Source organism: Spermophilus citellus (genome assembly GCF_964194105.1).
Source record: "Spermophilus citellus genome assembly, chromosome: 18".
NCBI classification, from domain to species: domain Eukaryota; kingdom Metazoa; phylum Chordata; class Mammalia; order Rodentia; family Sciuridae; genus Spermophilus; species Spermophilus citellus.
This window is the reverse complement of record NC_138200.1, coordinates 62,632,287-62,704,375: the sequence shown is the minus strand read 5'-3', so window position 1 is coordinate 62,704,375 and position 72,089 is coordinate 62,632,287.

The following is a 72,089-nucleotide window of genomic DNA, read 5'->3' as shown; positions in this document are numbered from 1 at the left end:
TCCTCTAAATCAGATCCAAAGACCACTTGTTGAAGAGTGATGCTTCCCAGTCATGCTGCACGCCTCCTTGTTGACAGTTGTGCTCATTCCTCATGGATAAGGAGACAAAATTAGAGAGAAAGTGACTTGCTCGTGGTCACACAGCCAGAATTCAAATCCCACTTTGCTTACTCCTAAATGCTGACCCACTTCACCAGTTACCAAGTATGGTATTATGGTTTGGATCTCTGGTGACCCTCCAAAAGTCACGTGTGAGACAATGCTAGAATGTTCTGAGGTGAAACGATCAGATTATGAGAGTTGTAAACAAAGCAGTGGATTAGTCCACTTATATGGAGTAACTGAGGGGATAACTGTAGGCAGGGAGCGTGTGGCTGCCCGGAGTTAGGTCCCCAGGTTATATATTTTGTCCCTAATGAGTGGATCTCTCTCTCTCTCTCTCTCTCTCTCTCTCTCTCTCTCTCTCTCTCTCTCTCTCTCCCCTTGCTGGTGGCCATGTCCTCAGCCTTTTCTCTGCCATACTCTTCTGCCATGTTCTGCCTCATCTAGGGCCCAGAGCTATGGAGTCAGCCAACCATGGACTGATCCTCAGAAACTGTGAGCAAAATAAACTTTCCCTGCTTTGCATTGTTTATTTCAGATCTTTTGGTCACAGCATCAAAAAACTCTAACTAAAACTTATAGCTAGATATTTTGACTTTTTGTTGACCTTTCTACTCTTCCTTTATTGGCTACCAGCTGACTCTCCCAAGCAATCATCAAAATAATGCTTGTAGATTTTGGAACATTTAATATTTCTGAAGTAGGAAAGGACCTGGGTGAAAAAGACCCATGATTGTACCTTTGAAATTGCATTATCCCTTCATGACATGACTATTGACTGAGCACCCACGTCATCTCCCCAAAGGGGCCACAGCAGGGGATGCCAACCTAAATGGGGCTAGGTGACCCCATCTCGGGGAGCTTGGATTCTACTGGGGAGGAGATGAGGACCAAGTAAACAGATGAGTGCGCAGAGCAGGCAATTGTGATCATGTGCCAAGGGCCTAACTTGAGCAGGGAACTGAGAAAGAATATCAGCATGACTGATAACTGTTAAATGGGGTGGACAGAGAGAAGAGACATTTAAGCCAACACCTGGAGGAGGGCTGACTAGTTATGGCCAAAATGGGGAAATCACTCCAGCCATCAGGAAGAACACTGGAGAGGCCCCGAGGTTAGGACTTCTGTCTTAAGGAGTTTCATTCCATAACCAAGACCTGACCAGGGAGTCCGGGAAGACAGTGTCTGCAGTGTGTCCTGCCTAACACAGGCTCCCAGGCATACAGTCTTCTAGTGACCAGCAGGAGCTCTACAAGGGAAACCCGTTGCCAACTACAAGATTTATGCTCCTAGAGGGGTGGTGATGCTGGCAGAGCCGAGGATGCTGCATGTGTCTGGAACCATGAAAAGCCGAGGTCAGCCCCGGAGCCCTGAGGCCTCTCCCCATCTGCCCGGGACAGTGGCAGCCCGTGTGAGTCCATCTTTCTGCTGCCCTGCCAGCAGTAAATCACAGCTGCTTATTACAAAATTCTGGGATTTGCTTCTTGGAAAAAAATAATTAACACTGGCAGGAGTTTGATTGCATTAATTCACAGAAAGAAACACTCAGATGATAAATCCATGGTGGGAGAACTGCCCATATGTTACAGATTGGCTTAACATGGTTGAGGCATTAGATAAAAGAATTCTGGGAAACAAAATTCAGCTTTATTAGCATTGAACTCTGTGACTCCCACTGGGACTGACACACTTAATTAAAGATGCTCTGGTCCAATTAGGTTGCACGTCAAATATACAAATACGAGGTTTTAAAAACTCACTGATTGGACTTTGGATCCCCTCTGTTGTGCGTGTTTCCATCCTCTCCATGTGAGAACCTCCTCCAGAGAGATGTGGACTTTGTGCACCAGCCCTGCACAGTCTGAAAGGAGCAGGCCTGAAGCCCCTTTGTGATAAACCTCTTTGCATCCCCAGGAAGCTTGTTAAAGGTGTTTTTTCTTTCTTTCTCTTTGTAAAAATGAATGCATTTTTGAGAATTTTTCTAGAAATTCATCTTGACCAGAGTCCTCATACAGCACCTTTGGCCTGCTTATTTCCATATATTATTTCCATATGGTTTATCATTATTAATCAACTTATCAACATCAGCAGCAGCATCAACATCATCATCACATTTCACTGGGAGCCTGTGGACTGCATCGGTTACCACTTTGCACTAGCTGGTTTCTTATATGCCTCCAAGTCCACCCTTATGACCTAAGTAACTTTGAGACAGTCCTCTTATATCATTTGTGGTAGTTGTCTATGGTTACACAACAAGCTACACTCAAATTTAATGGCTTAAAGAAAACTTTACCAACCTCACAATTACTGTGGGTCAGGATCTGGGCCTGGCTGGGCTGGGCCGTCTCCTCCAGCCGCCAGCCAGGCCTGTGGTCTCCTCTGTGGGCTCCACTGGGAGAAGACCCACTTGCAGGTTCTCTGGGGAGAGTCATGGAAGGACTCATTTCCTCCCGGGCTGTCCATGGGCACCTCAGCCTCACTGGTTGCTGGCCAGAGGTCTTCCTTAGTTCATTGCCATGTGAGACTCCTCAGGGCTGCTTGGAGGGAGCCCAGGGGCATCCGGGATGGAAGACTTGGTGTTTCTGTAAATTAATCCTGGAAGGGATGACATTGCAATCATTCCATCCCATGGGCAAGGAGAAAGGACCACGTGAGTGTGATGTGACTACCGGGAAGCAGGACATGGGTGTCCAGCTTCCAGGCTGTCTACAAATCATGTGTCTCTGATTCTTAACTGTCAAAGAAACCAGCACCGGTCCCTTCCTGGAGGGGCCATTCTGAGCATTGAGCATAAGGGTCCTGACTAGGACACAGTGCATGGTGAGCCTTCAGTTAAGGATGCTGTCACCATTGTCTCCTGTCATCTCCTCACTGACACCTTGGGTTAATAGAAGTATTCTCATTTCAGAGGGGAAGAAGTGGAAGCTTAGCACAGTAACATGCCGGGGTCACGTAGCTCTAGTGGCACAGCTGGAATTTGAAGCCTGGTTCCTGAGCCCTATCCATGTCTCAAAGTGGGGTCCCTGGACCAGAAGGATCAGCAACAACTGGGAACAGCTCCAAGCTGCATCCCCGATCAATGGAATCAGAAGGTGGGGAGAGGCCCTGAAATGTGTGTTTTGACAAACCCTTCAGTGCACCTGGGTCAAGCTCAGGACTGAGAATCATTAAGCTCTGATGTCTCCTTGCCCTAGTGCCTTCCATCCTGGATGATTAACTCCCCTGGTTGGAGAGTCTGAGTGGAGGATTCTGACTTTCCAGTGGGAAATGTTTGGGGATCAAAGTGAGTGACAACTTATGAAAGCCCTTGGAAATCTTTGTACCTTGATCTAAAAAATATCAGGAGAGAAAAGTAAATGAAGAGACTACAAATGGCAATTCATATAGTTTCTGTTAACAGCACCAAAGCAAACCCACTGTTCAACCCTGGGGTGTACTTCTTTGTAGACTCTCAAGTTTTAAAGACACCATCTTTTCTTTCAAAGAGTTTATAACTCTGGTTGGAGATGAAGCCAAAGTGGAGAGAACAAACTGACCCAAGGAGGCATTTGTGGGTTTTCCTTTAAGAGACCTCACATGGTTAACCAAAGCTGACTTCTCCTTCCTCAATTGAGAAAGATTGTTAGGGAGGACCATACCCAGGAAGAATAGCCCGGCTGTGTGTGTGTGTGTGTGTGTGTGTGTGTATGTGTGTGTGCATGTGGGGTGTGTGTGTGTGAGACAGAGATTCTGCGGGTCATGAGATCTCACTTTGGTTCTTAGAGTCTTTGGAGTCTGTTTTCTACTTCTCCAGTCAGGATGTATGGACATAAGAGCTGAAGGGCTGAGAGCAGGAGGGAAGGAGGTGTTTTAAGATTCCCATCAGGAAGAGGAGGACGCAGAGAGGAGGCATGGGTGGGGTAAATCAGGGCACATGCTGTGGAAGTTCTTATTCTGTCCATAGGGGCATAGACCAAGGGGGCTTAGTGTCATGTGCTACTTGCGGTGGTTATTGGTGTGGTTCATTCATTCGGTGGACAATTTTAGGGGTCAGGTGCTATGCCAGACATTAGAAATACAGGTGCAAGTGATAAATTATGACTTCCGTTAGTGATGTGAAAAATAAACCAGTTTATGTTCCATTAAATTTTGGAAAACACATGCTGGTAGCTAGAAGACCAGTGACTTCAGAGACTCCCATTTCTAAGGGGAGCATACACCCTGGTTTGTTGGGGACATGGTGTCCACTGAGCACCCCTTTAACTCTCAAAACCATCCCATCCTACTCATCGGCAAAGCTGGTTCACGGTAGTGGGCAAGCAGGCATTTTTATGTGCTTGCTCTTTCTTGGCAGCAATAGAATTTTGGAGAGCTTTATTAAGACACCCTGGAAGGGCAGAGGAAATGCCAGGTCTGATCGATTACCAGCGATTTGGTGTTAAATGAGCTGCAACAGCTTCTCGGCACCCCGGGCCTTCGTCTTCTCCTGCCTCATACTGACCCACTTCCTGAGAGTGCGCACGTGTGTGTGTGTGTGTGTGTGTGTGTGTGTGTGTGTGTGTACGTACACACATGCAAGGGTGCAGGACTCTGAAACACTTGGCAGACTTGTTTTGTCCTGACTGAGTTGAAACGGGAAACGTGGCCGTATTCCTGATCTCCAGCTCACCTGTCTGAGTGCACTGGTTCCAGCAGAGGCTGCAACACCATGAGCACTGTGTGGCTTTTAAGAGGGACATTCCTGGTTTCCCAGCCTGGCCCAAAGGATTTTCAGATTCATGAACTGTCAAAGGTGCTCTGGCATCACCAGAAGGAAAAAAGTAGACCTCAGATAAAAATCAGCCTCTTTTCTTTCCTCTACTTTTTGAGCTCACATGTTTACTTTCATCTTAGAATCTGATGGCTTTGTGACCCTGGGAAATCATCTCACCTCTCTTCCTATCTGCCTGCCTGCCTGCCTGCCATCCACTCATTCTCCACCCATTGATCCATCCATCCATCCATCCATCCATCCATCCATCCATCCATCCACATTACTCAGCCAGTTACTCAACATGTACTTCCAGAGCATCTGTGATGGCCTAAGATAGAGTCCCCCAATCAATGACCTACAGCCTAGTAGAAGATACAGTAAATATTTTAGTAAGTTTTTTGACTGCTACGACTAAAAGACCTGACCAGAACAAATTTAAGGGAAGAAAAGTTTATTTGAGGGCTCACGGTTCCAGAAGCCTTAGTCCACAGTCCATAGCAGGCCGGCTCCATTCTTTGGGGCTGGAGGCGAGGCTGAACATCATGGTGGAAGAGTGTGGTGGAGGGAAGTGGCTCACATGATGATCAGGAAGCAGAGAGAGACTCCACTCTCCAGATACAAAATATAAACCCCACAGCCATAACCCCAGTGAACCACTTCCTCCAGCCACACTCCACCTGCCCCCAGTTACCACTCGGTTAGTCCCAAGAGGTATTAATTCACTGATTAGGTTGAGGTTCTGACCCAATCATTTCTCCTGCAAACCTTCTTGCATTGTCTCACCGAAACCTCCTATCCAAACCATAACAGCAAATAAACAGAAAACCAGGTCGGCTAGTGTAGGGAGAAGGTGCTACTGGAATCCACAGGGCGGTTTTCCATCCAGTCTTGGGAACAGAGGTGTTGGGAAGTCCTCCTGGAGAAAGAAAGGGCCACTAGGCGAGCAGGCAGAGTAGCAGGGGGCCAGCTGGGGCTGGCCATCTCCATACACGGGATAACAGGGCTTTGTTATTTATTTGAGAAAGTAGACTTATTCAACTATAAAAAACTGTCTGGGGAATATCTTTTCTTACTAACAGTACATGAGGGGTGTGTTTCCAGATCCACACTTAGCTCTAAGCCATTCTTTTCAATGGCTGCATAATATTCATAAAGATATAAAAATATTTTACACTCCCCATTCCTTTCTTTAGTAAAGATTCATGTTGTTTTCACTTTTTTTTAATCATCACAAGCAAGACTACACTATTTTTTTTTTTTGGTATAAACATGTACTGGTAGTTTTATTGTTCTATAATTGCCAAAAAGTGGGGTTGCTTGATCAAAAGGGATGTATATATCTTAATTTTAATCGGTTCTTCCAAAGTATCTCTCTGAGTATCTCTCTATCTGTGGGTCACATTGTCCTGCTTTTTTGCATGTCTACCAGTTTTATTAGATTCTGGACCTTGTGATGTTATGCGGTTGGGTGTTTGGATTTTGTTGCTTCCCTTTGAACAAAGCTGAAGCTTGTTTGGGCAGGAGTTAGTTGCAGATAGACTTGAACGTTTTTTGAGATTCTTTAACCTTTGAGGGGTGATCCCGGCACATTTACTCCAGGGCTGCTTTGTTTCTGTGTCTGAGACACACCCTGTTGAGGTCCCTGCTGAATGTCCAGCCTCTGCATGATCAGAATTTGGTCCTCTTCTACCCCCACACCAACCCTGGGGACGTCCCCTCACAGCTTCCTGGTCTCGCACCTGGCTTGGTTGAGTCCTGGGAGCAGCCAGGACCATGCCCTGTGGGGTTCCTGGAGCTCTCTCTGTGCCTGGCTTCCTTCTGTCTTGTTCTCGCCCTGGGAACCCAGGCTGTCTTCCCCTTCCTGAGCTCTGGTCCCTGTCCCCTCACTAGGGATGCCAGTGGGCTTTGTTTCAGCTCCCCATCCTAAGGCACAGTCCCCAAAGGGCCTTGGGGCAGAGACCTGGGGTCACCTAGTGTCTACCTCGTTACTTCCCGACTCTTTCAGGGTTTACGGTCCTTGGTGCTTGTTGTTAAATGGTGACTCAGTCATTTCACCTAACGTGTGCCATTTTCTAGTTGCTTAAAGCTTAATAGAAAATCCAGTACTAATCACCTCCATATGAACAGAAGTGGAAGTGGCCCTCACTCATTCAATTTTTAAACATTATGTGACATTAGCCATGTTGTGTATTAGTTTATGTTGCAGGAAAGTGACCCTGTCCAGGTAAATCCGGGGCACGTCCCTGTTCCTTCCCTAGGAAAGCAGCCAGGGCTGACATTTGGGGCTGCCCAAGCCCTTCCTTCTCCCTCGGGCGTATCCTCCACTCAATCATCTGTCAATTTTACTTGGGTCCATGGTGCCTCAGTTCTCAAATCCTTGCTTTCTAATCACGAAGCAGAAAATGCTGAGACCTAGTAGTGCGTCCCCGATCTGGAGCGGGGAGTGGAGCGGCCTCAGCTGTGCACATCCCGCCTCAGGATAGATAGCAACGTACTTAAAAAGTTAAATTTACTTTCTAGGGGAAAAATGCTGAAAAAAAAATTCATAGCACTTGACTAATTCATGGGCTCCATTAAAAATGCTGTATCTGGCTCATTTTAAAGGTTCTATTAATCTCTGCTGTTTCCAGTTGACCTGTTGCTGCAGACGGCAGACCCACCTGGGGTCCCGGGAAATCCCAGCCTTGGACGTACTTATTACTGCACCAGGGACAGAATGACAGCCACCGCTGGGCCCAGAACTGTGCCTGGGCATCTGGCCGCTGCTCTTTCCTCTGCCCAAGACTCGGCAGGGTGTCGTGGGAGGAGCGATGGATCACCAGTCACCACACTCCCGTGGCCCAGGTGTCAACGCACGTCCCTGGCCAGCTTGGGCTGTGTCCTTTCTGGTTCATCGTCCCTTTCTCAGCACCTCCTGTAGTAACGCTGCACCTCATTGACTCACGGAAACCCTGGCAGCCCACTAGTCCTCCAAACCTGCTCAACTAGGCCCATCTGAAGAGTTTTCTGATCTCCCTCCTCCCACATCGAACTGACCACTGTTGTGTTCTCTCAGGGCCTCGAGAGCTGACAACTCTAAATGAATGACCCTCTCTGTACTTGTGTATTTAATGTCTATCTCCTCTATTGGTCTGTAAGCTCCTGGGACACGAGGGATTCTGTTCATCTCCGTAGCACCCACACAGGACTTGGGACCTACTGGGCAGTCGGGAACCCGAACCCTCTGTTGTTTGAATAAAGAGATGAAAGGATACCCCCAGCTGCTCTTCACTCTAAGCCCTAACTTGAACTTAGCATTCCTGGGGTCCACTCCCAACTTGTAAGTTTGGGGATTTTTAAAAATAGATTTGCTTATCAGCGGGTCTCAGTGGGGGAGAGTATCTGTCTCCTGGTTGCGTTTTTTGTGGGTCTTGCTGCTGTTCGCGGAGTTTAGAAATGAGAACGCATCTGCTACAAGATAGTCACTGCAGGCATTCAATCTGTGCCTCATAGAACCTGATTCATTTTTCACCCTTTAAATGACGAGCGTTGGTTTCTTAAGAAGTTAGCTCTGACGTGGTGCCCTCCAGCACCCTGAGTTTAGAAAACCCAGGTTTGTGCCCTGGCTCAGGCCCCTGCCAGCTTCACTTCACTCTCCAGCTTGGGAAGCGACTTCACCTCTTGGAGCCGAGGTTCCCTTTTGTGTAAAGTGGGGTCAGTGTTACCTTCTACCTCGTGAGTGGCTGTGGGGACGAGCAAGTGGAGTCTGCAGAGACCCGTAAGCTCTCTGGTGTGCAGCGGCGCTCCCTGCCTGGCAGCTACTACTCCATGGGACAATGGCAAATGCACCTGCTCCCACAAGAGAGTGATGGTGAGTCCACCTCAGAGATGTGGAAGGCCACGTGGATTTCTTGCTGTGTTCCCATTCCTGTCGTTATAGTCGTGACTGCCTGTGGATTTGTGCTGAGGGGGATGCCAAGGCTGCCTGCCAGCTCAGAGAAAGGGCGCCATGACGGCTTCTTCACAGCAGCCATCCCCGTGTGTACACTGGCCGTCTCTGGGTCTGCTGAGGGACACGACTTGGCTGTCCAATGTGGAGGGAAGGATGAAGGCCTGACGTTCCCTTCCTATTCTTTTTCCATTTGATTCCATTCTGCCCTAGGAGATGGGGGTCCCCTCCTGTTCTGACTGCATCTCGCTGGCTGGCCGGCCAGGGTTGCACAGCACTCCAGGATGGAGAGGGGCCACATTCCAATCAGGGTGTTTAATGATCCCTGTGTTGTTGTCCTCCGCTGGCCTCTAATGTGGACTCTGAATCTGTTTGCTCCAAGTTTCAAGGCTCATTAGACAGGCCAAGTTCAGCTTTCCCTAAGGAGCCACCAGTTGCCTTTTGGACGATGGTTGGGGCACCTTTTCCTTGGGTGCCTTTGATACTCCTCACCCTGGCTTTGGGCATCACTCTTCACTAATTTTTAACTAATTGGATGATTTTCTTTCTCTTAGAGTTGGCTGACCTTTCTGCCAGCCATACCGATGACCTGCAATTATTAACCAACCTGCTCACAAAATAGAGATGGGGGAAGGGGATGGCCAAGTAGAGACAGCCTGTGGGAAGGACCCCAATGGGGGATCATTTCCAGAGGCTTATCCCAATGGGAGAAGTGGATAATGGTGCAGAGATGCTTGGGAAGTTAAAAGTTACCATGGGGATGTAAAAATCCCTTTGCCTCCGGGTGCTTCACATGACAAACTCCTCTGAGGTCTTGACTTAAGCATCGCCTCCACAGAGATGCCTTTCCCGACTACCTATTAAAAGTTTGCCTCTCCTCCCTCCCTCCCCGTCATTGATCAGTGTTTTACTCTTGCAGCACCTATCAACAGCTGAAGTAGTTAGATGTGTTTAGTACTTTCCTGCCTATTTATTTTGTTTCTGCCACTTTAAGTCCCACGAAGGAGGCTCTGCCTTTCTGATTCACCATTCTTGCAGGACCATTCTAGTCCCCAGTGAATAGAATATAACTGGCCCAGGTGCTCAATACACCTGCTGAATGAATATTTGGGGCAAAATGTGATCTAGCCACAGCATTAGAGTGAGACTAAGCTGCCATGATGGGTTTGTGTCCTGGCTCCATCTCTTCCTAGCTATGTGATGTCAGCAGAGTTCCCAGCCAGTCCTGTGTGGAAAGAGGACAGAAGAGGAATTGAGGAATGCAAATTGTTGTATGTGGTGACGGAGACAAGGTGAGTCTTTTACAAAGTTCGACTTTTGCTTTTGCAGTGGTTAGGTACTTGTTAGTTCCTTTACTCAATCAACAACGATTGCTGAGGGTTTGGAATGTGCTAGACACTGGTGGGCAGGTTCTGTTTAGGAGAGAAGCAGCCCCTAGAAGTGGTGGCTTTCCTTCTCCCCTCCTCTTTCCTCATCTGGACCAATGCACCCGGCTCAAGTGCATCCTAAAGGCTTTGGTTTTTTCATGTAGAGTGACCTCTCAGTTCCTTCTCAAACTAAGAGCTACTGGATGAGAAACACAGCCAGCTCCCAATGCAAGATCAATCCTAATCGACACTGAGAAACTGTGACCTTGTTAACTGTAAGACCACCAGGCAAATGTTCAGGTATAGATGTGAGCAAGAGAGGAACAGGATGCTTCTGCCTGCAAGTTGCTGAGCTAAGATATCGATCAAGATTGAAGACTCGTTTGGTGAATGGCTGCTGTACACCTGGTGGTGTGCACTTAGACTTTCACTTTTTAATTTCAGTGATATTCTTCTGAGTTCAGTAGGCACCAGTATTCCCTGTAACTCCAAATCCTGCTTATCCTTGAAGCTCAGGTCCCATCCTCGTGTCCCCCCAGATGCAGGTAAGTTGTCCCCTGGCACTCCCTCAGCACCACAGTGTCACCTTTCCTGTGATCAAAGGGCAGCCTGGAATTGCCTCTGCAGATACGTGACACGGATGCTTTTCCGTACAGCTGACAAATTCTCCTGCAGACCTGAGTGCCTTACCACCTGGTACAAACTCCCTTCCAGATCCTTCTGACCCACCCTCCTCCTCCTATGAGACTGTTATTATTTTATTATTTACCCCATTTTAAAGTGATAAATTTGAGATATAGAGGATTAAGAAACATGTTCAATTTTTTTTTTTTTTTTTTTTTTTAGTGTCAGAGGCAAGATTTGCACCTGGGTGTCTATGGCTATCACACACTTTCTTTCTCTGACCCTGATTCTATAATAAGGAAAAGAAGACATTTAATTAGTTGTTTAAAACAACATGCCAACATGACCTTTGAATGACTCCTCATCTCTCCATGGTGGGATGTTTACAAAGAAGGTTTTCGACTTTCCAGGAAGAATTCAGGGACCCTGGAGGAGACCCTGGCTCCGTTCATCCCCCAACACAGCGTGCCCACATCTGCTTCCAGTGGGTAGAAGCAAGAACGAGGGAGGGGAATGCGCAGAAGCAGTGGCAGGCAGGACCCTGAAACTGGCCTTAGCTGTTGGCAGTTCTAGAGCACGGCGTCCCCTGTTCACCTGCTAGAGGAACAGAAGGGGGACCTGACTCACCTCCAGAGCCACCTGACATGCAGCGGGCATCTCTTATTTGCCTGTTAGCCCCTTGTCCTTTCTTTCCCCACCCTCTGAGGAAACAGTATTTTTTTCCTGGTAATTTCTTTCTCTGCTTTAACTTTATGGTTTTCATAGAAATTTCTGTTTCCTTCTGTGACCCTTGTACTGCTCCCTCTGCCCCCGCCACAGGCCAAGGGATTGGCCCAGGAGGAGCGCTAGACCCACCATAGTCTCTTTGTGGCCTCTCCCTTGGATTTTTAAACTTGAGGTCTAAAGCTGTCTTTCTCCCAGTACGGAGAACAATCAGCTTTCCGCAAGATGGAATCCGTGCACCTGCCTGGGTCTGATCCCTGGTTTTCTCTTCACCAGCAGTGTCCTGGACATGTCATTACACCTCTCTGTGCCCCGGTTTCTTTATCCATAAAATAGCATTGCTCTAGCCTTCAATCAGTTAATAATGTAAAGTGCTCTGGTCACTGGTGTGCACACCCTGGGTGCTCTATAAATGTTCATTGTGCTACAGCAGCTGCAGCAACAGAAGCAGTCATGGAACTGGGTAGTATTATTTTTTTTGTGGAAAGACAAGGGTTCCAGGGAGCGAGAGAATCCTGGTGGTGTTCATGTTTCTTGTTCAAGTTCATCTCTAAGTTCTGCTGCAAATCCCTCCTTCTTGGAGCTTGATCTTTTAAACTTGCTTAGATCCTGTGAGTTAATCTGTGCCCTTTTCTTCTGATCTGGTTGAGCTCTTTCAGAAACTTGCCACCAAGACTCCAATAATTAAATGTATTGAGTACTCTGCACGTTTAATATAAATGCATTAATCATGAACAAAATATCACAAACACTCCTGTTAATTAGAAATAACAAAGTTTAACACTTGGACAGTTTTGCTTTGGATTTACTAATAATTATTATGACATAAAATGTGACACATACCCTTGGAGCCCCCTTGGTATTCTTCAGCTCCTCCTCCCTTCCTGCTTTCCCAGAGAAAACTACTATCTTGGTGAGCAGCCTTCATTCCCACAATTTTATATATTTACTGCACACACGTGTATCAGTAGTAGTATAAGGTCTTGAAGTGCAGTAGCTCTGTATTATGCAGAGCTTAACATTCCGCAATTTGCTTTAACAATCAACACATGAATAAGTCCAGTTTTTCCACTGTAGGTGTGGCATTTTTTTATTTTTAAATATGACATAATTTATATGTTTCTCTCCTGATAAACACAGAGGTCTTTTCTCTTACTTATACACTTGTTTTGTTTTTTGCTCACAAGTGATTAGCATGTTTGTGCATTTCTTCTTGGGTCCGTGTGAGCATTGCACTAGAACACACCTTCTAGAGAAGAGGAGTCACAACTGATGAGCTTGGGCATCTTTATCCTTACCGCCACATCACCCAAATCCACACCATGAGCAGTGCATGCAGGGGCCCAACAACATTTGGTATTGTCACTTACAAAGAACACCAATGTTTTGGGTGTATAATGAAATTTTGGGTGTTTTGGGTGTATTAATGACATCTCCTTGATAAATGGAAAACTTGAGGAACTTCTCCTGTGTTTCTTGGTCGTTCATATTTCCTTTGCTAAGAGTCAATGCATGTGACTTTTGCTAATTTTCCATGGCATTATTTGACCCTTCCTTATGGAACATTAAGCATTCTTTATATTCTGTTTCTAATCACTAGTCAGCTAGATGCCTTCTCCAAGTCTGAAGCTTATCTTTCACATTTTTTGATGTCTATGATTTTATGAAAAATTGTTTGTAGTCAAAATTCACAAAATTGTTTCTCTATGGTGCCTTTTGATGTCTTTTTCAAGAAATTCTGAATTACTGAATTGTTAATATATTCTTCTGTATTTACTTCTTGTTAAAGTTATGATTTTGATTTTTATGTGTTATGTATTTATTACACCTAGAATTTGTTTTTCTGTGGTATAATTTCTTTCTATATGCTGATGATTTGTAGTAGCACATTGTGATAAAGTTTTCCTTTATTCCTCCAATTCCTCCATTGTGATGTCACCCTTGTTATTATTGAGTGTCTCTGTCCTTGACACCCCGTCCCATTAATTCCATGTTTTATCTACTTAATTCTGGGTCATTCTTTATTGCTATTGCATTGTATCTCATGGGAATGTACCCTTAGTAGTTTCTAAATTTATCTATAAATTCTTTGCCATTCATCACCTAGTGGGGCCTAATTCCCTACCAATTGATTCTGGGAAGGTTTCAGTGATGATTTCTAATTAATGTGACAGAAATGATCCCATGACTTCCAATGCCAAGTCCTAACAAGTGATACAGCTTCTGGCAGGTGCTCTCTTGGGATCCTTTCTTTCAGAACTCAGCCACCATGCTGTGAGGAAGCCCAACAGCCATCAGGGGGCGATCATGGACCCAGCTGTGGTCCCAGCCAGCAGTCAGCATCAGCCACTGCAGGGGGCAGATCTGGCTCCAGGTGGCTCTAGCCCTGAGTGACATCCCCAGCCTTGGTGACTTCCACTTTCCTGCTCCTTCAAGGTCATCTGGGTCATTTCCTGGCTATATCTGAAACTAGCCATTCCCTCAAGAGGCAGGTGTTTACTCTAAGTGAGAAAAGGTATTTTTAGACTAGAGACTGGGTATTTGGGATGCTCTTTGTATTAGATTGTATCAGGCATCTCTATGTACAAGTCTTTTCAGTGAATGACTCTAGGAAAAGCCTATCTTTTAAGAAAAATGACATAAGGTGATATGAATTCTCTTTTCTCTCCTCTCTCTCTCTCTCTCTCTCTCTCTCTCTATATATATATATATATATATATATATATGGTTCTCTCCCTCTCTCTCTCTCTCTCTCTCTCTCTCTCTCTCTATATATATATATATATATATATATATATATATATATATGGTTCATTTTGACATTGAGAAGAATTAATTTGCTTATCATCATATTGTTGTGATTTAAAGTCACATTGTAGCATTTCACTTTGATTATGTGAATATTTTACATTTATATTTATTTGCTTTGTTAGATTTTAATTTGAAAATACTTTTTCTTATTCTGATTTACATTGAAAATACATTTTGCTAAGGTATTTGCATGGTTCCAAAGGTGTGTCTGCAAAACAAAGTATGTTTAAGAAACTATAGTTTTCTATCCTGCTACTGTATGTCTGTGTTTCTGTAATTATAAGCAAATACTTGTCTGTTTTTTAGCAAAATGTAATATATGTGCTTTCTACTCTTTGTGTTTTAAAAATTAATGACATTTTCTGATGATCCCAACATAGCCACATTTATTTCTTTATATAGCTGCATGGTACTCCACTTAGAGTGGAACACCACAGTTTATCCAAGTAACCACCTAATAAATGGTGGACATTTGCATCCTTTCTAGCTTTTTACTATTACAAATAGAGCTTCAGTGACCAGTTTGTTCATATCATCTTATTTTTTCCCAGGATGTCTTTGAGATTTCCATGTAAAAGGATAAAGCATATACAGTTTCGCTAGACATTTAGAAATTTCTCACCATAGGAATTGTACCATATGAAAGTTCTACTAATAAGTATTAAAATGCCTGGTTTTATCTCATCAGTTCAGTGTATATGTATGTGTGTGTGAAATATCATACATGTATTTGTATATTCATTGTATATTCAATATACATATTGTCTGTGTATGTTGTATGTGTATTTTTGAATCTTTGGAGAGTTTCTTTGATAACATACTGAGTATAAATGTCTGTTTAGTGATAGTTTTACTCCTCAATTTTTCCTTATTATCAAGGATAAGTACTTCTCATATATTTAAGAAGTATTGTCTTTTTTTTCTGTGATCTTTTGTATCTCACAAGTGCTAGGCAAGTGAGATTTTTTCTGTTTATATTTCTTGTTCTTTTCTTTCACTGTTTTAGAAGGATTTTTAGGATATGAACTTTGTTCTATAGATTACAAATATTTTTCCCTACTTGTCATTGCTTCTTACTTAGCTGATAGTAACTTTTGTTATTTGTTTATAGAGTACACTATGGGATCTGGTCTTTAAATTGTTCTGCTCCCCTTTCTGTGAGACTGAGGTAGTGATTCCTTCTGCTGCAGTAATCGACGTCACCAGCAGGGGGCGTTCCTCCAGTGCTGAGTACCTACTTCTGCAGGAAGCTCTGCATTGCCTTGAGGAGGGGGTCTCTCTGTACCCAGAATCTTCAGTCCCACGCAAGAAGCTGATTTTCTCAGGAGTATCTGAAAGGGAGCTCTGGGGAATCCAGGTCACTGGGATTATCAGAACTGTGGAAAGCAGGGCGGCCTGATGCTCTGTGCTCCTGCTCTCTGGCTGTGTGCCTGGAATGAGCCACTGCACCTCAGTAAGACATCCTCACCTCCTCAAGAGGCCACGCTGGGAACCAAGGTGGCGAGAGGCGAGTGTGGCTGTGCGTGGCCGCCTTGACTGCTGCTGCCTGGAGACCACCTGGCCTCTTCTCACTGGGAGCAGGGATTCCTTTAGCTCTTTCCCACCGTGGGCACCATCTCCTCTCTGAGTTGAAGATAACCAGTTCGTTCCTCTTCTTCTGAAGTGGTTCTTTCTAGAAAGTAAGTGACTATTTTCCCCCTTTGAAGTTCTTTCCTTCCCACCAGTCCTCAGACTTCCTAGGGAATGTCACCCGCCCCCCTTGTCAGTCTGGTCCCTGACACTTCACTGGAATGACAAGCCCCCTGGATGTGTTGAGGATATCTGCCAGCTTCCTTTGAAGCATTCCTGAGAGATCCGATAGTCCTATTATCTAAGATTTACCTTCAAATCTTAGATATTGTGCCTGCGAGTCCACCTCCAGTTGCAATATAGAACACTGATATCACAAAAATGGTTAAAAAGAAAGCAAATGCTCTTGAGGGTATTTCCCATCATGTGATGGGGTGCGCCTGTCCTGTGCACCTGGGCTGGTCCCATCAGCTTCATATCTAAAGTGTGTCCTCTGTCCATCCATTGCTCCCACCACCCTGTCCTTTGTCCAAGACTCCCATGTCTCTTGCCTGCATTATTGCAAGAGCTTCCAACATGGTCCACCCGCAACTCAATTCCCTCCAGAAGCTGGTAAAAGCACCTCAGCACCTGATTAGAAACAACACAGTGTCTTATCACTGCACCTAGAAAGAAATCCAAACTCCTTGCAAAAGGATTTCTGTGACTGCTGGGCTCCCGATCTCAAATTCGTTTAGCATCTCCAGCCATCCGGTCCTTCTTCCTACCCTCAAACCAGCCAGCCTCCTTCCCCCTGCAGGGCCTCTGAGCAGGCAGTCCCCTCCTACCACCACCACCAAGATGTTGCTGCTGGGATTCTCTGATGCTGGCTCCATCTTATTTCAGATTTTGCTTAGATGCTGGCATATCAAAGGGGACTTTCCTGGCCATCCTATTTTAAGTCACCCCCAACTCCAGCTCTCCCTACTGTGTCACTCAGCCTTATTTTCTGTATAGCACTTATATTTGACATCTTATTTAAATGCAATAGCTTGTTCACAGTTGTATCCCTGATTTCTAGAACTCTGTAAAGCATTTGGTAGATATAGAATGATATTTGTTGAAAGAGAGTGTGGATTAGAAGTGTGGGTGTGTCCATGGCGAGCAAGCCCAGGACATTGAGCACCTGCGGAGGCCCTGTGGCCTCAAGCATCTTGCAGAGTGGAGATCCACACAGCTGCGTGAAGGTCCGTTTCTTTACCTGGCCTTCCCACATATTGCCTTATCTCACCCTCACATGTCGCCCGTGTAAGCCATCCAGAGCAGCTGCAGCAGCTCCATTTTACAGATCAACACTTTGGTACATAAGTACCTACATTGTCTTCTGCTACATTTAGCTGGGGGGCGGGGGGCAGCCAGCTTGTCACCTCTGACTCCAGGGCAGTGCTTGTCTGGCAGTCGCTTCCCTCCTGCTCTGAGCTGTAGGCAGGGAAAGCAAAGATTAAACAAAATAAGTGGCTTGTGCGGAGCGCACTATCAGGGGACTAAGTGTTCCAGAGACTTAAAGTAAAGTTAAATGCAAAGACCAAGTCTAAAAGGAGATCGGAACAGAAAAGAGAGCTAAAAGCTCATTTCAAAGAATTTTTTTTTTTTTAATGCTGCAGTTAGAAGGGAGAGGGGAGAACGCTGCCAAGATGCAAGATGCACCATCGCAGAATTTCAAAAGCTCCTCCCTGAGCTGTTTCTCTGACTGCGGCAGGTCCTGGTGGTGTGGCAGGTCCTGGTGGTGTGGCCAACGGAGACAGGGCAGAAGACAGGGCGGCGGTGGCCCAAGATGTTTATTTTTATTTATTTATTTATTTTTTAATTTAAATAAGTCATTTAAAGTCAATGTCAGGGAGAACCAGAGTGTCTGGGGTCTGTTTCTTGACTCTCCAACTGGACACTCCTCTGCTTGGCCGGTGGGTGCGGTGTCCCAGGAAGCTCCTGTCCTCAGGACACACCTGCCCAGGCCCCCGTCAGTCCTCCTTTGTTCTAAGCTCTCTGGCTTCCTCCCTGCCTGGCCAGGGAGAAGACAACAGAATCCTGCTTGCATCTCTATCGCTCCTACACAGTAACTATTTGGGAACAAAAACAGAATTCAGTCAAACGGATGGGTAAACATTTATTCTCAAATTGCCAAATTGCCAGTCTAACTAACTTCTTCCCTAAAAAAAAAAAAAAAAAATCTACTTTTGCCTCCGTTGATGGTTGAGTTGAAGAAACCATTTTATGGGCACTTTATCATTTTACGATGCTCTTCTTAAAATGTTGATCTCATGAGCATTTGGAATGGGGAGCAGGATCACTGATTCCTTCTCTGCCTTGCCATCCCCCGCCCCCCGAGATATCTTTAGCTTTCCGATTTATTTTCCTTTTAATAAAATATTGAATGCCATTTTCCCTAATTATTTCTTATTGAATGTACTCCTTAAGTCCCCTTTTTTCAAATAAAAAGAATAAAACCGACCATGTCCTAGGACAATGGTCTATCACCACTGATAATTATACACTTTGTTCTCCTTGTAATTGCCCTGGTTTGAACTGCGCTTATTTTAGCGGAAGGCGTTCATTATTTTATCAACAACTGGCAGACCCCGCTGGTATTTACCGACTTTTCTTTAACCAAAACAAGGATTATAGCTCCTATCCATGGCTCAGCTGCTAAATCTTTGCTAAGAAATTTGGGAACCCCTTTTGAATGAAACACGGTACAAAGCTTTGAGCACTCTTTGCAACCGAGTTGTATTAAATGATAGACAAAAAAAGCCCTCTGAAGAATTGGTGCTTAATTACAACTTAATTAGCATAATTATGCATGCTAATAGCATCTCAAATGAATAGCAGTTGTCAGGAGGTTGGGACCATCTGTAAGAATGTCGGATTAATACATCATTTTTTATTTCTAACAACGCTGTAACTCTTTCCCTGAAAGTGATTTTCATTAATCAAGTTCATTTTTATTATATAGAAAATTTGGCATTTTTCATTATGGGCCATTATCTGTTTCCCCATGCAGCCCTAATACAATACTAATGAGCCCCCGTGTGGCTGGTCCGCATTGACAATGGTGGTACAGGTGTATTATTATAATTGTTACAAACAGCACATTGTACCCCTGGAGTAGCGCAGTCTAATCTCCCAGCACCCGCGTTTCCACTTGGTACCTCCCCAGGGCCTAGTACAATTTTCAGAGCTTTATGAAAAACATACATGTTTGTGGTTACAAAGAAGCTATTTAAAGAGAAAGAGGCCCGAGATTACCTGCAGCGCAGGATGCTGTTTTGCTGAGAATCCCTTTTGTGGAAACAGGAAGCACTGGGGACCTGGAGGCGGCTGTACTTGCTCCCAGCCCTGCCTGGGGAGGGGGAGGCAGCGGAGGCCAGGCCTGGGCCTCCTCTTCAGAGCCTTCTGGGCAGGCGCGTGGATCCCAGCGCATCACTCATTGCTAAACTCGGTCGTCAAACCGCAGGGGGCCCCGCGTGTCTTCATGGTGCTCAGCCCCCAGAAGCACCCCAAATGGCACGCTCGGAAGGCACATCTGGGTCCAGCCCACGTGCTCCAGACCCTGCGGATATCTGGAGAGGAGGTTGGGCCCAGCTGCCTTTCACTCTTAGCTTTGGCTTGAGATCGTTTTGAGGGTTTCATGCTCCCTGTACCCCTGTCAAAAAGGTCCCCAAAGGACAACAGAACCCCTCTGCTTACCCTCTCCCAGGGCCAGCCTCATAGGTTCCTCTGGGGGCAGCAGTAAACAAATCTCTGGACTCACAAACAAGTCCCAGGGTCCTGAGGTGACTACAGATGCTGCCCTCTTCGCTTCACAGGCTGGAGGGGGCTCCATCCTGTGGGGTCAGTGATGCAGGTTTATTCTTTGTACCTGAACAGAAAGAGGTATGTGCCGCAGAGCAGATCCCCTGGCCTTTATGGGGCCAGAGAGGACGGGACAGGCTGTGGGTGTGTCCCCCACTCAGAACCCATGCTGAGGGTGAGTCAGGACACTGGAGAGAGATATGCAGGGGACGTTCTTATGCAAAGACATTTATTTATCTGAAATTTAAATTGACCTGAGAACCTTTCTTTTCAGTTGTTAAATCCAGCAACACTGCTCTGGAGACAGCCAGGTGGGCCTTGAATCCTGCCCCTACCCTTCAAGCTTATGTGACCCTGGGCAACATATTAAACCTTTCTGTGCCTTGTCACCCCTGTAAAAGGACGATAGTGCCCCTACTTTGGAAAGTTGTGAGTGAGGATTAAATGGTGCTTAAAAGTGGTCCGATACCTAGAACAGTGTCAGGTAATAGGTGCTCCTGAAGTGGTAGCTGTTAACACCATGTTCAGGGAACAGGGGGTCAGCTGGTGGCTTCAGTTCCATTTCTGAGTTGACTCTTTGTGGCCCCTTCCTGTTTGCATGGCCATAGAGCTAACCAGTGAGCATTTGTTTGCCCGCCCTTGGAGGCTGGTGATGTTTTCCATAGTCCCAGGAAGAGATTCCAGGGAGCCCTTGAGGCTGTGGCATGGGGGGGGGCAGCTACGTCTGGCAGGAGGTCAGAGGCAGCACAGAGCTTCTGAGCTCAGTGGACTTGGGAGCCCAAGGGCTCCAGGCCTTCCAGTTCCTTAGTGGCAGGCTCTTCTGCAGACCCCTGGGTGGCCTTCCGTGTCCCCAGGCAGATGGAGTTTTTCCTGGTCCCTGCTCACCAGGTTCCTGGGAAGACAGTCCTAGACAGGTGCGGATGGCTCAGCACAGTGCATGCAGTGTGGGGACCCAGGCTTCCCAGGCCACAGGCACTTGCTCTGGGCCTGGGGGTGCCTGTTTGGTGCTGCCTCGTGCTAGCTGTGAGAGTGTCCACAAGCTCCCGAGCTCTGAGCCTTGATTTCCTCCTCCAAGGTCACCGACTGTGGGAGCCCCACTCCAGGAGGGTGGTGACCAAACGCGCCACTATACACAGGGCACTTAGTCACCCTGGAAGCTCCTGTTGTGGTTTTGCTGCTGTGATTCTGTACCTCTTGCAAGCTGTCCCCTGCCTGGGAGGAGGAAGGCCCAGGATCTGCATGACAGCAAATTCCTGGCCTGGGCGTGAGTGCTGCTTGCCTGGGTTACACCAAGCTGCCGCTGGGAGACGCACTCTACCCATGACAGCTCCAATCAGCACGAACAAAAGAGCACCAGGCCACCCGGCCCTGGCAGCCTTGAGGGGGGGACACAAGCTGCTCAGAGTCAGGGCAGCTGCTTTTGCTGTTTATGGAGTGGCCTGCTCTGTGCTTAGGTATGCACATGCGCATGCACACGCGCATACACACACACACACACACACACACACACACACACACGCACGCACGCGCGCACACAGGTCTGTGGGGGCCCAGGTCTTCTTTGTCTCCTCAAACCCAGCAGGGTCACCTTGAAGAATGTAGGTATGACCTCAATAATGAAGGGTCTTGTGATTCCTGTTCAAAGGTTCAAAGTGCAGCCCCCTGGGCAAACTGCAGGCCCTGCCAGTGGCCTGCCACTCACACCACCTCTGCCAACACGGAAGGAACCCTGGCTCTGTCTGTGGTGGGGCTGAGTCAGGGCTTTTGTCCTCAGAGGAGCTTCTGACTGTGGAGGAGACACATGGGACCTGCATGCTCTGGTGGCGGGCGGGGAGGGTCCAGGGGCTGGGGGCTGGGAAACGCAGGCGGCCTCGAGGTCGCGGAGATGGAAAGGTTCGCTTTCCTGGGATGAAGCATGGCTCCTTGGAATCCTGTCGCTGACTTTTAAACCCACGTGTTCTGCCAGGCAGCGTGCCCGCCGCGGGGAGGCCAGTCCTCAGGCCGGTGTCCGACACTGTTCAGCAAAGATTTTGGAAACCCAAGGCTAGAAGCAGCTGAGGTGTTTGTTAATAAGAGATTGGTCAGGAAACGGTCGCACCTGTGAACCGCAGGGCGTTCTGACGCGGAGGAGGAAGGACCAAGTGCACCTCTCCACCAAGGCATGGAGCAATCTCGAAGGTGGTCAGTCAAGTGAGAAATGGCGCAGGCAACCCTGGGAGTGTGGTGTGGGTGGTTCCCTTGGTGGAGAAAATGGAGACACACAAAGTGAGTGTGAAGGTAGGGCTTGGGGTCAAGGAGCGCGATGGAGTCCTTCTTTGCGTACCCTGTTGTCACATTTCCTTGTGTGTATGCATTCATTTTTCGAAGGAAGAAGAAGAAGAGGAGCAGAGGAAATCTCTGCTTTATGGCAGAGCAAACCCAGGGAGGTGGCTGCAGGGCCGGAGGTGGCACAGGGGTGGCCTGGAGGAGCCCTTCCTGTCCTTGCTCCACACCCCTGTGGCTCGCCCAGTCCTGTGGCTGGTGGAGCCACCTCAGTGCTGAGCTCCCCGAGTCACTGGTCTCAGAGGACCGTTGACTGGGCTCATTTGAAGGGCTTAGTACCCGTCTGCTGCTCCTGGATCCGAAACGGCGGCACGGGGTAGCAGACAAAGGTGGATCTCCTCCCAGGGCCTCTCAGTTCAACCTGGAAGCATCTCCTCCTGAGACCCCCACGCAGAAGCCGCAGGCGGGCCACCTCCTGAGTGATGGAGAGCCTTGGTGGCCTCGCAGTCCCTCCCAGGCTGGGTCCTGGGAGCTCTGGGTTCATTCTTGTGAATCCCCAGAAAGCAGCTGAGCTGAACCCAGGAGCCTTGAGCTCCCGTCCCAGCTTGGCCAGAGTGTGCGCAGCGCGGGCCTCAGGGTGGTTCAGGCCCCACCACCCAGAACTCTTCAGCAGAGGGTTTGGTGAAGCTTCGTGAAGGCACGGAGAAGAGGCAGAGGGAAGGTCCCTGAGCCCCCGGGGCACCAAGGTGGTTCCACAGACGCCCACTGCTTAGGTCTGTGCGGCAGGCCATTTTTTTTTTTTTGTCTTAAATATGAGATAATTTAAATGACAGACCATTTTAGGGTTTCCACCTTCCCTGTGCTTGCTTTGCATGTGTGTGCGTGAGGGGGTGGAAGCCAGGCCCCATGGGTGCTGGGCAAATGCTCGACCTTGGCCCCTCCCTCCCTCCTTCCCTCCCTCCCTCCTTCCCTCCCTCCCTCCTTCCCTCCCTCCCTCCCTCAGGTTTGCTCTTATTCTTTCTTCACCCTGCTGATGTTTTTGACCCCCGTGGACTTACTTGCTCCTGAGACCCCCTGCCCATGCCAGACCAGATTCTGCAGAGAGTCACTGGCCTCTGGGGTCAGTGGTGTCACTCTGCTTCTCCTGGGGCTCCCGTGGGCCAGCATCTTCCAACTCCGCAGCCGGAAGTTTCCTATCTGATATTTCCCTTCCATATATAATAACACTTTTTTAGAATGAAAAGAAAGATACAAAGAAAGACATTTTTTTTTTTAAATGCCTGGTGAAGGCGGACGTTGGGTGGGGAGCGCAGTGCCATTCACTGGGTCCCTATAGAGTAATCAAGTCTTTTCATTCCAGAGTGTTAGTGCCTGGAAATTAATATTAGATCTGATTTTGAAATAAGCCTAATGATGATGACTTTTGAGGGAGGGTCGTCAGTATTTTTTTGCTGTATTTGCATAAAACCCTTCGATGGGTTTGACACTGTGGAGGTTAAAAATATAAATTCTACCCTTAAAACTGCTCTTGGCTTCTTATGCACAGACAAAGGGCGTGGCTCATGGGGGCAGTTCAGGGAGGCCGACTCCGGGTTGTCTGGGGTGTTGCTTTGAGAAGGCCCCTGGACAGTCAAGCTTGGGGCGCCGCTGCCTGGGGTCTCGGGCAGGCTTGGGGTGGCGCGGGTGCTGGACGAGCTGGCAGCTGGTCATCTCAGGTACGTCCTCCACAGCCTTCCAGTGTTTGCTTCGGAGCCGCAGCATCACCTGGGGGTTTCTGCATCCGCGCCAGGACTCACACGATGAAGTTGGCGGCACACATGGGAGACAGGTTTTACTCCGTTCATTCCCTATGGCTGTAGAATGCGTCACCCCCAGGAATGAGCATGGATGACCGTTTCCCTGTTCCAGGAATCGAGGGTGGCTTAACTACGTGGTTCTGCCTTAGGATCTCTCTTAACCCTCATTTCCTGCGTCTGATTTTCTCTATCTTGGAAAGCTTTCTTTCAACTTCCCTATATCCAGTGGCAAACTTCTATCCATCTCACACGACCTTGAATAAATAACTCATCTTTTTTTTCCCCCCACCACCCTCTTTAGCAACTGGCTTCTAACTCTAGGCTCCCATGACATACGGGCACCCCTCTAGTAAATGATACCTGCTGATTTTTAAATGAGTGTGCATGGCGGCCAGACCTGTGGTGGCCAATCGGGCAGCCAGTAGGCATGTGCAGTTATTTATAAATTCAAATTGATTAAAATCAAACACATTACTAAGTTCAGTTCCCTGGTCACACCAGCCATATTTCAAATGCATAGCCAGTTAGTCACACATGGCTGGTGCCTACTTACTGCACAGTGCAATAGGTTCTGTGGGCTGTGCTGGTACCAGCTCTTCAAGTTTGGGGGTCTTTTCTCTTCATTTAAAACCCACTTCTCATGGAGAGCATCCCGTGCAGCCTGGATTCCACCTGTGCCCCTACGTTACTGGGTCTGGCGTGGCTTTGTGTTGGGTAAGTGAACTGAGAAAGTGGCTTCTGGATCCTCCTGGGGCCTTTACTACATTATTCACTTACTTACAAACACTGAGTTCCTACGCTAGGCCAAATATTGCATGTCTGGTCGCTGGGACTGAAGGAGGAAGGGTTGGTGGGGAGGACAGCAGTAGTCCATGGCCATGACACCCTTGTTGAGCATCAGCTTCCAGCTAGAGAATGGAAAGTCAGATAACACAGGAGATGGAAGCGGGGGTCTACCATGAAGGTCTTGGAAGTTCTACTTTCCCAGTGTTAGTATGGTCACAATGGCCTTTCCTTTTCTTTCTTTCTTTTGGCCAGGTAATAAGGTGTTACCCTCCCTCCTCATCCATACTAGAGTGTAGTCTGGTGGCTGGCTGGGACTGCAGCAGCTGTTTTGTGGCATGGGGTGATAAGTGAAGACACACCACCGTGACAGAGCAAGTAATTCAGAAAGGTGGGGCAGAGTGTTGTGGAGATTGTGTATCAGCCCTTGACTGCATGTCCCCAGATTTCTTGCTGTATGAAGAAAAAGTGCCCTGCTTCTTTTAAAAAATATCAACAGTTGGGTTTTATTTTACTTGCAGCCGAGTGCAGTTATCACACACACAGCGGGTGGAAACCGCAGTCTTCTAATCCTATGGTAAGGAGGATTCTTCACAAAGCCACAGGTGGTGGTGCCTCCAGCTGCTGATCATGGAGCAACTGGGGGCAGTGACATCTCTGGGCATGCTGTCACACACTGTTACACTGGGGCCCGAGGCTCTGGAGCAGTTCTCTCCAGGGTCAGCCTGAGTGGCACTCAATCTGTTCACTTAGATCTGAGAGCCTTCCAGAGGCCTGTGGAGGTGGTGTCTTTGCAGCTGCTTATGAGGGGTGCTCCAGAGGACCTGTCCCCATGGCTGACCGGTGGATCAGTGGAACAAGCCATTACCTGAGGGGGACGGGCCAGCTCTGGACACTGAACAGGCCTCTCCAACCCTGACTGACCATGAAGCCCAGAAGTGAATGGAAAAGTTTCTGGACTGACGTTCTGCATATTGTCCTTTTGACTTAAAGTGAGCCAGAAAATGACTTTATCCTGGTTAAACGTGGTCACATTTGTCACTTGGTGTATGGTGTGCTCACCACGGGGGAGCACGGGCACTTGTTGAGGTGGGTGGAGGGGCAGATGGCCACGACCCTTGAGCCCCATTCCTAGTTCGGCCCTGGTTGGGAAGGCCTTGAACCTCTAGTTGGCCTATCGCACCAGACTGACAGCAAGCTAGATTTCAGTCAACACGCTCCTGATTTGCCCATATTTTGAGCAATAAATTGCTAGCTAATAAATTTCCCGTAGCTTCTTTTGTAAATGCCAGTGAAGGGCCTAGACATTCCGTGTAGATTTAATTACACATTTAGTGTTCCTGTAATTTTGAATTAATTACATGCCAAACAGATTTATGTTCTATGTACTTAATAAACCTCAGTAAGTGCCCTTTTAGCAATCAATTGGTATTTAGGACCCGATTTGTTTTTTAAAAATAATGGTTCCCATCTCTGGGTCTCATTGTTCACTCCATATGTTTGGGTGCCGATCGCTAGCGGGCCAGCTGTTGATGTGGAGGGAAGCGGGCTCTGGTAGATGGTCTCTGGTAGATGGCGGGTGCCGTGAGGCTGGGAAGGTGATGAGCTCCTATCTGGGCTTCAGAGAGCCCCATCATCAGCCTTGCTGGTGGCTTGGGGTCTGGCCTCGCCTGGGACACATGTGGTCAGAGTGGACACAGTACCGCTGGAGCTGGGGTGCACCTGGGAGGTACAGTGCCCCTCTGGCCACCAGGGATGGTCTTCTCTGCCCGTGCCACCATTTTCTCTTTCCAGCGCTCTTCTTCCAAGCTCATCGGGAATCTTGGCTGTTTATTGAGAATGTACTCTGAGCCCAGCGCTGTGCTACATGCTCAGGAGCCTGTCTCCACGCTTCTCATTACAGTCCTCTGGGGTGGGCCTCGAACTAGGAAGGCCATTTGGTTTTCCAGACGAGGACATAGAGCTGGAGAAGCTACTTGCTGCCTGCTTGCTCCGTCTGGAGCAGCCTGTGCCCGTGGACACTTGGCAATCCCCTTAACCAAGCTGATTGGCTTTCCTGGGTTTTAGTTATCCACGGTCAACTTCAGTCTGAAAGTATTACATGGAAAATTCCAGAAACAAATAATGTATAAGTTTTAAATTGTGTGCTGTTCTGAGGAGCAGGATGACTCTCACACCATCCCACTCCATAGCACCCAGGATGTGAATCACCCCTTTGTTCACATGCACACCCTGTGCACACACACGCACACACATGTACACCCCCCCCACACACACTACTTTGACTTTGAGACAGTTGCATCATTATATCACAATACGTTAGTTTGATTATTCTATTTGATTACTGTTGTTGCTCTCTTACTGCCTAATGCATAGATTAAACTTGATCATGGGTGTGTAGTTAGAGGGAAACATAATTTATATATAATTGGGTACTATCTGAAGTCCCAGCATCTGCTGGGGGTGTGGGAATGGACCCCCTGAGGGACGCCGGTGACAGCTGCACCAGATGTTGGCCTTTTTAACTAAATCTTTAGTGTCTAGGTGTTTCCTGGTTGCTGTTCCACCTCCCGGTCATCGCAGTCTGCTCAGGCTGCTATGACAGGGTCCCACTGACTGGTGTTGTTTACTAAACAACGGGCGTCATCACTCACGGTGGAGAGGCTGCAAGCCCCAGGCCGCGGTGCCAACCTGGCTGGATCTTGGGGAGGGCCTGGCGGGATCCCCTCCTGGTGAGAGAAAGCGGCTCCAGGGCACTGGTCCTGCCATGGACCTGCCTCGACCCTCCTCCAAACCTTGTACCTCCTGATGGCCCCTTTCTGAATGCCATCCCACTTATGGATTTGGTGTGTGGGGTGGGGGCCGCGGGACACAGTTCTGGTCTCAGCTCTCTGAAGTGGCTGGCAACTCAGGTGAGGGCTGGGCTCAGCGAGTCAGGCCGGGCTTCCCAGGTGCCTGGGGCCAGGTGCTGGGTGGAAGGGGCTGGAGGGAGACAAGAGGCAGGTCTGGGTGAGGAGAGAAGGGCACTGGGGACAGGCCAGCACTGGATTCCCCAGCGGCATGGTCGCCAGGGTGGTCACTGTTCTTTTCCCTTGCAGTGTGTGTCCTCAGGCAGATGTGCCCACCTGCGCGCCACCCGGGGTCTCCCACAGAAGTGCCCAGCCCACCCCCTCTCCCACACCACCTCTCACCATCACCCATGGTGACTTTGAAATCAAGCTGCACCAAATGAAAGGGGAGGCCTGCCATCTTTGCCTGCACTCGCTCTTGCTCTGGAACCACCCCAGGCCCGTGGAATGAAGCAGCCATGGAGCAGCCGTCATTACTGCAGGTAATTGAGTACGGAACCTGGGTGAAACCACGTGCTGCAGAACGGGGAGCCAATTATCGTTTATTAATGGTGGTTACGGAGCACAGCTGAGCAATTTATAAATTGAATTTTAAAATCAAACAGCTTTCCCTCTCTGTGTATACACACACACACACACACACACACACACACATGTATTTAAAGGCAGACAGGCTATATAGAATAAGGCATGTGACATTTAGCGGGTGACATGAAGCACGTATTTTTGAGATTCTTTTTGAAACGAACCCTTAATTAAGCCACCTTTGTAGTGCACCTTTGTTGCTTTGAATGAACCCGCTAAGTGTGCTAATTATCTGCAATCTGATTTGAGTGAAGGAAAACAGCAGCCATTAGTGTGTGTGCGGGTCAGACGGTGCATCTGATCCACACACGTGTGAGTGGCTTTAAAGAGTTTGTGTAGAAATACACAGACAGAGACATCAGGTAGGTGCCAGAGACCATGGCAGTGCCCGCTACACTCACGAGACTTCTAAATCACTAAGTGGGCCATTTTAACCAGTCCTAAAATGGGAAGAGAGGTCATCGAGCAGAAAGGAAAATGACCACCGTGATCAGAGCTGTGTTCACCTGAGGATGCTGCAGGTTTTGCTGATCTTTGAATGAATGTTTATCTTGGAGTCAGAGGTTTCACTTGATACCATGATTGGCAACAATTGTGCCATTCACAGTAGGTCAAATGAGTTTCTTAAATGTCTGATTTGGGATTAAAAAGTCCCTTTCTAACACTTACAATTGCTAAGTGGACCAAGATGGCTGTGACTGGGAATTTCCAGTCACTCTGGCTCTCCCTCCTCTGTCCTGTGGCAGATCTCGTTTCTCCTGAGTCTTCACAGCTTAGAGACTCTGCATGGAGACCACAAATCATACTTCACCCACAAGGTCCCTCAGGGACTGAGCCCCAAGGGCAGGTGACCTCTGAGGGTGGGGTATGGGGCAGGGTCTCTGTTTAACTGCATGGCTTTGTTGACTCTACCCTGTGACAGAGCTAGTCCTCACTTCTGCTCTGCTCCACGCAACTGCCTGAGAGCCACAAAGGCAGCATCCCCGCTCACCCACTGGGTGTCATCTCCCAGCACAAACCATCTCTCGCTTTCCCTCCCTTCCCCAAACCCCCTGCCTTCACCCTGAAGCTGGGGGCCCAGGAATGGTCAGTGGTTGATGCAGACGTTGGTTAGTGCAGGGGTTAGTGCAGGGGCGAGTGTACAGCTGGAACTCTGTGGACCCTCTGCCCTGCCCGGATGCCCTTCTGGGGGCTCCTCCCCTCTGCTACCAAGTGGGCTCTTCCCTTTCTGTGCATCCATTAATTTTTCCCCAGCACATCTGATTTCAATTGCAGGGTCTCTGGGTAGAGTCCTGATTAGCTTTTCTTTTGGAGTCGGTCCCCATGTTGCTTACAAAATGAGTGCAAATCATGAAAACGACGCTCAACAAAACCCAGTAGTGGGAGCCCGCGGGCTGGGGGCTGGGGGCTGGGGGCGATACTGCGGTGGATGATGCGCCTTTGAAAACTCACCATTTGCCAGAGATTCTGTATCAACAGTGTTTCTGTTGGGAGCTCTTGGGCAGATCATATCTGGAAGATTCCTCTTCTCTGCCCGAAAATAAATAAATGAAATTAAAAAGACAGAAAGCCCATCATCTCTTGCAGCCATCCCACTTCCTACTTCCCCAGCCCACTCGGCAGTGACTTGGAATTTTTGGCCCCAATTAAACCTTTTGTGCCTGTTTGTATAATGTCTGGGCCCCTCTGCAGAGGGGTGGCTCCAGAGACAATTTTAGGCATTGTGTCTGTGTTCCCTGATTGGGTCAATAGTACATCCCACCAAATAAGAAAAATAGCTTATGGAAGAGAACAAAACCGTCATTGAAGGTCCCGCGGTCACCCTGCCCACCAAGGATGGGGCTGACATTTGGCGCCCAGGCTGGGGGGAGCAGCCAGGGCTGAAAGTGCTCTCTGCAAATCCCCCCTTGAGGGAAGAGACTCCCCCACGGCTGGCTCTTCTTTGCAGCCCAACTTCCTGTGTTGGCCATAAATATTTAAAGTCACAGTCAACAGAGCGTACAGTGGGGAAAGTCAGGGAAGCTCGTCCCAACTGTCCTTCTGTCAGGGTCCCAGGTCTGCGGGGCTGCCCCTCAGAATGAGGTCACCTGCATGTGACTCAGGAGGAGGGATGCAAACCTCCAGGGCAGGTGCTGGTGCCTGCAGAAAGCCATCAGCCCAGTGAGTGGCATCAACTTTCATTTTCCTATTCTGACTGCTGAGGAGGGACGGGGATGGGTCTCCAGGAGTAAAGAGTTCAAGGCAGCTCGCTGGTTTCCATCCACACTGTGGAAACCTCTGGGTCCCCGAGCACATTCTGTACACTAGGACTCTGTTGAGGGTGATGCTCCCTTCGGGGGATGCAGAGTTTCAAAAGCAAGTCCCCCTTCTCCCAGAGCTCCCTTTTATGGGACAAGGTGACCTACGCTGCAGCGAGGGCCACTGAAGGCCAATGGAGATATGTGCACAGTGTTACGGGGCGGAAAAGACGGGTTCATTCATTCCACCGACTGGTGGAAGCCCCTGCGTGTAACTGGGTTAGTCTTTGGGGAGTTAAGGGTGAAGACAGAGACCAGTTCCCACCTTTACAGGCTTAACACAGAGCGGGGGTAGAAGACCTATGGGAGAAATGCACCTAAGGGGCTATACTGCTGTGGGGTCTTTAAGGATGAGTAGGGGTCTCCATTTAAGAGTGTGTAAAAATGGGAGAAAGACATCCTTGGCAGAGGGACCTCAGAGGCAGAGTGTGCAAGTGGCCAGTATGACTAAGGGACAGGCAGAAACCCCTTGACGTTCCCTGGACACCTGGGTACCCCAAAGGCAGCAACCTCGCAGACCAAAGAAAACAATTTGCATCTTACCCCAGCTGGGCCTGGTGCAGGGTTCACTCAGCGCGTGGGGCTTCTTATTCTGATTTTTCAACCTGGAGGGAGCCTCTTTCTAACCTCACAGGGACCTGGTGTATTGTTTGTGCTCTGCTAGGTAGAAGGCAGGATTCCTACTGGGGCGAGAGAGAGAAGGAGTTGGCTCCCACTCACTGGCTCTGGGGCTGGATCTACGTCCTGCATGTCTACACAGGCAGAGCTTGTGCTGGCCTGTGTCTGGGTCCTGCAGGAGCACCAGGGATTGAGTTGCATAGATCATGGCCTGGGGGGCATCAAAAATGGATACAACTATAAGGTTGTGAGTTGCTGATGTTTTCTTGTTGGGCAGCAACAAGAGGGGCAGATTTCATAGTCAGAGGTTCGCCCTGACCAGGAGGTCAGCTTCTGGCTGAGGTGGGGGCACACTTTCATAAGTGGAACTGTCCTCCTGCTGTAGCAATGACCCCAAGCCTTGATTGAGAAAGAAGAAAAACGAAAAAGCAACGCTTGTTCAACTCCAATGAAACTATACTTTAATAGCATAGAATTTTTTTATCACATGTGAAAATTGGTTTTGAAAATGATCTTTTTTTTTTTTTTTTTCCTCTGCTGTTCTTTACTCTTCCCTTGGTGGAAGCTGTGGCCTGACGTATTTACAGGGCATTCTCAGACTTGGGCTCCTCATGGGAATTTCTTAATTCAGGTCAGAGATTCTTACGCCCATTACGTGGGGAGAAAGAGAAGGTGGGAAATATCTTGGACATGCAGTGGGATGTGGCTCATTTTACTCTGTTCTTAGCTTCTCCTGGTTCCTCTGAAGGTGTGGGGTGGTTCCCAGGGTCTGCAGGAGGATTCAGAGTCACCCAGGAGTTGAACCCAGATTGTGACTCCTAATCCCCAATTCAGCTGAGTTCCTTGCCCAGAGGTTTTGGGCCTTCATCCCATGGCTGAGATGCTGCAGCTTCAACGGACACATCTGCATGTTGGAGAAACTATGTGATTCGGGTCCCAAAAGCACTGAGGTGACCCTGTGACCGTGCCGTGCTGCCTCTGCCCTGTGAAGTCAGAGGGTGGAGCTTGGGGGTCAGTCCTCTGGCTCACCAGAAGGACTCTTAGGTGCTCCAGTCCTGAAAAGCAATCGCGGGGTCTGTGCCTGTGAAGGGAACAAGGCAGAGTTGGGGTGACCCTTGCTGTGTGTTTGCCTCGTCCTTTGTGGTCACCTGAACTTTCTGAGTGCTGGCCTAAAGAAGGAGGAGCCTCAAGACTCTGAAGCTGGGTCTTTTGATTCCTGGGCAGCGTCATGTGCATCCCAATCACCAACACCTGGTCCTCTGCCCTGGATCGAGAAGGACTCTGAAATAACCCTCTCTCTTCTTCACCGTGGATGCTCTCGACTCGCTCTGAGCTCTTCCCCATGGTTGTCTCATTTCCTGTTCTCAGCAGTGTGCTGCTTCCTGTCTACCCTTCTGAACTGCTGAGGCCAGTGACCAATGTGCACACACTGGGCTGCTGACCCAAGGTGGAGTCGATACCCACGTCCACTTGGTTTTCACAAGGCCTACAGCTTTGGGGCCTGCTGAACCTGAGTCTATGACGTCCTTTCTGAGACAGTGTCAAAGGGGGCAGTCTGTTGAGTTTCCTGCCAATCCTAAGTGAATAATTTTTTCCCTCTCTGCCTCCTCCCATCACTGTCCACGCACGTATTTCTTAGTTGGGTACAAATACCTGGAAGCTGTAGCACATTGGGTCCTTTGTATTTCTGTTACCATTTGGACATAGGGTGGTGTTGGTTTTTTGTAGTGATGAGACTTTAATCTACTCTGTAATGCCTTTCTGTAGGAAAATGGCTCCAAAGCAAAACCACTTCCCTTTATGAGGGACTCATAACCCTGGAGCCTCTGGTTCTGCCAGAGTCCAGATTGTCCTGGGGTCCTCTCTAGGGCAAAGCACCTGGCTGAGATGGGATAAGGTGAGAAGTAGCATCTGTGCCTTCAAAACCATTCTGTGGTTCCCCAGGAGGAAAGTCCTGCAAATGCGGCTGAGTTACTCCCAGAGAGGGGGTGAGTGGCTCTGCACAGAGACCCATATTTTTGGACTCGGTTCATCTTCCTAGACACCACTGTGTGGCAGAGACAGCCACTGCTGACTGCAGATGTGACATGCGGGACCACATCATCAGCCTCTCTTCCGTATTGTCTTTATCTTGTCTCTTTAGCAAGACTGCCCAGCCTGTGGGCAAGTTAGGAAGACGACCTGGTTTATCGGAATCTGGTGTCAGAGTGACCAATTTCAACCCCAGCTTCACCTGTACTGGCCACATGACCTGGTGCATATGATCCATGTCTATGTGCCCTCAGTTTCCTCTTTCTGATAAATGGGGTTAGTACTATTACCTACTTGTGTTAGGCTGAAAATGCTCCCGCCCCCAAAGAAATCCACGTCCTAATCCCTAGAACCTGCAAAAGATAGCTTACTTGGAAAAACAGTCTTTGCAGAGTGATTAATTTAATGACCTTGACATGAGATTACTTAGATTATCCAGGTAGGCTGTTAATTCCATCTCAAGGGACCTGGTAAGAAGGGTTCAGTGGGAGATTTATTGACCACATGAAGAAGGGAATGGGAAGATGGGGAACGATGCAGAGAGGTCTGAAGACACTTGCTTTGGAGGTTGGAGTGATGCTGCCATGAGCCAAGGGATGCCAGCAGCCACCAGAAACAGAAATAAGTAGTGGATCCTCCCTAGAGCTTCCAGAAAGATCCAACCCTGCTGACCCCTTCATTTTACCCCAGTCAGACGGATATGGGACCTCTGACTGGGGCTGTCACAGATTTCTGTTGTTTGAATCTATCATGTGTGTGGTATCTTGTTATAGCCGCACCATGAAACTGATACATGCTCTGTGGTGTTATTGGGGAAATTTAATGAGATAAGGCATGTAAAACATTTCTCAGAGTCCTTGGTATTACACAGTAAGCCTTGCATAAGTATTAACAAGTATTATTATTTTATTTTGAACCTGGGGGACGATTTACATTGGACACTGAAAGCTGGTGACAGGCTTGCGAGAGCGTGTCCCTGCTGGGTCACTGTGACTTGCAAGCTAAGCTTCTGCTTTCTCTTTTGGCAAAAGGGGTTGAGTGAGTCCTGCCCTGCTTGCCTGCCCTGGAGTTGCGAGGATCAAATGAGTTAATGAACGTGAAAGTCCTCTGCACGTCACCCGCGGGACTGTTAAGCTGTGGTCACAAAGGCCGGGACCTAACTGAAGCACATCAGAGAGGGCTGGCCGGGAGCTTGGTTCCTCTGGCGCTATGAGGTGAGATCATCCCACTCGGCTTTTGTTCCTGCCTTTCTGAGCTCATTTGCTGGTTTCTCCCCCTAATCCTGGCCCCTTCAGCCCTGAGTGGAGCCTCGGATGACAAAGCTCCAATGGTCCCAGCCAGCCCTGAGCCTCCCCTCAGGGCACATTGCCGCTTGTTTCTATTTTTAAGAGGCACAAACAAAAACAAACACCAAAATATACTAATCCTAAAAATGATTTATAATGCCTGTCGTAGAGATTAGGTCAACGGATTCCAACTGAACGTCACTAAGGGTTCGAGATGTTTCTGGCGTCTTTTATTTTTTGTTTTAAGGTAAGAGGCCCGTGAGACCCAGCATTGGGGTGTCAACTTAGATGGGAACAAGTCAACCCTTGTCAAATGCTTGAAAGTGGTGAATTCATCGGTAAAGCTCTCCCAGGAGATGGGCTCTCTTAGCCTGCGTAGGCAAAGGAAGCACACAGGAAGGCAATCATCCTGTCCGCCATGATTGGCTTTGTCCTTTACTGCGGTTTCCTCGGTTTCTCTGACCCGAGGGCCCTCAAAGGTATGTGTTGTGAGGACAGCCTGTTACTGGGGACTTGGCCTGTTCCTCTGGTTGATTTATTCTGATCTGCGCGCCCACCGCAACATAAAGGGCCTCATTCATCTGCATTCATTCACTTAGAAACTATGCGTTGGGAACCCACTGCATTCCAGGCACTGTGTTAGGTGCTGGGCGAACAATGCTGAATGCAGTGCGTGTGGTGTGTGAGGGTCTAGGGTTCAGCGCAGATGACAGCATGGCCCAGGGACAGGACACTGACAGTCTGCAACGGTGTCACAAAGGGACACCTAGGCAGGCAGCGTCTCTGGTGCAGAGGAGGCTCCACTGAGCAGGTAGGCCTGTGGGGTGAGTAGGGGTCACTTGGACCAAAAGGAAAGTGGGACACATTCGATTTCAGAGAGGACTGAGTGTGAGTGTGGAAGGGCCCAAAGGGAGAAAAATCCTGTAGGAAGAGCTAGAAAGAAGTGGGCATGGTAGGAAGCAGAGGGAAGAAGAGTTTGAAGAGAAGCTAAAGGAGTAGAAGCCAAAATGGGAGGCTTGTGGCCATCACAGGGTGAGTGCTATCTGGGGAAGAAAACACTCGTCTCCCCGGCCTCGCCCCAGAGATGCACTGGTGTGGGCCTTCCCTGGGCCTGTCCAGTCTCCGAGTTGATCTTGACCAAGGGAGGAACCTTTAGAAAGCTGGACCTTGAAGGCAGGTGCTGAGACTGGAGCCTGTTCTAGGTCTCCTGTTGGCCTCTTGTCCAACAAGGGGTCAGCCTCTGTGTCCGGGAAGACCCAGGCCTCTTTTCTGAACAGGTCTCTATTCTTACTCCTGCCTTGAACCCTGCTCTATCGCTAGTGTTTCATTCATCGACAATTATTTCATGATCACCCGTCACACGGAAGGTGCTCCTCTGGCCTGGGTATGCCTTGCTGGGCAGAAGACGGCCCCCGGCCTGCTCTAGTGAATGTCAAGTCCAGGGTGGAGAAGGGCAGTAGCTTGGGCCTTCCACTATCAGATGTCACTTCCCCCTTGACCCATTATCCGAACCTCTGCGGTCACCCTCCATGGACTGCCAGCCCTCCCTTCCCTTATCACAGGAGCCTGGTGGTAGGCCTGACCTCACCCTCTGCAGGGGATGGCCATTGCCGTGGTGGGCCAGGGTGAGTCTCCAGTTCTGTTCCAGCTCCACTCGCTTGCTTCTTGGCCACCTGGCCCCAAACTTCGGGCTAGAGCCGAGACACTAAAAGCATCTTGCAGAGATCCAACACCCTACAGAGGGACTGCAGATGCCCAGAAAGGCCATCTTCCTTGTTGGTTTCCTCTGGGCACGAGTCCCTGCTCACCCTTCAGAAGGTGGCGTGGGAACCCTGGAACTGCAGGGAATTCCCACAGCCAGCAGCCCGTGGGCCGCTGCGGGGGATGCTGCATGCCCTGTGGAATCGGCCCTTAACTGTAGAAGCGACTGATTTCAGACAGAGTGTGGCACTTGTGAGCCTTTACGATATTGGTGGCGTAGCAAACGCACTGCCACCTTGCCCACTGTCTTGAGGGGAAGAACCAGCAAGGTGGCTAGGGAGCTCCCTGCTAGCTGGGGTGGGCCTGCTGCCAAGCTCTGCCAGCCCCTGCAGCCACGCCCTGGAAACCCCGGCTGCACCCAGCCAGGCAGCCGGCTCCTCAGGAAAGAAGAGAGGCTCACCTGCCAGTGGCCGGCAGAAGGAGGCAGCATCGGATCATGGATAGAGCTGCTCTGGGGCGGTGGCCGTTCCCGGTTCTGGTGGCTTTTGAACTGCAGTCACGGCAGTCCTTGCGGGTCAGTGAGGTTTTTCCGTGTGGTCCCTGGCCCTGACATTGAGGATCCTGAGACTCCTTCCTCCTTTGATTTGCTTCTGGGAGAATTTAAAATAACCAGTCCTTTGTTAGCAGTGCATCCAGAACATGTTTGTTCCTTTGCTCCTTTTGGAACAAGACTTCCCTCCTGGTGGCCAAGAAGCCTGTCCCCACCACAGGGACCAGGGACCTCTCCCTGAGCTCCCCCTGCCAACTCCCCAGCTTCACTTCAGGTCTCCCAGGTGCTTCTGGAGCCCTTGGGGGTGTCGTGTGTACACACTTGAAGCATCCTTGAGGTGTCCCTGCCCCTTCCGGTGCCCCCTTAGTGCAGGATTGCGCCCCCACTCCCTACACCAGGCACGACAGCTCATAATACAGGGACGCTGCAGACCACGAGCGGTTCCTAAAGCTGCAGAATAGCAGGACCGCCCTTCTCTTTTACACAGAGCAACTAGGTCATGATTAGTAAGGGTGGGGGTGCCAGCTGGCGGAGAGTGCCGAAAGGTGGAGCTGCCCTGTCTGGTCACCAGCTTGACTTAGCACGATACCTTTGGTCCATAAGGTGGACTCCTATGCCATTTTTAATGTGCTTATTGAAATCTATGCTTGACGTGGAAAAATGCCCACAGTATATTACTGAGTGAGTAAAAGCAAGTAAACAAATGTGCCTGACAACAATGTAGAAAAGGTGCACAAATGTGGCACATGTGCTGGGTATACCCGTTTCAAAGTGATGGGGTCTTTACTGACATAATCCAACACGCGGTTATTCTGAGAGACAGAAAATGACTTGGAAATTTCTTATTCTGCTTTCAATGAGTCTGAACTTACTGCAGTGAGTATCTCTTGATTTTATAATAAGAAAAAAATCCTTTTAATTTTTTAAAAGTTAATTGCTGTTACATCAGTCACTAGAAAGGCATTTTGTAAATCAATGGAAATGTAACTGATGTGACACAGCAATCTGTATACGGGGTAAAAATGGGAGTTCATAACCCACTTGAATCAATCTGTGAAATATGGTATATTAAGAACTATGTAATGTTTTGAACAACCAACAATAAAATAAAAAAAATTAAAAAAAAAGTTAATTGCAACCTGTTCTATTTTATTCATTTTAATGAAATGATAGATATCAGTTTTTCCGAAAGCTCTTTACATTACTGGCATTCACCGGCCAAATTAAGACAAAATGGTATTAGAAAAGTAAAAATTTTAAATTTAGAAATAATAGACACTCCAGAGAATCTAATGATCCAGTTGTAAACATTGAAATATAAACGGCTTGCCATAGTTTATGGTTTGCATAATAAGTCAGAGCCATGTATTAGTTGTCAGCATCAGAAAAGGAGATTGGTGGGGAGGCTCCAGCAGCAGGCTGGGGAGCAAGTACAAGTGATGCTATTGTCACAACAGGGGGTGCAGACAGCATAGGAGGCTCTGCATGGCCACGGGAGTGATCTCTGGCCAGACAAGTCTGAGACTCCATGCCATGAACAGAGATCTCCCTTTCCTTCAATTTTGATTTTCTGGACTTTGTGTCTGAGTCCACATTCAGCCAAGCCTTTTCCTGGTAAACTTGTGCCCTGTCTCTCTATGGGGTAGAGATGGGGGGGGCTTCTGCTCAGATCCTTTACTGAGAATCAGCTGTCACAGTCACCCAAGAAAATGATCATCACTCCTAAGTCCCCCGAAACAAAGTCCTTTTCTTGCTAAACATCTCTGCATGCAGCCCCTCTCTGAAAATGCTGCAGCGAGGTTGGAATTTCAGCCAGAGATGTTTTCAAATTTCAATGCAAGAAGTCATTTCTTTAAAGAGATCCTGATGCAACATGCATCATCTCTGAAATACAGATCTTGGGTCAGGTTTTTATCTAACGTAGGAAAGGAGCAGCAGGGGTGGGGACAGAGTTTAAAAAAAACTAGTTGAACCAAGTTAAATATTTTAAAATAATTACCTTTAGGGCCAAACATAAACAACAACATACATACAAGACAATTAAAATTATCTTTTTAATCACAGTCAGAGGGGTTAAAAAAAAGAACTGAATGAACAGCTCTATTTCCCAATTAATAACAAAAACAGGATTCATTCTACAAAGCCTATATTTTTATATTTTAAAAAAGCCTGTATTTTTTTAGCAGTTCCCTAGCTTTGAGAATATATTTTATAAATAGAAAACAGAAGTGAAAACAATGCACAGTACCTCTGTATGGGCAGGTCTGGGCTGCTAATAAGAATGTTGCAAAGCCAAGGTCAACAGCAGTTACCCTGTTACCCTCCACACCAGCTCCTCACAGTGTGTCTCCTTCACAGTGATGGAGACAGTCTGTTCTTTTCATCTGCACTGATGCCATTTTCAAGTAACTTCCTCCTTATTTCATGTATCTATTTGTCTTTCCAGCAAGATATCCGGCTGAGGCCAAGGACCAGTCGAGCTCTTGGTCTTATATTTCCCACCATTCTGGTTGTCACAGAACCTGGGAGTATGGCAGGTACCTCACATGATTTTCTTACTAGCAAGAAAGAGTCGGAATCAGAACATAATAAGTTTTTATCTAACTTTCTGACTCCAGCTCATTGACAATGGCTTTTTTGAAAATTTGAGTTAAGAAAGATTCTGAGGATGAGTTGGGCTTCACAAAAGGAATACTGTGGTTGACAGATAATGTCAGCCAAGGGTACAAGAGTGGCAGTATCTCTCTGCTGTTCAGTCCCCGTGCCTGAATAAATCAACCCCAGAACCACCCCAACTCTGGACTCTGTTATATGAGATTTCAAGGTATCATTTAAACTACTTTTGATAGATTTTTCTTATTTACAGCTAAAATCTTCCTAGATAATCTTTTATTCACTAATCCCAAATCTTCAATAGAATTATTGAAGATTATAGTCAAATAGTAGAATTATTTGACTCAGAAATCATGATTTTTTTCCACTATTGAGTTATGAAAAGCCACATAAGGTAATGAGAAAAACTTCTCAAATATTAACTCTTTTACCTACTAGTTGAGTAACTTCTACCTAACTTTTCTTAAGAATGTCAGCTGTAAATATGACGTGATGTGTCCCGCAGGGTTACTGTGGGAATTAAGTGAGAGGACTTGGTGCCCGGGAGCACTGCACATACTGGACGGCAGCCCTGGGGGTCTTCCTTCCCAGGCCACTGGTCCTGGGGACCCTGGAGAAGGTGCATTGTCACCAGAGCTGGTGTTGGCATCTTTGTCTCTCCACAGAGGGCTCCAGAAGCCTGGGGAGAGGGTGGCAGCTGCCTGGTGCACCCAGGGACTCCTGCCCCACAATCCCCTTGGCTCTGCTGGAGTGAGCCGTCCATCTCCTCTGGACAAACTCATCTACGAGGTGGAAACCTTCAGAAAGTACATGCATTGTATACCTTGGAAGGTTTTTTTTTTTTCTTTTTATTACTGGGCTTCTGATAAATTAAAGGGAGATGAGTTGTTCTTGAACCAAAGAGAACTCTGTGTTAAATTAGAATTTAGATCCAGTCTGCGTCTGCTCTATTAGACCAACGGGTTTGGCAGAGGGGACTTGTGCTGTGGGACTGTTTTAACTTTTTCCCTTGGTCAAAAAGATCCTTATTGACTTTTCCTGTGATTTGTTAGTCTGCCATGAGGCTCTTGTTCCCTCATACAAAGAAAAAAGCTGAAGTTTGGGGAGAATGACTTAATATTTAGGAATCGATTCAACAACTAGCAGAATTTCATGCAAGTTAGGAGACTGGGGTTGGGGTGCACGCAGGTTTGGGCCTTCACCCTGCCACCTGACAGCTGTGTGACCTTAACCCAACTGCTACCTTCTCCTAGCCTCTGCATCCACCTCTGTGGAGAGATGCCTGTGATGGCCGGAGGAGATCTTCCCAGAGTCCAGGGGCTCAGAACAAGCCTGTCAGGCTCCTCTGTTCAGGAGGTCTGGGCTGGACTGCTACACATGCCTGCAGCTGGCTGGGCCCCACCTAGGGCAGCTCTGCCCACAGGGCCCTGCTTTGTTCCAAGGCCAGCCTAGGGGAGGCCTCCTGGGGAAGGCGGAGAGGCAAGAGCCCTGCCCAGTCACTCAAGGGCTGAGGCCTTCTGCCCCTCTTGCTAACGTAATGGCTCATTGGCCAGAGCAAGTCACATGGCCAAGCAGAGTCTGGGGCAGGGAATGACACCGGCTCCCAGGGCCTGGCTGCCTAGGCCTTGCTTACTTCTGAGCAATAACCTACGTGTTCTAATGTAAGTGCCAGGCTTTCGGGCTGTGAGGATGAGCGACATGTGCTGAGTGCCAACGCAGGGGCAGCCACTTCCTTCCACCTTCAGGGTACCACGGCTAGGTAGGCGCCAGCTCCCCGGTCAGTGCAGATGAGGACCACAGGGGACAAAGCCACTAGCAAAGCATAAAAACAGTCTGCTGTGTGGTGGCTTAAAATAGGCTGGGAACTTCTTTGATATCCCTCCATTCGGGAGGCGGAGTCTAATTTCCTCCTTCTTAACCCAACGTGAATGTCGGACTTCGTGACTCAATATGGGAGCCAGTAGGGAAAGCATGGGAGACAAAGAAGGAGGGAGAAAGGGAAGGAGGGAGGGAGGGAGGGAGGGAGGAAGGACAGGAAGTGACCACATGCGACTTCCACGTATCCAAGGCGCAGTGAGTTCTGGTGGACAGGTTGTTTGGCACAAACCTGGGAGGCTTCTGGATAGCTCTGGCTTTCCCCATATATATGTGGTAAGTGGCTGGTGTCAACTGCTGCGTCACCTGTTCTCTCTGCAAGGCAGACAAGCCTCCGATAGTTACAGGTGCCACCTTGTGACCAGAAGAGGTCCAGAGAATGCTAGAGTTACTGGTGTTGGCATCGCTATACAAAACTAGTGTTATCCGCCTTCAGATCCATTTTTATGTGGGAGAAGCTAACCAGGGCTGGCCAGGTTTCCTGTCACATGTGAAACACTCCTGACAAACGCAGAGTGCGGGGGTGGTAGGCTGCCAGTGGCCCCCAAGGACATCTCTGTGCTAACATCCAGAATCTTCACAGAAGGAAACAAGGCTCTTTTTCTCCTCAAATTAGGATGAGAACAAGGGGCACTGCCTTGGGTAGCAGTGGGGACTTTGCAGAACGATTAACTAAGGATGTGGTTGTGGGACTTCATTCTGGATTATTCAGGGGGCACAAAAGTTGTCACAGTGCCTTTATGGTGCAGGCTGAGGGAGAGGGAGGTGCTCTGGAAAAAGAGACCAGAGTGACACAGCCACAAGCCGAGGACCCCGGGTGGCCACCAAAGGCTGGAGAAGGCAAGGAAAGGATTCTCCTCGGTGACTTCTATAAGGAGCCAGCGCGGCCACACTGTCTGGTTCAGCCCCTTGAGACTCACTTCAAACTCCTGACGCCAGATCTGTATGGAATACGTCTGGGTTGTTTTAAGTCACCACGTCTATGGCTGCTGGTGTTGCAGCGGAGGAAACTCATTCAGTGTAGGACCAAAGACCCACAGGCGCGCCACCACAGTGCAATGGGGACCCCAGGTACGACCTGGGGGTCGGGAGGGGCTTATCTGAGGGAGTGACGGTGGAGTCAACAGAAAGAAGAGCTGGCCTTCGCTTGATGAAGAGCAAGGAGGCAGAGAACAAGAAGCATTTATTTGCTGGGCACAGTGGAAAGCACCTGTAATCCCAGCAGCTTGGGAGGCTGAGACAGGAGGATGGTGAGTTCAAAGCCAGCCTCAGCAAAAGTAAGGCGCTAAGCAACTCAGTAAGACCCTGTCTCTAAATAAAATACAAAAAAGGGCTGGGGATGTGGCTCAGTGGTCGAGTGCCCCTGAGTTCAATCCCTGGTACCAAAAAAGAAGCATTTATTTGAGGCTTCCCAAGTGCTGCACTAGTGAGGAAGAGGCCATGGTGACTTCCACTGGGAGACAAGGAAACAAGGTGGCTTGCCTCCTCCCGTGTCCTCCTTCCAACACTCCTCCTTCCTCTGGCTTCCAAATCTGATTCTTCTTCCCCTTGTTCTCATTGTAATTTGAGGAGAAAAGGAGCCTGTTAGCCTGTCTCCTTAACCTTCATCCACCTGCCTCTGTGCAGGCACCTGGCAGACATTGACCACATGGGAATGTGCACCGGCTGGTGAGCTGGTGCACACACATACGCGTGTACACATGCGCACACATGCTTTGAGGGTGCTGGACACTCTCTGCTTATGAAAAAAAGTGGCCTGTCACGTCAAATGCTCCAGGAGAGAAAAACGGTTCTCTTTTATGTCATCATTTGCTCAAAGGCAGATACAGTGTTCGTTCAAATGTTTCTTCTCCCTGATTATCTGGTACAAAGCTCTCTGTGTGGGAATAGTTGCAGGTTTTCTTGTCATTCGCCAGCTCTGGTTTATATAAAAATGGATCATTTGTTGAGGTGAACTTCAAAGCCAGAGAGTGCCCTAAGTTAGAAATGGTTCTGTCTTTTAATTCAGGCATAATCCTATTAGAGACACAGCTCTCGGGGTTGGGGAATCCTTTTAGGGCTCTTTGATCAAGGGAGCACTTTTGAGTTCAGGGACTTCAGCTGTCCAAGTCCTAAAAATAACAGGGAGCCCGTTGACTATCTGGAAATGTCAGTTTCATTTCTGGTGAAAAGAAGCATATTCCCCCATGGGCCACTCCCCGCTTTTCAGTTCAGGGGAAGAGTGGAAGCAGCAATGTCCTTGGGCTGTGCTGTGGACGCCTAGCCCGTGCTGGGATGCCAGGTAACGTCAGGTGGCCTTCAGTTGTACGTATGGATCTGTGCATTGTGGTGGCAGGGCATAACGGGTCCCATGCTTGTTCCTGAAGCATCCTAGAACCATCTTTCTGAGTGTATGAGAAGAACGTCCCGTTTTGGCTTTGGTCTTTCACGTCTCTGGACTTCTTGTTGGCTTCTGTTTAACGCCTAGTCCAGTCTTCATCCGACACTGATGAGCTCTGGGCCCCTGCTGCCTGCACCTCTCCACCTGCCCGTGCCTGCTTCCCCTCCTCCTCTCACCTGCCACAGCCCTGCCCCTTGATCTGTTAGCACACCACGCACCTTCCCACCTGGGACACTTGATCTGCTCAGTCCTGGGTGTTCTCCACCCAGAATCCCATGCAGCTGACCCTCACCTCCTTCCACCCTCTGTCACACGTTGCCTTTCCTGCCAGGCGGCCCTGTCTACCCCACCCCAACTCTCCTCTGGTGTTCTCCATGTTTTTGCTCTACTTTATTTGATCTCTACAGTGCTTTTCACCCTCCAGAATGTCACACAGCTACTTGCTCACTGTGTCTCCCCCGTGAAAATACAAGCTTCACAAATACGGCGAGCTTGCGCATCTGGTTTGCTGCCGTATTCCCGGGATCTGGAACAGGGCCTTGCAGATAGGAGATGCTCATTACGATTTTTTTTATTTAAATGGACAGATGAGAGAGTTGGTGGTCGACTGTTCAGGTAGCTTCTAGTCAGAATGTGGGGGTCTGGCTTTGTTTTCGTGGTATTTTCATTTGTACTTTCTTTGTAAGGAAAATGGCACCGGCATCTGGGCTCAAGTTCCTGGTCCAGCATTCCTTAAGAATTTCACATTCTGAGTCCCCAGTTATCTTTCAAGGCTGTATAGTCCATGACATTATTTAATGTGCTCCTGGGGTTATTCACAGCCCAGTTGAAATGTGGATTGCATTGGGTTCTTAAATGCACATTTTGAGGCCTGTTATCAATATACATATTTTATTTTCTTCTGAGATTTCATGTATAGTTCACATTTTTCATAATCTGGAGGATTAAATTTGTTGACAAGAGGGGTATTTACTCTTTTTTTCCCCCCCTGGCTTGCTTCAAATGTAACTGATGGGTTCACCGATCAGATTTAGATTTGAGCTGTATCCCAGGCACCATCTTGGAAGTTGGCCTTCACCAGTGGGCTCATTGGTGATCCAAGGTGTGTACAGACACAGAATTTGTTTTGCAAAAGCACTAGTGTTAGAAAACTGAACGATGTTGGAAAAATATTTAGGGAGGCAAATCAGTCATCATTTATACAACCCTCGTGGCATGCCAGGTGTCACACGGGGAAACGGCCTGCCACCACTTAGCTTGAGGGGCGCATTCTTCAGAAGGGTGGACAGACACCTCCAGACATCTCCAGACAACTCTGAATCCACCAGTTCTCAAACTCTGGATAGATCAAGGTCATCTGGAGAAGCTGGCAAGCATATACTGTCCCAGGTGTGTCCTGCTTCAAGGACCCTGAGCTCCCAGGTGCTGATGCTTCACCCCAAAGTGTGAGCCCCTCTGCTCCAAGAGTCTTCACACTTTGAGTGCGTCAGAATCACCTTGGGGAGCTTTTGACTTTCAGAGCACACTGGAGTCCAGGTGATCTTGAAACAGGCTCATACCTCGGGCTTCCTGTGCCTATCTGCCGTACCTCACATGTGGGATGGTGGCAGGCTGTGCCTTGCTCTGAGTCCTGAATACCCCACCTCTCTCTGCCTTCTGTGCCATTCAGCTATTGGTTAGACCCCAAAATGCCCCAAATTTGAGGACAGGCTTTTGTGGAACCAAGGAGGCCTTGGTCTTTCATTTGATTACAGTGTGTTTTTGCTATGAGGGGCTTTTGCATTGGTTATGTTTTTTGACGTCCAGATGAATTAGTCTATTGCGACATTTAAAGTCCAACCCTGGATTTCTCCTCTCTGCCTGTCATGGTGGGGGTAGAATTAGGGTCAGGGTGATGGTTAGGGTGGCCCTGCCTCTAGAGAAGCCTGTCACATTTTCCTAAGCCCAGCCCGTCCACCTCTCTCTTCGGATGCTCTCTAAACCCAACAAGGTTAGAGGGGACCATTTTACAGAAAACTGTTCAGGGGCTCAAGGTGACTGAGTTTGTGGCCAGGGATTTTGATTCCCAGAGGTAGTGGAATACACAGAGCTACAGGCATGGGCTGGGCGAGATCTCCAAGGACTGTACCTAACGAGGCACTCACACACATCAGCCAGCCATGCAACACTAGCTAGACTTTGGGTTCTGGTGATAAATTGGCATTAATGAAATCTCAATATCTACCCATGAGGAGAAAAACAAAAAATCCATACCAGGCCCTGATGGGCCATTAGGTGTTAATAGGAAGAAGGCAGGTGCCCAGCAGAGCCAGGCCTGAACGAAGCGGACCCAGCCCCTGCACCACGACGTCTCAATTGCAGGCTGGGTTAAGAGCAGGGTGATGAAGGTTGATGGCAGTGCCCCTTCCCTCGGGCCTGAGGGCTGGCCTGGCACAGGCCTCAGCCCTGACCCTGTATTTCCAACCCCTAGGTGGGAGTGGGGAGACTGTCCTCACCTGCAGGCCCGGGGCCAGTGGACTGGACGCCTTTCCCTCAGGGCTGGCTGGCTGCCGTGTGTGTGGTGCTGCCTGCATCTGCCCACCCTGGTCTCCTCCTAACAGTTGACCAAGGTGTCCAGTTAGCAACCATTTTGTCACCTATGTGCACATCTTGTCTCCCTCTTTTTGAATCAGTTGTGTCACATAGTTTATCCACCATAAACTTTAACCGTTATAGATAAACAATTCAAGGAATGTTTTTGGCAGATTTGTAGAGTCGTTTTGCCATCACCATACTCTAGCTTTAGACTTTCCAGCGAACCCCAAGGTTCCCCTTGCCCCCTGGAGTTGCTTCTGCTCCAGGCTCTGGCTGTGGGCAGCCTCTGATCTGCTTCCGTCTCCACGGGTGAGCCCTCTCTGGATGCTCCACCTCAGGTGTGCAGCAGGTGGGCCTTTCCGTGGCTCCTTTCCCCCTGCCTGATGGTTGTGGAGCCATCCACCAGCACGTGTCAGGAATCCTCTGCTTTTCATTGAAGAGTAGTATTTCACTGTGGGGACAGGCCATGTGTGTGCCCTCCCCGTCCCCACAATGGTGCTCGTGCAGCCTCAGCCAGAAAGCCCACTGCCTGGATGTGACCACCTGGGGAAGCAGAACCACTGGCCCTCCCCACCTTCAATAATGCCACTGGGCCTCTGCCAACCTAGCTGGCAGAGGGACCATAGTCTGGCGATTTTGATGATGACGATGGTGATGATGGTTGTGATGGCAGTGGAAGTCATGGTGATTGTGATGGTGGTGAGGATGATAGTGCTGCTGGTAGTCATGGTGGTGGTAACAGCAGTGATGGTGATGGTGAGGTGATGGGGGTGTTAGTAATGGTAATGGTGTTATTGGTGGTGATGTTGGTGATAATGGTGGTGTTGATGATGGTGGTGGTGGTAATGGTGGTGTATTGATGGTGGTGGTAATGGTGGTGTATTGGTGGTGGTGGTAGTAATGGTAGCATATTGGTGTGGTGATGGTTGTGATAATAGTGTTATATTGATGATGGTGGTAGTATTGGCATATTGATAGTGGTGGTGTATTGGCGGTGGTGGTAATGGTGGTGTATTAATGGTGAAGGTGGTAATGGTGGTGTATTGATGGTGGTGGTGGTAATGGTGGTGTATTGATGGTGGTGGTAATGGTGGTGTATTGGTGGTGGTGGTAGTAATGGTGGCATATTGGTGTGGTGATGGTTGTGATAATAGTGTTATATTGATGATGGTGGTAGTATTGGCATATTGATAGTGGTGGTGTATTGGCAGTGGTGGTAATGGTGGTGTATTAATGGTGGAGGTGGTAATGGTGGTGTATTGATGATGATGGTGGTAATGGTGGTAGTAATGGTGGCATATTGGTGTGGTGGTGGTGGTGGTAATGGTGGTGTATTGATGGTGATAGTAGTATTGGCATATTAATGGTAGTGGTGGTAATGGTGGTGGTAATGGTGGCATATTGATGGTGGTAGCGGTGGCATATTGATGGGGTGGTGGTAATGGTGGTGTATTGGTGGTGATGGTGGTGATGATAGTGAATGACGGTTGCAGTTACATGCCAGAACTCTGCAGTTCCACTGTTCTTTCTTATGTAAAGTTCTACAGTTTTACAAGCATATATACTTCTCAGATTGCTGTATGCCTTTGGCGACTTTCAGAGCACTGAATAGTTGTCGTCTGTTTGGTCCAACATTAGAATTGCTTTTGGGGAAAGGATTTGCTAATCTCCTTATTCAGCCAAAGTTGGGAGGCTCCTCCTGTCTCTCAATCTCTTGACTGACTTTTAACTTAGCTGTGAGGTCTATTTTCATATCACAGTTTTTTCATGTGGACATGTGTGTTGATATCTCTTTCATGCCATATCTTTTGTCATGTTTAGGGAGACTCCATCCTGTGAGAAATAGAAAGTCTTGTGTCCAGGGCTGGGGTTGTGGCTCAGAGGTAGAGTGCTCACCTAGCACATGTGAGGCACTGGGTTCAATCCTCAGGACTACACAAATAAATAAATAAATAAAGCTAAAAATTTTTTAAAGAGTATGGTGGTCCATTTTCAAAATATAGTATTCAGCCTTATAACAGCCCTTCCCTTTTACCCACCCTAATTCTAAAATTAGCCAATCACGTAGATTGTACCCCTGAGTCCTCCAATTAGGGGGAAGGGTGGCACTGAATTAGGTCTATGAATAGGCAGACTGGCCCACCCAGGTGCACTTGCTGGCAGGTTCTGGTGGCACACCCTTCTGGCAGAAGTCAAGTCTTGCCTTGCCCACCCACTGCCCAGCACATGCTTGATTTCTTGCAGCACCTCATTATTTAACTGACCTCTAATAGTAATGATTAACATTATTAATATTATTTTAATATTAATAATATTAATATTATTAATATTAAAATAATATTATTATATTAATATTAAATGCTCTGAATATTATTTTACAACTTTCTGATTCACACTTAAGGGCTCCTGATTCACATGAAATTGCTTTCTGGACAGGCTGTACACATTTCTAATTCCACCAGAAAACTATTGGAATTGTTTGAACAATACCTTAGCCAGTGTTCAAATTCACATTTATTTCCTCTCCATTAAAATTCATCTTGTTTTGTGTGCTTATGTTATTTGCCAAATATTTCTTATGAAATATTTCTTAAGAAGTTCTTATACACGAGTATTGAATACTCATTTATCATATTTGCTGCAAATATTTCACCAACCAGCTGTTTGACTATTAATTAATTTTTTGTCTTCTAACAGCAATACAAAACCATCTTAGATAAATGGGGAAATAAAAGTAAAAGAAAGATTTTAAAGTACAGCTTCATTTACATCTCAGTATTTGTGGTTTTCCTAGGGGTTATATGTACCTGCATGCATTTATACATAATGATCACCTGGTATACTGTGTTTTTTTTTCAATAATTATATCCTGAACTTCATATCAAGATAATTGTAGTGATAAAATAGTATTCAACTACAAGGACAGACTTAATTTATTTGATTCACTTCCTTTGGTCCCTGGGTTCTTTGTGGTATTTTACTCTTCCAAGTAACACATGGAAGAACAAATTTGTAGCCCAGTCATTATAGATGTTGTACTATTTCCCAGTCTGCTTTGCCAGAGAGCAAACCAGCTTCTGAAGCTTTTGATGCAGGTTCACAAATTGGCCTCCAGAAAATGTATTCCAATTTATATTCTCTCTGGTGGTAAGAGTAACTTCACTTCTGGAGTAGTAGTATTATTGTTTCGACAGAATCTCTGCAAATTTGAAAGGCAAAACTATCCTTTTAATGTGTTTAGAATGCATTTACAACTTTATTTTTTCTTATAAAACAGTGTGAATAAATCTATATTCACGTGTGGGTGTGCATATACACATCTATATCATTGTGTTCCTGTGCGTACCTATATACCTGTTTAAATGGCAATTATTTGGTTACTAATGAGGTTGGACATTTTTCAGGTTAATTACATTTCTTCTTTTAAGAATTGCCTCATCACATCACCTGCCCAATTTTTAAATTAGAGTATTGATTTTTTTATTCTTCACTTGATTTCTTTATTTTCACTTTACAAATATGAGACTATGTTGGGTTTTGTGAGGTTTTCTCAATTTAGGCTGTATGGTTAATAATTTCATGCCAGTTGTATAATTTTTATATTAAGAAGATGGCACCATTATACTCCCTCTCATGATTTACTCCCAAACTATGGTTGGTTGTTTGCAAAAATTAGTCAAGAAGCCCCCAAATTCTTCACCCTTCCTTCTGTGCCCTTGGCAGTGTGGCTCTGCAACTCTGCCCCTTGGTGATGAAGTCTTAGTCTATGCTGGCTCCCGGACTTGCTTGGCCAGCAGGACAGGATGGATGGGACCATGTGCCATGGGATTCTGCATACTCCGCTCTCATTCCTGGAAGCCTGCCCCCAGAGTGTGACCAAGACCCAGCTAGCCTGTTGGATGATGACAGGCTTCTGGCCTCGCCACGTGATTGTCTGAGCAGACGAGTCAACTGCCCGACTGGTCAGTGAGGATGTCCTTAACAACCATCCAGGTCAGACGACCTGCCAGCTGACCACCACTATAGAAGCAAGTCAGGCTGAGGGCAGCCTAGCCAGCTCTGCTCAGCAGCACTGACCTGGCACTCTAGTTGTCAGGAATGGTACACCACGGGTGTTTGGACACTAGGTGTTGTTTGCTGCGTAGAAAAAGATAAATAATACATATTTTTTAAAGGAAGAAAGGTGGTGCAGAATCTGCCTCTTTTTTAACCCTGTATCTGATTGTGATTTTATACGTATTTTATCTTTCAATGGTTATTTTACATTATTGTATTTGTATTTTATAATCATTTGGAAGTTTTCCATGTTCACCACCCATCATTCCATACAAGGTGCTAATATTTGAACTTATTTTAATTTATTCCTCGTTCTGTTATTCTGCCCCATAAAGAGAAAAAGTCATGATGCAGTGTTATTTAAAAATGTCTCTTCTAGTCACCATTTATTTCTACTTGGACCATAATTTGTACAAGGTGGAAAAGAAGTATTTTCTGGTGGTCATTTCCTTTGTTATGTAACCCCATGAGAATATTGACTGCTTTCCTATAGGCTGAGATAATCATAACAACTTTAGTGCATTCATGGTGGTACACGTTAGATGAATACACTAGAATTCAGTTCCCAGAAACAAAGCACAGCAAATACATAGAAATTTCCCTCAAAAGTTACTCTTGTCCCAGGTTTAACATTATTCAACCATGAACAGCTATATCAAAAATTTAAATGAGCAAACTATCTAGAATCCAATTTTTTCTTTACAACAGACACTTCTGACAGAAAAGGACTTTTACGCCAGTATTGACTAATATTTGTATTTGAATGCTTGAGGCATCCGCTTCTTATTTACATCCCAGGAAGGAAGGGCTGACTCAGTCATCATAGTCTCGAAGCTTTGTATCAACCTCTCAAAATGTCATACTCTCGAAGTTTTCTGTGAAATTGTTTTAAATTTGATTTTGATTATTTAAACTGTGGGATTTATAATGTATATTTTATTTTAGTAATTTTCTCCTTTAAAATCATAAATGAATGTTAAAATTTATGCCACTACTTCTCTATAATTTAATGGATAATGTCTACGAATGCAGGGCATCTTTCTGGTGTCCCTGGCTATTTGGCTGGGTATAATATTCTCTGTGTAGTCCTTTTTCCTCTCTTTAAAACACTGTTAACATGGGCATTATAGGTTTTCCTTTTGGCACATATTGTTGGAAAGCCATCCTGATTATTATTATTTTTTCCCTTGTGGGAAACCAGAATTTTCTGTCTGGATCCTCTAGAAGGTCTTCTATCCTTGAATTTAAAACAAACAAACAACAACAATGAACCAGGCTACTGCTGGGAGTTGCTTCCTGTGTGTTAATTCACCTGCCTTCTCCCTTGCAGAACAGATTCTTGGTCACTCTGCCTTCTGCTCTCTTGCCTGGGCTTCCTGCAGTATCTGTGATCCATGTGTCGCAGCTGCATCTTTGCCACTTACCTATCAACTTCTCTCTCTCCACCTATTCGCTCCTTAGTGATTTGGAAAAGCTCACCCACTTCTCCACGTGCTTTTTAAACGTTGATTTTAGTCTTCACTGTTACGATGCTATTTTTATTTAATTTGGTTATGAGTCCCCCCTTACCTATGTCAGGAACTTTTATAATCCCCCCAGTTGTCTTATTGGCATGTCTTCTATGAGTCCTCATCCTGGAAGCAGCTCTTGCATGAGGGGATAGCATGGAGCCTGGAAGGTCCAGCTGTGTAGCCAGTGACCACAGCGAGAAACTAAATCCAACCTCCAAGTGGGCACTTGGGGAACGGTGTAAACAAACACTCCGTTCCACACTTTCTCCCCTCAGATGTGAGGAATCTGCCCTTGTCAATCATTGGCTGAGGGCTGTCTGCAGGGGACATCAATTTCAGGCAACTGCGCTTAGCAGGACTTTGGCGAGTGGAGTTCTGGCCACCTGAGGGTTGCTCTTGGGCAGCCACAGGTGTTGGCCCTTGGAAATCAGCTGGGTCTTTGTGGAAATTTAAGGGGATCCAAGGGACCATCAGAGGAGGTTACATTCAATAAGAAGAAAACCACCAGGACGGGATCCTGCCTGGAGAAAGCCCATGCCCACCAGGGTGGACGGTGACTGATGGCAGCAGGTGTGTGCTTTGACCTTATCCTTAAATGCCACCCACTTTTGCCAGTTCTTGGCTGTATCTTTTAGCCTCTCTAAGAACTCTGTTTCCAAAAGAATAAGTTAGGTATGACAGTAGGTACTTTGGATGATATTTTATGATGCAAATACGGTATATTATGATATAAACGTGATAGTACCTAACATCTAACGAATGCTTGAACGTACAGGGCTTTTTTTTTTTTTTTCCAGCTGTGAATTTGCCTTTTCTTACTGCTTTGACTCTATCAATCTTATGATGTAGTGTTTTTTGTGATGTTCACAGTAGTGTGGGGGGTGTGTGTGTGTGTGATCTTCATGTCACTTGGAATGATTTTAAAAATCATTTGAAGGGCTGCCCTGCTATCAGACACCTAAAAGAAAAAAAAAAATGAAAAGGAAAGTTGAAATTAGACCTGGCACTTGTTTTGTGACTTGATGTTTAAAAGTACTTTCCTCTTAAATGTATATATGTGTATATATATTTATTTATATTATAAATAAATAAATATGTCTTTATTTTATTTATAATATAAATATATTTTATAATAAAATTTATATTATTTATAATATAAATATATTTTATATAAATATATTTTATTTATAATATAAATAAATGTCTATTTTATTTTTTTTAATCCCAGATTAACCCTGTTGACATTCCATGGATGAGGAATGTTGTGCTCAGAGAGGTGAAGTGTTTTATCTTGGACCACACAGGAGGAAACGATAGAGTTAGGCCAAGCCCAGGTCCCCGAGTACTCCCCCAGGGCTCTTCCACAGCCTTGGGTTCTCTCCCTGTGGCTGGCAGAGCAATGGCCCCCAAGCTGTCCATGCCCTGATCCCCGGGTCTGGGAAGTGGGCTTGCAGCTGTGGTTAAGGACTTTCAGGAGGGCTGCCCAGGTGGGCTGATGGGCTCATAGGCCCCGACGGGAAGGAGGTGGTGGATGCAGGAGCTGGAGAGAGGAGAGCTGAGGATGCACCGTGGGCTCTCCACAGAGGGAGGAGCGTGAGGCTGCAGGCACCTTGTGCCCTGATCCTCCAGAGGAGTCAGCTCGGCCAATCTCTGATTTCGCTCCTGAGACCACTGGGGACTTCTGGCCTGCAGAGCGTAAGCTCAGACATTTATGCCTGTTGAGTTGCAAGGTTCAGGATTGGTCATTTGCTGCAAAAGCCAAAGGAAACTGGCGGGCTTGGTAATGGTTGACGGCTTTACACACCTGCATTTAAATTGTGTTTTCAGTTTTTCTTGGGAGAGACAGTGGTAGGAAGGACTTCCTGTCCCAAAGATCTCAGGAGCAGGGAAGTGCTGACAGTGGGCAGGCTTTGTGTGTGGGGTAAAGCAGAAGCCAGCTTGGAGCACTCTCCAGGGCAGAGAGGGATCAGAAGAGGCTTCATGGCCAAGTGCAACTGGAGCAGAGTCTTGGGAGTGACTATTGTTGACTAGGGATGTAGCTTAGTGGTAGAGTGTTTGCCTAGCACGCAAGGGGCCCTGGCTTCAATCCTAGCACAAAAAAAAAAAAAAAAAACCCAAAAAAACAAAAACCCAAAAAAACAAAAACCAGACTCTTCTCTTGGTGGAGATGGGTGGAGAGAAGAGTTTCAGGTGTGCACAGTGGGTCAGGAAGGGTGCAGGAGCCGGGGAAGCAGCCTGGTGTGGGGACAGGGAGAGCTGTGGCTGTCCTCTTCCCTCCCCACAATGGTTGTCCAACAGTTGCTCCCTCTGGGGACTCACCATGGCTCTCTGGGCCATCCTGGGTGCTGAGTCCTGCTGCAGGGAAAGCCAGGCAGGTCAGCCCCTGCGGGCAATGAGCCTGGCTCAGAGGTGCTTCCCATCTGCTGATTCATACACACCGAATGTCAAAACAATGCAAGGAAAGTAGCCGCCCACGACCAGCATTAACTCCAGGAGGGGTGGAGGGGCTGTAGGACTGGGGGAGATGCACTTTTGGATACTTGGACAAAGCCCTAGTGCAGTGTTTTCTGGATTGGTGACAGGTGCTGATTGACAGATCAGGCTGTAATGGTTTAATCTTAGTTTTCGAGGGGAGACCACCTTTGGATGTGCCTGGTGGTGGAGCTGTCTTCCCCCAGGGTTCAGCCAGAGCGTGGTCAGTATCCAGGCGGCCTGGAGTCCTCCTCTGTCTAGGGTCTGGCCACGTGCATACCTTCCAGGCCACGCCTCTTTAAGCCCCCAATTCAGCCCCCAATTCAGCTCTGCCCTGTCCGTGGCAATCAAGTGCACACAGCAAACACTTGGCTATCCAGCCCGTGTACAAGATCTGATGGACCTGTTTGCAGCTGTTCCGTAGAAGAGCCCCCTGAGGGTGCTTGGGAAGGCAGGGGCAGCTCAGACCCCAGCTCCGTGTGCCCGGTGCGTCTTGCAGCAGCGCTCACCTGGTTGATCAGCAGAGGTAACCGCTCGTGGCTCCCAGCTCCCCTGCCCCTGGTGCCCCGTGGACAGGGCCTCACAGCCACGGGCTGGACATGTTTCTCTCTGCCCTGGCACTTTAGTGAATTATCTCTCTTCATTATTTATATCTTATTTATAGAGCACATCCTACGAGCCAGGCATTCTTTTAAGCACTTAAAGATATTAACTCATTTAATCTTCATAACAATCCAGCACGCCAGGTGCTGCTGCTGTAGAAAACCCAGGCACAGAGGCCGGTGAATCCCGCAGGTGTCGGAGCTAGTCGGAGGCAGCGCTGGGATTCCAGTGCAGACCCTCCACCCTGCCGCCGCCGCCGCCGTGAGCCTGGGAACATGTGGTCATTCTGAGGTTCCGTTCTGCACAGGGTCGGGAGCACCATCTCTCCTACTGCAGGGACTCCTGGCTCTATGGCCACGACCACCCAGGTTGGCCCGGCCATGCTATGTACACCTGCCTGGTTGTGGCCTTTGCAGTTTGTGGGGACCAGAGTTGGGGGAGAGAAGGGACCCCCCCTACACTCTTCTTGCCAGGAGCTACCAGGCCCTGTGCCAGCCATCGGGTGGGACAACCTCCAACACCTGGCCTGCTACCACCCAGGGATGTGCCCAACTCCGGCGCAGAGCCAGGTCCTCCCTTGGATACCGAGGAGGGGCTGCCCACGGGGGGCGGAGAGACCTCTCCCCATGGGCACTAGAGTTCAGGGAAATACGCCAGGCTCTCCTAACAGCCCCTTGAAGTCTCACCTCGACCCCGGGGGCCTAAGGAGTGTGCTGGTCTCTGGGTCTTGGCAGGCCAGGGCGTCCTGGGGACCGGCCTTCCTGGCTGAGCCTCAGTGAAGGTAGACCCTGCCCATGGGGTCAGCACCCCACAGAGAGCAAGTTGAGTCTTGGGGTGCAGCGCAGCACCTGGGAAGTTCTATTCCTTCTTTGTCACACTATGAACAAGGCACAGAGTTGCCAGGCCCCATGTGCAGCTCAGGGAATCAAGGGATGATCAAGCCATAGCTCCTGCTTCACCCAGTGCACAACTTCCTGGGGAGGGATTCAAGAATAATCCTCCTGAGGAGTCAGACAGCTTTGATAGTAGTAAACAAAAGGGGGGTTGAGTAGAGGATTTCAGGGAGATCAAGAGTCATCAGAGAAGGTCTTTGAGGAGCGAATCCTGCAATGGATCCTAAGGGATGAGTGCGGGTTACCTGTGCAGAGAAAAGAAGTGGTGGTTCAAATACTGAGAACAGCATATGCATAGGTATGAACAAGGGAGAGATGTTTCTGAGTGTTGCCACATGTATACCTGATCATGGTAAGATTAAGGCTCATTAAATCAAATGGTCGCTCTGAAGTGAGGAAGTGATATTTGATGCTACAGCAGCCACCCTGTGATCATGAGGCTGTGAGCCAGAGGATTATCAATATTATCAAGTATTATCAATACCTTTGGGAGATTTGGTCAAGTATTAAATATTCTTAGAATCTAACCCCCTTTTTGGATTACTTTCAGTTTGAAAGAGATTAATTGCTACAGCGAGGACCAGGAATTTGGTCCTGATGAACAACAGGAAGAGCTAAAATGTTTTAAGCAGTTTGTTATCTTTAGACATGGTCACGGCTGTGATGAGGTATTGGGGTGTGTGGGGTGTGTGTGTTTCCAACATCACATATGCCAGTTGCATCCTGCTTTATCAGTCTGAATAACTGTCTGAGTGGCAGGATGGACACAAGGTCTCCGTCCCACACCGTCTCCCTGAGCACGTGCTGTGTCTGCAGCCACCTGCATCATGAGCCCCACGCTCAGGGTGCTCCCGGGGAGGACTCCCGCTCCCCTTGCACATGCCCTGCAGCTCTGGGAAACTTTTAAAGTTCATCATTATTTATAAAGTTAATACTTATAATGAAAAGGTTTCCCTTTGATGTGGGAGTGTTCTCGAAGCCTCGCTGACCTATATTGCCGACGCTCTCTGTGTATGAGGTGAGGCGAGGACCGGCTGGGGAATTACCCGTGTTTAATGAACACTAAAATTAGAATTTGACTGAAATCCACAGAAATGGCTCGACAGCAAGTTCGAGATGCCCCTGGGGAGCTGTGGGCAGCTCAAATTTACCCACAGGCGTTTTTGAAAATGTTTTTTTTTTTTTTTTTGAATCAGCACAGTTGGCTCTTTTGAGCAGAGAATGCTGCTTCCCCTCCAAGGCCCCCTCCCCTCCCCAGGCCCCGAAACCCATGCTCTGGGGACGGCTAAGTGCCTCTGTGGGCCTCTGTGGCATGGGTCACACCCAGATGAGCATAGAGCAGGAAGCCTGGCCATGGTTCATCTCCCTGCGCCCGCGGCCACCCTCCTGGTGGGCAGGGCTAGGGGAGAGCACAGCATCAGGGTGGAAGGGACGCTGGGCAGCCTCTGGCCCATTACTCCCCTACCAGGAGGCCTGGGTGAGTTCTGATATCCTGTGACCCGCTGGAGACTCACACCTTCCTGCCTTCAAGAGCAGGGAACACATGAGCTGTTGGGTGCCAGTCTCTCCCAACCTGGGACCCATAAGGACAAAAAGAAACTGATAAAACGGTGACAAGGGGCAGTTGGGAGGCATAGCTCCAGCACAGTCTCACCCCAGGAGGCTCAGGGGTGCACCCTGGGCTCCCCACCCTGGACCCCCCACCCCGTCCGCACTTTCGCACGGGTTGGTTGTGATGTTCCGGGGGTCATTCTGTGTACTTGCATAATTGTGAAATTTTGTTTCAGTTGTTAAGTTATGAAGACAACTGTAAAAATGATTATTTAAACAAATAAGAAAGGAAAACTAGTCATTAAAACATAAGGCCCACCCCAGCCGACTTTCCTCCCTGGCAGGAGCAGGGCCTCCATCTTGGTGTTTGGTAGGCAACAGCTGCTTCTCTTCAAGTTTTATTTACTTATTCAGGCACTGGGGAGTGAACCAAGGGTGCTCTACACTGAGCTACATTCCCAGTCCTTTCCATTTTTGTTTTGAGACAGGGTCCCCCTAAGATGCTAGGGCTGGCCTTGAACTTGTGATTCCCCTGAGTGGCTTGGAGGATGACAGCATGGCCACCACTCCTGGCTGGCTTCTAATATTCTCAAACATGAAAATAAGTACACAGAGACAGACACGTCACATAGTTTAATGAGATGTTGCATTCCACCTGGCGTTTTGCCTTCGTATTTAATAGTACACCAGAAGTACCTTTTCCTCTCTGCCTCACCTAATTCTCAGTAGTCCCATAATTGGATTTATTGAAACTTCTTCACCATTCTTTGAGTCCCCTCATCTACTGTTTCAAAAATCCCCATGAATCCTTCTTGTCTCCTGTTACGACCCCCAGGCCCAGCAGTCTTCAAAGTTAGAAAGTTGTAGGACTCGTTTGGGGTCCTGGTGAAAACACAGGCGTTTCTGGCACGGAAGGTCTAGTGGGCTTGGCAGTCGGCATCCTAAAGCTCCCGGAGGTGGACGAGGCTGCTGGGCTGAAAACCAGACTCTGGACACCTCTGCCCGGGGCCAACTCACTCAGCTCCTGTGCTCACCCCCCACCTCACTGGCCTTACACTGTCCCCTGTCACCCTCCGCTCTCTACATGGTACAGTGGAGAAACTCTGAGATGCCAGTCTTTGATGTCCCCACTGCTGGCCGCTGAGAGCCCTGCAGACCATCCCACTGTTCACAGGGTGGCCTCCCTGCCCCTGCCCTCTCATTATACTTCCTCAAGGCTCACTGTCCACATCTCTCTGCTCCGAGCCACAGCCTGCTTTTGGGCCCGCCTACTTGCCATCTCCCTGCAGCCTCAGGGCCTTTGGACATACTAACCCGCATCCTCTGGGGTCTTCCCTTCTCTCCTTTCCCAGGCAGGGCCTTGCACAGAGCAGACACTCAAAAAATAACCGAAATAAAGATTGAATGAATGAGGCCGATCTAAAATGGACTTTTGCTCAGATGGGCTTTTGCGGGGGGCAGCCTCTGCGAACGCCATGTGGTTTGCTTATGTTCTCCAAGGTCAAGCGGGACCCACATGTGCTCTCTGGGAAGAAGGGGAGATGGCGTTGCTCCAGCTGCTCCCCAGGTGTGGTGTGCACTACTTCCAGAGGTGACGTCGTCAATAGTACATCGTGGCCCTCATTGCTGGTCCTCGAATTCAGACCACATGCTGCTGGAGGTCTTGGCTGGTCACTTCCAGGGTGCTCAGGGCTGAGTGGACAGAGGCCAGCGCTGGGGAAATGACCCCTCTGTGATCGGCCCTGCATGGGCGGCACCCCTTGCCACCCCTGGCCCGCCTCGCCACCTGCCTGTCTTCTGGCTGCTCTGCCGTCCCTCCTTGCCTTCTGGATGCCAAGAGCCCCGAAGTGGTGAATAGCACACCTCCCTGTGCACCAGCCAAGGCTCAGCCGACTCCTCCAGCTGACTCAGTATCCCACGGGGAATTAGCCAGGCCCGTCCGTCGGATTCTACCTGAAAAAGAGATCCCCGGGACGGAAGGCAGCTGCAACTCCCAAACTCAGTTTGGGGTCGTTCCCTCCACTGTACACCTTTAAAGTGCTCATGTGTCTATTTGTGGAATCCTTCTCCCCGACTGGACGAGACTCTTAGGAATACATCCTGATGGCGGTCATTTTGGCTTGCCTTCTTTCTTTCCTTCTGCATCCTCAGTGCTTTGCCCGGTGCCTGGCACGTAGTAGATGCTTACCAAGTGTGCTCCCTAGATAACACCACGCTCCTCCAGAAGTTTCGGCCTTTTCGTGGGATTCTCACTCCTCCTCTTGCCTTCACTTTTAAGACTTCTTCCTGTCCCCTAGGACCCAGGCCATTGTCACTGGCTCTAAGGTGGATTCCAAGGTGCACGCAAGAAAGCTCCTCCCTCTCTCCGTTGCACAGGGTTCTAAGGGCTGCAAGCCCCTAGCTGGGTCTGCACTGGTTCCTCCCACTTCAAATGCATGATCTGCTCCTACATGTTAATCAGGGGACTGTATTCTGTTTTTTTCTTTTTCTAATAGAAAAAATTAAGCGTTCTTATAGATCGACCCAAAATCTTTCATCGATTTCTAAGTCATAACTAAGATGAGGTAAGAGACCTACATTTGTCGCAAGCTCTCTTGTTGGACTGTAAAATGCTTTTACACTTGTGTCTATGGAGGGCCCAGTTCGTGTGGATGCTGTCCGTTGTGGCCATCCTGTTCTGGTGACGCCCTCAGACGTCTGGGCACCAGCCACATCGGAGACTCCAGTCCTTCTGTTGACCCTCAGCTTCAAAATATCAACACGTCGTTCTGCCGTCCCACTGATTTCAGTGGAAGGTCACTTGGTTCCTTATTTGCATATTGACTTAAAACATAGAGTCCTATGTCTTGGGCATACAAATCTGTCTCCCCCTACGGACTCTGCCAGAGGGTGTTGCATCAGGAAATATGCGCATCCTATGAAGTTTGCATGTTAGATACCAAAGGTATTCTGCTAGAAAAGTGTTAACTGCGGGAATGTTTTTCTCTTTTTTTTTTTTTCCCCTAAGCCCCGCCAATCAATGACACCACCTGGAGAGCTTTCTCTTCTAAATGATTGGTAGCCTCTTCCCAGAAATTGAGATTTGACAGGTCTAGGGATCTGAGGACGGGGCCTGGGAATTGACCCCCCAGCGGGCTCGTGGGCTTCCTGTGGCTCAGGAGCCTGGAAGGGAGCAGAAGGGGGCCTGAGCTGACCAGCACCCCTGCTCCAGCAGGCAAGCTCTCTGGGGGGTGGGGGGACGGGGCGGCGGGGTCCAGGCTTTCTGAAGGGCGACCTTGCTGAGCCACAGGGCCACCTGTTAGGAATTCTCCCAGGCACTTCCTGGGGAGGGGGCTGGGAGACGGGGAACCTTTCCCTTTCCCTCTTTCTCCTGATTCAGGCAGGTTTGATGGTTTTGCAAGACTCCGAGTTTCTTGAAGCATCTGAGAGCATTGACTGAAGGCTGATCCTTGTCACGATGGTGTCCGTCATCGGGTTCTCCCTTCCTTCTGTGCACCCTGAGGCCAGCTCAAACTGCCCCCTTCCTAAGCTCTCACCGCCAATCATGCTTCCTGCCCTTGACCTTGGGGTCCATCCCAAGGCTCCTCTTGGCCTCTCCAGCAAACTCAGGGTTGCCTCTGGGGCTCTCACCTTCATTTTATTTCCACTAAATCCTTCTGGGGCTTTTATTTTTATCCTTGTGTCTGAGGTGTCGAGGCTGTTTAAGATGAGGCCTCTGGTCTGGTGGTGGCTCTCCTTGCAGGGACAGAAACTGCTGTCCCCATGCAGCCACCTTATAGCATTTACCTGCAAACACGGCTGGATCCCTCTCCCACCCCTCCACCTCTTCCTGCCACTCACAGACAAGGGCAGATAACAGAGAGAAAGGAGATGTGTGTATTTATGGTCACCTGCCTTTTCTACACTGGTCACTCTTTCTTATTCTCTAGCTTTTTTTTTTATTTTAGCAATCATTAATTTCTGCTCAGTATTTCACATATGTTCCCATAATGTCCTGTTCTCACAGATTCTTAAACTTTGAGATCTGGAGTCTGTGTCTTTGCAGTGGGAAGAATGCTCTGCCCCTGGGGGGGGGGCTCCCTGAATCGTGACCCCCCTCCCCCAGTATTATGGGCGTGGTCATCTGTGCATAGCAAATTAAAAGACAAAACAAAAACAATTAGAGATGACAAGCTAAGCAGCCCGTCTCACATCCAGAGGAGAGCGTGAGTGGTCAAGGCCCCGCCAAGCTTGCTCCCCTCCAGAGAAATGGAGGAGGCCCTTTGAACAGAGACCTGTCACAGAGTGGGAGAGAGCCCTGGCCGTGGAGCCGCCCTCCTGCTGGCCTGGCTAGTCTGATGCAGGGAACTGCCCCCCCCCCTCCATAGTGGTAAAGAACTCTTCTTGTTCTAGACAGTCCCCTAAGCATAGCCTGAAGCAGTCTCCCTGTCCTCTTAGCCTGCTTCTCTTTCAGATCTCCCTTCAATGTCCCCTCCTCCATGAAGCCCATCCTGATTCCAGCCCGGGGAAAAGCAGGAGGGGTCCCTTCTCTGTTGCATGGCCCCCACCTCCCCATCCTCAGAGTGTCCTGATCCTTGGTAGCCAAGCTCCTGTGTGGTGGACCTAGAGATTCCCCTTTCAAGAATAGGCTGGCTGCCCAGTCCCCCTGGGCTGAGTCATCTCGGCTGGCACAGCCCCCTGGCAGGGACTGCAGAGCCATGACGTGAAGACAGTGCCGGGGGCCTGGGGCAGGGCAGCTCTGTGAGGTGGCCCAAGTCCCCGAGGCCCGCCCCTCCCTCTGCCTGAGCTCTCCGGCCCTTCCTCTCGCGGCGTTGAACCGGAGCTACGTCTCAAACAAACTCCCTCTGGGTGAACTATCCCGAGGCGCCTAGTTCACTGTCCACTGATTCAGCAGGGGCGCAGAAGAGTCCCACCCATCGTGGTCTCCCCAGCACCCGATCACACCGCAGAGCCCACGGCCAAGGCGGGTCTGTGGGGTCAATGAGTGAATGAGTGGATTGGAATGACCCCAAGGGGGTACCGGCACTGGTCCCCGACCTCGGGCCAGATGCCCCCTCTCTGCCCATCAGCCCTCTAACCTGAGGCCTGTCAGTCCCAGCTCCCAGTGGAGGGCCGCAGGATAATTGTGTCTCTTCCCCTTTGTTCTCAATCCCTGCCTGTCCCCGGGAGGGTGGGCAGGGGTGCTAAGCAGCCCACAACAGACAACCCCTTTTATTCCTTTTGACGGCCTCAGGGAGGTTTGATGGGGATATTTCCATAATCGATGAGGGAGCCCTGTCACCCCAAACATGGAGTCTTTAAAGAGAATAGGTTTATGCAAATTAGATATTGATGGAGTAATGATTAATTGGCCCTGAGCCTTTGTTAATATGCAATTGTAGTAACAGAGATACATTTATAATTATTTCAGTTAATTGTTCAAACAAGCACTCAGGACTTAATTGCACAGAGTAATTGAAGAGCCTTGTATTAGGGTTATTTCTTTCCAGAGAAACATCAGAGCCTTTAACCAGTTGGGTTCCCACGCTGAGGTGTAGGGCAGGTCCGGGTCTTCCAGGTCCTTTGTATCCCCAGCCGAGGAGGCGCCAGCACACATCCTGGGTGCTCGGTTTCCAGAGGGTTAGGAACGCGGTGGGGAATCTGGACAGTCGGGGTTCCGACCTCATCCTTTCAATAGTGTGTGGTTTGGGGCAAGGTATTTAGCTCCTCTGAGCTACAGGCTCCCAGCCTATGAAGTGAGGAGAATGATATTGAACTTGTGCAGCGGGGCTAAGCCCCGAGCTTGGTGCAGAGTTCCAGATGGGAGCTGTACAGGGACCCTCCCCAGGGCCACCCGGCGGAGGCAAGATGAGGGCCTGGGAGTCCAAGGTGACACACTCTGTGTGCCCACGAAGGTGAAGTCTGTGGTGGAGACGGACAAGAACAGCCTGGCTGGGTGAGTTTATTAAAAACCTGAGGTGGGGACCCGTGGAAAGGAGCTGTGCAGACCCTGGGGCTGAGCTGAGGGGCACAGGGGGGCTGCACCTGAGCCCCACGTGGGCGCGTGGTGGCAGGTGGAGGACGGAGGGCTCTGGGTGCTCCAGCAGGATGTCGGCAGTCTCTGGGTGCCTCTGAGGGGTCCCCTTTCCCATATCGGCCATCAACCATTTGCTGAGGCACCAGGGAGAGCCATGAGGCTGGTAGCTGGCTCCTCTCCTGGTGGGTGGACCATTCTTTCTGGAGACAGTGGTGACCAGGGTTGCTCTGTGGCCACCTCCACCCCACAGAGCAATTACTACCTTGATGTCACCTCCAGCTAAAGTCTCAGAATGGAAGGGGCCTGGGCCTGAGGCCTGCTCCCCAGGGAGGTGGGCCAGAGGTCATTAGCCCCCTCCAAGGAAGGTGGTGCAATGAGCCATCTTGTGGAGTGAGTGTGCCCTTGTGCCCTGCTGGTGCAGATCTCGATAAGGACAAAGGCTGAGGGTCCCGCATGCCTTGTGGACCTTCCAGGCTCACCTCATCAGGTCTCTTCCTCACCCTACGACAGGGGACTTTTATTACCCTGGTTGACAGGTAAGCAGGCTGAGGCACAGAGGCCAGGTGTCATTTGTGAGCATGGAGCAAAGGTTTCCATCCCTGGCCCCCTGCAGGGGCCCTTGACATTCTGCAAACTTCTCATTGAAACTCAGATTTGCACTCCCAGATACCCATTGAGGGTCTTTTCCCCCTTTAAAATAATAAACTTGGTGAAAAGTGGAGATGTGTGCAGATGCCTTGTGGAGATATTCCAAAAGGGACACTCCTAGTCAGCTGGCCTTGTCCAGGGGAATCGATGGAGCACCATGGCCCGGGGGTGGGTTTATGCCCTGCTGTCCCTGCTCAGCCGTTTACCCCTCTCACATGAGGAACCACCACTCTGTTGCTCCAGAGGACATCTATGCCCTCAGAGGAGGGGGAGGATGCTGGGCATGTAACCTGGACAGCAGGATCCTAGTTAATGGCTGCTTCACATCCCATGGGCAAGGGTTCTATTTAGAAAGATGACAAGGGAAAGACTGTGCCACCACAATCCTCCTCCTCCTCCTCCTCCATACTCCTCCATACTCCTCCATACTCCATGCATTCGAGGTCATTGCAAGAAAGTGTGAGCAAGTTCATGCCTCCATGGCCTGGGGAGGTTGTGGCTTGCAAGCCCTGGTCTCTTGTTCTGCTCATTTCCTGTCCTCTCTCTCTCCTCTCTCTTCTTTTCCTTACCCCTCTTCTCTCTCCTTCCCCCATCTTCTCTTTTCTTCTGCACGTGGCTCCTGTGGGCATCTTGCAGACCTTGGGCACCTTGCAGACCTTGGGCACCTTGCATACTTTCTTCCTTTCTTTTTTTTTTAAAGTAGAGTTGTTGTGTTCACCAAAAAGCGAAAGGTAAATATTGAGGAAATTCTCTTGTGCCCTGCTGGTGCAGATCTCAATAAGGACAAAGGCTGAGGGTCCCGAGAGAGAGAATATCCTCAACATTTACCTTTCAGTTTTTGGTGAACACAACAACTCGACTTTATCCTTATGTGGTGCTGAGGATTGAACCCAGTGCCCCGTGCATGCCAGGCAAATGCGCCACTGCCTGAGCCACATCCCCAGCCCCACCTTGCACCCTCTCTGAGATGGAGTGGAGTGAAGAGGTGGACTTCAGGTCCACCACAGAGTCCAGAAGTGGCCCTGAGGTGTTTGCCAGGGCTGCTGACATTCCTTTTTCTCCTCCGTTCCTGTCCATGCTCAGAGAGGAAGCAGGCACTCATTCTGTGCGACCCTCTTTTCCCTCCCCTGTCCTTATTGTTCCTCATCTCTGTCCTCTCCCACCCAGCCTGCTCCACCCAACCAGTGAGTTTTCCTCCTGGATGCGCCATGCTTCAGGGAACAGAGGACTCCCCAAACAAGCAGCGACAGCCCTGAGCTGGTTTGTGTCCTTGGCTTTCCCAGGAAGCTCCCTCCCGCAGCCTTTGTCACCTTGATGGTGCCAGGTTGCACCAAGGAGGCCAAAGGCACACCCAGCTTTCTGAGATCCCTGCCCTGATGACTTTTCTGATAATGGCAGACTCAGATTTTCCCATCGGCCTTGACCCATCTTGTGACATGGAGGTGGGCCCGACCCCCTCACTCTTATCCTGCTCTCCTTAAGTCCCAGGTCCCCACCTCACTTTCTGTCCCCAGGCTTTCCAAAGCAGGGAATTAGGACTTTACAACCCTCAACTCCTCCTCATTTATTTCACTGTTTCCCAATTGAAGGGGATGGGACTGGGAAACAAAGGACGGCTTCTTAGCACGATGCAATTCATCATCCATCAAACAGAGTCACTCAATTTTTCAATCGAAGAACTAACCCTTGGAGACAAAGCATAAAGGATGTTTGTGTCTGTGTGTCTGGAGGAGGTTAGTGTGATATATCAATCGGGACTCTGTGTTGAAGAAGATGCTGTTCTCAACTTAAATCAGCTTAAGTCACAAAGGAAGTCTATTAGCTAATGGGACAGAAAAGTCCAGGGATTATGACTGCAGGCGTGGTGGGCTCCGGAGTCTCAGATGATGGTGTTAAGGCCCTTTTCTTGGTTCTGCTTTCCTTTATTTTGTTCTTCTTACAATAAAAGGAGGGTGACTGCCAACAGTCCCAGCCCAGTTTCTCAGTTATCCCAGAAAAACACGCCCAGTAAAGTTCCAGGTTGGATCTCATCGACTGCATTGGTCAGGTGCTGCTTGTCCAGGCCTGGGTCAGGCCTAGCTGGAGCCAGATGTGAAGTCAGCTGTGGTCAGAACCACCTGGATGGAGGTGTGGCTAGACCATGTGGACAATTGTCACCAACAATTTTGAGCAAGGATTTTCTAACAACTTTTCATTCCAAGTACTTTAAGGCTACTATTAGGCACATAGGGCATTTATGATTGATATGTCCCCTGGATGGATTATTATTATTATAAGAAACTGAGGGGCTGGAGTTGTGGCTGAGTGGTAGAGCACCTGCCTAGCATGTGTGAAGCATTGGGTTCAAGTCTCAGCACCAGATATAAACAAATAAAATAAAAGTTCATTAACAACTAATAAAAATATATAAAAAGTAAAATATTTAAAAAAGAATAAGAAATTAAGAAAGGCCCCTTTCAATCTCTGCTAATTCTCTTTGTTTATTGAGAGCACTATATTAGCAACAAATTTCTTATGCTCACCAATGGCCTGGTATATACTCTTTTGCATCTATTTAATTTCAACTTCTGTGTATCTTCATCTCTCTTCTAGGCAGTATATACTTGGGTCTTGATGCTTTAAAATCCATTCTGACAATCTCTGCCTTTTGAATCAGAGTGTTTATCCCATTAGTATTTAATGTAAGTGTCAATGTGATTAGATTTCGGTCTCATAGTTTACTGATGGTCTTCTGTTTGTCCCTTATTTACTGTTCTCCCTCTGTTTCCCCATTTCTGCCTTGTTTGGGGTATATGAGTATATATCAGATTAGAATATATGTGAGTTCCTATTAATTTATATATTGATTTTTTTGACTAACCTAATTCTGAGTGATCTCACCAGGTACTTGAATATGTATTCGTAACTATGTGTAGCCTACTTAGAGTCAATACTGGATCACTTAAAATAGAATGTGTAAAACTTCAAACCATTTACTCCCATCCTACCCCTTATGCTACATTTGTCTTATATGTTACATCTGCATATGTTTTAATGCCCCAGGGAATGTTTGCTTTAAACCAGGGATTGGTGAGCTGTGGCCAGCAGGCCAGATCTGTCACCTATTTCTGCTTTATCAGAACACGGGCATGCTCATGGTTCCCATAGTCCCTGTGGCTGCTTTCGTGGGACACCAGCAGAACTGAGCGCTTGCAGCAGGGACTATGTGACTTGCAGAGTGTAGAACGTTCATTTTCTGGACCTTTATGGACGAAGTGTGCCAGCCCCTGCCACTAAACATGGGCATTTTCAAGACACTCGGAGGAAAAGCCTTTTCCAGATTCTGTGGCGTGGTTCACACGGGGGCCTCTTCCTTTCTTCCTGAATGTGCAGCCGTCCACCTGGTTTCCCCTTCAGCCTGCATAACTCCCTCAGTTTGTCTTCTAGTGCAGATCCTAGACCATCCCCGTTCCCGGTGTCTTAGCCTCTCCAGGTTCTCTCTGCACCGGGTCTGACTATAATAGAGTTCTTGGTTCTTATCTGCAGGAATAATCTTTCTGGTGGGTGCTACTCATGGCATGGCACCTCCCACAGCCTTGGGTACAGTGACTGCTGCTGCTAAGCCTCCTCAATAAGGAGGGATGCGAAGGAGCTCTGTATACGGGATCCCAGTGGGGTTATGGAGGGAGCCGCAGTCAACACCATGGGTGTTCTGAGGTTGCGATGAAGGTGACTCTGGCCAGGGCCTCCTAGCGTGACCACGAATCTCACGCTAATAAGGCACAGTGTTCTGGTGAGCAGACTGTGGGCCAGGCCCCACACTGGCCCTCTTGTGGGCTCATTTCATCACAACTTTGTGAAAACCCTCTGTCAGGGATACGATGTCCTGTTTCATAGAGAAGCACATGAAGGTCTGTTGGGGACTGCAAATCAAGTCAAGATGGCGCCTGGCAATTTGCCAGGAGGAGTGGTTTGTGAGGCAACGCCACCAAGCCATTAAGATGGTGGGGATTCCTTATTGGCTGACTGCTGTATCTAGATGATGCTAATTGAGTCAGGCTGTGTGTAATCAGTTAGGTATACTTATCTCTGCTGTCCCGCAATAAAGTAGTTCCTGTTTCAACCTTCAAGTTGCTTGTCACCTCCCGGTTATTTTGCCCAGCGGGACTGAGGCAAATGGTGGCCCGTATGGGGAACTCTGGGGCACTCGGGGGGTAAGTGACAAGGAAAGCTGCCCGTCCCTAGAAATAGATAGGACAGGAGGAAAGCTGCTCACCCCTGAGGAAGCAGATAGGGCGAGAGGATGGATGGCCATTTCAAGAAAAAAGAAAAATTGATACAGTGTGTTTTTGTTTTGTGTGTTGTGTTATCTTTATTATGGAAATATGGGATCAGAAATTAGTAAAAATCAAACCAAAAGGTTAAGTAAATTGTTAAGTAAATTGCTAAAGGAAGGAAGCACCCCAGTAAAACCAAGAACAGTTAGGGCATACGTTGATAAAAGCCCAGGAACTCTAGTCAGAAAAAGGAAGAAAGTTCAGAAGAGGAAGGATTATCAGGGAAGGAGTTACAACAAAAGGCTGATACTAATCCCTTTTTGTCACCAGGGTGCATGAGGCGGTGCGGTGGTCGCGGCGCAGCAGGTACTTTTCAGCTGGCCGTGGCTTTGGCCGTTGGCCCTTCCCCGCCCCTTGCCTGGGGAGCAGGACGCCATTGCTGCGAGCCCGAGCCTGGACCTGCCCGCCCAACCTGGAGGCATATAAAAATTTGCCAGTAAGGAGCCAGTGGGGATCTCAAATCCATAGTACCAGGATATCTTTGCTGATGGTGTCATCGGTGGTACAATTTTTCCAAGGGCTTTTCACTTGGAGCCGTCAATGGCTTGGTATCGTGGCATTTTGTATTCTCCTTCTTCTGCTTGTGGCGGGTTGTTTATGGTGGTTGTATAGATTACACAGATCCACAAGTATGGCTAAATATATTGGGCCAGTAGTCAAAGACGAGTAAGATCCAATTAGGTACCAACCTAAGTCAGGAGGTTTTGATTTGAGGTCAGAACATCCAATGATGGGTAAGAACCATATGTAATATTGGACAACCTAAAACAGGCACGGTCCCCAAACCACATACTTGTTGTTCAATAAAACAAAAGGGGGGAGATGTTGGGGACCGCAAATCAAGTCAAGATGGTGCCTGGCAGTTTGCCAGGAGGAGTGGTTTGTGAGGCAACGCCACCAAGATGGTGGGGATTCCTTATTGGCTGATTTCTGTATCTGGATGATGCTAATTGAGTCAAGCTGTGTGTAATCAGTAAGGTATATATACCGCTGTTGTTCCATAATAAAGCAGTTCCCGATTCAACCTTCAAGTTGCTTGTCACCTCCCGGTTATTTTGCCCAGCTGGACTGCGGCAAAGGTCAAAGGCACAGTAAGGTGCTCAAGGTCACACACTGAAGGATGGAGCCGGCAACAGGCCCAGCCTCTTTCTGCCACCACGCCCCTGACTCCCCTGACTTTCTGCCTGTGTCATCATCTGGGGTGAATTTCTGCCTGGGTGGAAGAGCATGTGGGTCTGGGAGACCTCCACAGGCCCTGAGCCCTGCCCCGCCCACAGCACCTGCCGGATGTCAGGGGTGTTGGGAGTGGGGTGGGTATCCAGAGTGGCAGGATATGTAAGTAGGAGACCATGGGGGAGGTGGTAGCCAAATCTTAGGCCAAGCGCGGCAGGCTCCAGGGAGGAGAGCGTGGTTCTCTGCAGGGTGAGATAGGAGAGATGCTGCATCTGTGAAAGGCAGAACGGCTAGGAGACAAAAATCTTTGGCCGAAAGAATGAAAGAGACAAATTCCAGGAACACGGTGGAGACACTGGCAATTAAAGAAAAAAAACCAAAACAACCTGCCTGTATACCCAGAGTGTGCTTTTTGAGGGTCTGGAATTGGCTACCCCTTCTCCAGCCAAACCTCTCCTGGAGTCTGGCTCCTGATAGCAGGTGTACGATAAATCCTTATTGAATTAAATTAAAATGTTTAAGGAGCCAGTTCCTTAGCCAGGCCTTTCTCTGCTGTCAAGGAAGAATTTATTTAACAAGACCTAGACTTTGGCAAACTGGATTTCACTTCCCTTGGCTGGTCTGGGGCCATGATTTAAGATGCTGATATCTGTGGCTCAATGTTGGGAAATGGCTTCTTTTTCGGGGGCAGGGGGGATGATCTTAAAGATTTGAGAAGTAGACAATTTAAAGAGGTTCTGAAACCATTGGTTTGCCATCTGGTCTCCCCAGATGCCTCTGGTCCCTGAAGAGTGTGCTTGGTCCTCAAAAGTCATAATTCTCTGAGGCCAACTGGTCACTTGGGTTGTGAATACAATGACCTTTGTGTCCACCAACTCCAGATCACCCACTCGTAGGCTGTAGGGACGGTGGCAGAATCGGGGCAGTGACTGGTGCAGGTTTGCTTGCTTTCCCCTCATGGACAGTGTCAGTTACAAGTGATAACTTCCAGCTAAGGTGTCCAGGTAGGAGGAGCAAGATGCCTGGGAGCAACTTAGCCATCAGAGGCAGCAACTCTCAGGTCATGACTTCATGGTGAGGTTTTCCTCTTCCCATTTCCTGACCACAAACCCGAGCCCAGAGCCCATACCTAAGCTACATGCCCTGGCCCGGCCTTAAGGACCACTGTTTCCCAGGAAGACCACGGCACCAGCTGGAAGGATTCAGTTTGGTGAGGAATGGAGGGATGGTTCATGGAGTAGCTGCTGGGGCTCCCTGTGTGCCACCTGCACTCCAGCCAGCACAGGCTCTTGTCCCCAGTTCTTATGGGATCTACAGTCAGACCCGCCTGCCAGGCAGGCTTCTGCAAACCAGTACAACTTCAAGAAGGACCAGGGGGCAGCAGAGGCAAAAGAAGCCCCCCTATGGTGGCCCCACACACCTCCCCACATGGCAGTATGGCCAAGTGCTCGGGGAGTTGTTAAATTCTTCCAGATCTGGTACTTGGTCCACCAGCCAACACTCGAGTTGTAGCCCTCCTTATTGGTCTCCTGAGCTGGACTCTCAAATCCCTCCAGGTCTCATTATGTGAGAAGCAGGCTCTATCTGCTTAATTATGTAGGACTCTGCTAACGCCAAATGATTCCTTCTGCAGAGGTGATGTGAAGGATGGGGCCGAGACTCAGACTCTGAACACTTAGCAAATTAGAGACTTCATTTTACCTTCTATCAGCAAGCGCTGAGCGAACAAAGGAGAAAGACGCTGGCATTTAATTCTTCTGGAACATCCCAGCCCAGAGCCAAGACAGCCCCATCCAGAGCCCAGTCATGCTTCTGTTCTGGTCTGCTTTGGGCCCCTTTTGGAAGGTGGTGGTGTTCTTTTGGTCCTTTTTTTCCCCACCAGATATTCCTCCTGCATATTTGAAACGAATAGGCAACACAAAAAATATTAATGGCTTTAAAAATTGAAGATCTGTGATACCAGTGTGTACCTCGAGGTTTTCATTTCTATCTCCATATTCATAAGTAATTTACACAGATAAGACAATAGCCAAGCTCTCTTCTGTTTTTATTCACACTCCAGCATTTTCCCCTGTGGTGCTTTAAAGTCATTTTAACGATTCTTCAGTATTACGTCCTGTTGCTTTACAAATATTTATTAAAACTGTCGCCAAATATTGAACATTTATGTGGTTTCCAAAAATTAGCTTTTAGGGAAAATCTGCATTGAATAGATGCATGCATATAATTTTATTTTCTTTTGTCCATATTGAATTATATCCTTGGATGAAATTGACAGAAACAGAATGATCACCATAAGGAACAAGACTGTTTTCATGAATCTTGACACCTATTGCCACCCTCGTTTCCAGGGCGGTTGCGTCAGTTTACGATGAATGACAGGACCCACTGAAAACTCACCAGGATTCCGTGTTGAACTTTGTAAAAATGTAGGTTTCAGAGTGCATCTCACTCTTGCCTAATTTCCATCTATTTGGTTTCTCTCCAAGCTTTTGATCTTCTTTCTAGCAACAGAGACCTGGTCGTTCCCAAGCTAATCAAAAGCAAAGTGTGTCCTTGGCTTAAAACTTGCACGATCATTTCTCTAAGTGCTAGGGATTCTCGTACCTTTTCCTTCCACGAGCCAAACACAAAATCAAGGGGGAATGAGTTAACCAGCAAGATGACGATGTCTATCCCTAAAAAACAGAGTTTCCTTTTCCCAAATGGGGGTGGGACATCAGCTATTTTCCCACACTGGAGACCTCACCTGTCTTGAGTTATTAATCCAGCGTGTATGTGTGTGTGTGTGGGGGGGGGGGGCGGTGCAAGTGTGGCCTCATGGGCCTTCGCAGCTCCTGTGCCCTGGCCCACGTCCTCCGGAAGCAGGGTCCCTAGCTCCTTCTCCCTCCTTCCTCCCACTTGTCAAGCAGTTCTTTAGGGTCTTCCGTTGCCCCGACTCCTTTCCCTGTCCATGAGTGTTG